This window comes from Antechinus flavipes, chromosome 2 (genome assembly GCF_016432865.1).
Source record: "Antechinus flavipes isolate AdamAnt ecotype Samford, QLD, Australia chromosome 2, AdamAnt_v2, whole genome shotgun sequence".
Lineage (NCBI taxonomy): Eukaryota > Metazoa > Chordata > Mammalia > Dasyuromorphia > Dasyuridae > Antechinus > Antechinus flavipes.
Genome location: NC_067399.1, coordinates 399,530,032 through 399,602,120, shown reverse-complemented (window position 1 = coordinate 399,602,120; position 72,089 = coordinate 399,530,032). Strand labels below are relative to the sequence as shown.

Genomic DNA, 72,089 nt, shown 5'->3' with positions numbered 1-72,089 from the left:
AATTGTTTTTATATGTAATTTGAAAAAATAAAAGTCTATCTGAAAGGGGGGAAAAAAGAAAAGAAAGTAACCACAATGTGTATAAAATATCCAGAGTCTATTTATCTACTAAGGCATATAAAGGATATAGATATAATTACAATTACAAAACACTTCTTACACATATAAGGGGTGTGTGTGCTCCATGGGTTCTCTAAATGTGACTGGTAGAAAATATTGATAGATGTCTCTGGAAAGTTGCCATCACTCTCCAAGGGAGACTAATTCCTGCCTTGAGGGGAATAGAAGGACTATAAGGTTGGGTGGGCTCTTTTTCAGTCATTAAAAGGGGTGCTAATTTGGAACTATGCTCAAAAAGTTATCAAACTGTGCATACCCTTTGATCCAGTAGTGCTACTACTGGGCTTATATCCCAAAGAGATACTAAAGAAGGGAAAGGGACCTGTATGTGCCAAAATGTTTGTGGCAGCCCTGTTTGTAGTGACTAGAAGTTGGAAAATGAATGGATGCCCATCAATTGGAGAATGGCTGGGTAAATTGTGATATATGAATATTATGGAATATTATTGTTCTGTAAGAAATGACCAGCAGGATGAATACAGAGAGGACTGGCGAGATTTACATGAACTGATGTTAAGTGAAATGAGCAGAACCAGGAGATCATTATATACCTCAACAACGATACTGTATGAGGATGTATTCTGATGGAAGTGGATTTCTTCGACAAAGAGATCTAGCTCAGTTTCAATTGATCAAGGATGGACAGAAGCAGCTACACCCAAAGAAAGGACACTGGGAAATGATTATAAACTGCTTGCATTTTTATTTTTCTTCCCGGGTTATTTATGCCTTCTGAATCCAATTCTCCCTGTGCAACAAGAGAACTTGCACACATATATTGTATCTAGGATAAACTGTAACTTATTTAACATGTATAGGACTTCTTGCCATCTGGGGGAAGGGGTTGAGGGAGGGAGGGGAAAAATCGGAACAGAAGTGAGTGCAAGGGATAATGTAAAAAATTACCCTGGCATGGGTTCTGTCAATAAAAAAGTTATTTTTAAAAAGGGGGGGTGCTAAATCAGAATTATAACTTTCTGTCCCCATAAATATTTCTGGTCTTGGAGCATAATTTTGATTCAAAATAAAAAGCCACTTTCCTAGTTTCATAGCTTCCACACATTAGTTACTCCTTCCCACTAAATACTGGTTTCACAAAAGACCATTACAAAATAATGACTTGCAAATAAATTCATTTATCAAAAAAAAAATAGCAAATATAAATCAGATAAATTGTACCAAAAGATATAAAAAGTGAATAAGCTCTCTCGTTGAGAACAAAATATCTGAGCTCAAACCAAGATAGAGACTACAATATCATTTAAAAAAAAAATTCTTATGATGGGCTGATTTCAGAAAAGCCTGGAAAGACTTATATGAACTGATGCTAAATGAAGCAAGCAGAACCAAGAGAATATTTACAGAATAACATGGTTATGTGATGATCAATTGTTATGGCCTTGGCTCTTCTCAAAAATGTGATGATTCAAGGCAATTCCAATAGATTTTGGGATGGAAAATGCCATCCACATCCAGAGATAAAACTGGAGATTGAATATGAATCAAGCATAGACCCTGGGCAAGTCACTTAACTCCAATTGCCTCAGCAAAAAAAGAAAAAAAAAAAAAAAGAATCAAAGCATAGCATTTTCACTTTTTTTGTTGTTTGTTTTCTTTCTCATTTTTTTTTCCTTTTAACCTGATTTTTCTTTCTTTATTTCTTTTTTCTTTTTTTTTTCTTTTCTTTTCTTTTTTCTTTTTTTTTTTTTTTTTGCTGAGGCAATTAGGATTAAGTGACTTGCCCAGGGTCACATAGCTAGGAAGTGTTAAGTATCTGAGGTCAGATTTGAACTTAGGTCCTTCTGACTTCAAGGCTGGTGCTTCTTCTAACCACTGCACCACCTAGCTGACCCTTGGCCTGATTTTTCTTGCACAACTTGATAAATATGGAAATAAGATGAAAAGAATTGCACATATTTAACCTATATCAGATTACTTGCTGTTTTGGGGAAGGAAGGAAGGAAGCATTTGGGACACAAAATCTTATTATCTACAATTATTTTTTGTTAAGGGACAAATCAATTCTCTGAGAGCCTCCACAACTGTGGATCATAACATCTGAAGGAGTTGCAGGGCAGCCTTTGCTGACACAGGTGTTATGGACTGGGAATGAGATAAATTGGAGGCAGAGGAAAGAGGAGAGAAGTCAGATAACACAACGGCCTCTCAGAGAGGTCAGAGAACAGCAGCTGCCTCTCAGTCTCCTTATATCATCCTCTCACAAGAGGAGATTCTCGCAGACCCAAGATAAGTAGTGGAGACCAGAAAGAGGGAGGAGTGCAGGATGTGATTGCATAGAATAAAGACTTGAGCTCACAAGAGCTCAGATGCTCTGTTGAACATAGAACCTCTGCTCGGTGAGGTAGTGGCCAGAGACATCTGAAGATCTGGGATTAGGTAAAACTGGTAGTCAGTGATCTCTGACTGGAGGTTACACTGATAGATGCTACTTATTTTAAAAAAAAAAAAAAAACAACCTCCATTTATTCCTATGCTTTCTAGTGTTTTAAAAGGGAATAGATGTTGTATTTTGTCAAATGTTTTGGGGTTTTTTGCATCTCTTGATATTATCATATGGTTTCTGTTAGTTTGGTTATTGATATAGTCAGTTATACTAACAGTTTTCCTGATATTTAACCAGTTCTGCATTCCTGCTATAAATCTTACTGGGTCATAGTATATTATCCTGGTGATATGTTGCTGTAATCTTTTTCCTAATATTTTATTTAAGATTTTTGCATCATTATTCATTAGAGAAATTGGGCTATAATTTTCTTTCTCTGTTTTGGCCCTTTCTGATTTAGGTACCAGCGCCTTATCTGTGTCATAATAAGAATTTGGTAGGACTCCTTCTTCCCCTGTTTTTCCAAATAATTTGTATAGTATTGAAATTAATTGTTCTTTAAATGTATGGTAGAATGCACTTGTAAATCTATCTGGCCCTGGAGATTTTTCCTTATGGAATTCATTTCTCTTTTTTAAATGGGACTATTTAAATAATTTATTTCCTCCTCTGTTTACCTAGGCAATCTATATTATTGTAAGTTTTCATCCATTTCACTTAGATTATTAGATTTATTGGCACATACTTGGGCAAAATAGTTCCTAATTGTTGCTTTAATTTCATCTTTATTGGTGATAAGTTCACCCTTTTCATTTTTGATACTTGTAATCTGGTTTTTTCTTTCCTTTTTCTAGTCAAATTAACTAAAAGTTTATCTATTTTGTTGACTTCACAAAACCAATTCTTAGTTTTGTTTATTAGTTCAATAGTTTTCTTACTTTCAATTTTATTAATCTCTTTTTAGTTTCAGAATTTCTAATTTGGTATTTAATTAGGGTGTTTTAATTTGTTCTTTTTCTAGCTTTTTTAGTTGCATGCCTAGTTGAATACAAAGTCTTACAAAAATGAATGTTGAAAACTACCTTTACATGTATTTGGAAAAATAAAACATAAATTAAAAAAAACAAAAAGGAAATTCTTCAAAGTCTTTAGGGAAGGAATTTGGAAAATTAGGGACATGAGAAGCTGACTTTCCCTACATGTTTGCAGCTTCCAAAGTCTACCTCTCCACAATCAATTAGGATAGTCTCATACAAAATGCTCCAGATTTGGCTGGAAACCCAGAGTTACACAATAATAATGGAATATTTAAATATTGGAGAGATATTAATTGTCCATGATTGGATCATGCCAATTTTTAAAAATGGTTTAAAAATGGCCTATATTAGTGTTTTTTCTGTTATACTAAAACTAATTTTCTGCTATACCAATCAAAATATCAAGTGATTATTTTATTGGACTAGACAAAATAACAGAATTCATCTGAAGGAATATAAGATCAAGAATCTCAAAAGAACTGATTATTTTTAAAAAGTAGAAACAGTAGTAGATGGAGCTCAGCAGTACTAGATCTAAAATCTAAGATCAAATGTCATCAAAACAAATTGGTGATGGATAAAAAATAGAAAAGCTGACCACTAGAACAGATTAGGTAAAGGAGAGTCAGAAGTAATCTAACATAGTTGTATATAGTATCATAAACTTAAGTACACTAATTTTAGGGATAAAATCTCTCTATAAGGTTAAAAAAAAACTTGTAGGAAAACTTTATAAAGCAGTCTGTCAAAAATTAGTTTTATACTTCATACTACATTAATGAATAAATTAATTAATAAAGTATTTTAAGTACTTAATATATGCAAAACTTTGGGGATACCAATGGAAAAGTAAATCAGAAATTGCTCTAACGGAGATCCCATTCTAATGAAGAAGACATTACACATGGAAGATTTCAGGTGCAAATCAAATGAAAAGGTCCCATAATCCTTAGGATACCGCAGCAAAGTAGATGGTAATATTTCCACTAACAAAATCTAATTAGTTTTTTTTTTTTCAAGGCAGTTAGGTTTAAGTGATTTGCCTGGGGTCACTTAGCTACTAAGTGTCAAGTGTCTGAGGTCCTCTGGAGCTGGGCTAGTGCTCAGTTCACTCTGCCACCTAGTGTTACACCCATGCCAGTATCTGATGCCGTCAGTGTCAGGAACTCTTCTGGGTTTTCCCTGATGGAGCTGGAGCAGCTGCAGGAGCAGTCCTCAGGTTGCATCTTCCCAGGATGACGTCTGAGGAAAGCTGTCTGGAAGCGGTTCTATTCCCAAGGCTCTTAGTTCAGGGTCCTGGTCTATTTCTGTTGTTAGCTATGTTATAATGGCCTAGCATAGGCTACTTTCAGTCTCTCTCACAGGGTGCCTTTGTTGCTTCAGTTAGGCCAGTTTATCTGCTACAGCAAACCTCAGATGTATATATGGGTTGGTTGGTTGGGGATTGTCCTTTGTTCTCGAAGAGGACAAAAATGACATCATTCTGTGAGAACCAAGGCCAAGAGTGTCCGACTATGGCTGATCAGACCTAACTGAGCTAGGAAGGCCCTGCCACAGGTGGGACACAAATAGTCTCTATGAACATTTGGGGAGGACTCTCTAACTTTGCACTTTCCTGCAAACTTTTCTGCTGCTTCTGAGCTAATTTAGTTCTATTTGCTCCTAGAGTCCAGCACCTTCTCTGAGGAGGGCACACCACGCTGGACAGTCCTGTGCCAGGGTCTCTCATGGAGAAGTTTTGAATATTGTGGATAAGTTCTCTTACCTTAGCATAAATTTCCATATTTATGAGATTGACACATACCTTGCCAGAGCTAGCTCAGTGTTTGGGAGGCTCCAGAGGAAAGTGTGGGAGAGGAGAGACCACCAAACTGAAGGTCTGCAGAGCTCATTGTTGTAATCTGGTGTAGCAGTGTAGCCACGCCAAGAAACTGAATTGCTTTCATGTAGAGAACTCACAGGAAGCTAGAAACTTCAGTAACTGGGATGTTCCCCCTCCTCCTAAGATTAATCAAAGCTGCATTTAAGCTTGAAATCATGAGAAAACATAAGATCCTGCATAATTACTGGGGCATTGTGAACTTTACACAAAATTGAGTTCCTAGAAACTAACAACATGCTTCAGAGAGTTAGATCATAGAAAACAGAAATCAGTGGAGGAGAAGGAATTTGTGACCAAAGAACTAGAGATCATTATTGATCACAAAATAGATAATTCTGATTATACTAAGTTAAAAAGTTTTTGTACAAACAAAACTAATGCAGACAAGATTAGAAAGGAACAGTAAACTGGGAAAATATTTTTACATTCAAAGGTTCTGATAAAAGCCTCAGTTCTAAAATATATAGAGAATTAACTCAAATTTATAAGAATTCAAGCCATTCTCCAATAGATAAATGGTCAAAGGATATGAACAGACAATTTTCAGATGAAGAAATTGAGACTATTTCTAGTCATATGAAAAGGTGTGCCAAATCACTATTGATCAGAGAAATGCAAATTAAGACAATTCTGAGATACTACTACACACCTCTCAGATTGGCTAAAACGATAAGAAAAGATAATTATGAATGTTGGAGAGGATGCGGAAAAATTGGGACACTAATATATTGTCAGTGGAATTGTGAACGGATCCAACCATTCTGGAGAGCAGTTTGGAACTATGTTCAAAAAGTTATCAAACTGTGCATATCCTTAGATCCAGCAGTGCTACTACTGGGCTTATATTCCAAAGAGACCTTAAAGAAGGGAAAGGGACCTGTATGTGCAAGAATGTTTGTGGCAACCCTCTTTGTAGTGGCCAGAAACTGGAAACTGAGTGGATGCCCAGCAATTGGAGAATGGCTAAATAAATCGTGGTATATGAATGTTATGGAATATTATTGTTCTATAAGAAATGATCGGCAGGATGATTTCAGAGAGGCTTGGAGAGACTTACATGAACTGATGCTGAGTGAAATGAGCAGAATCAGAAGATCATTGTACACAACAACAACAAGACTATATGGCAATCAATTCTGGTAGACATGGCTCTCTTCAACAATGAGATGATTCAAACCAATTCCAATTATTCAGTAATGAAGAGAGCCACCTACTTCCAGAGAGAGAACTATGGGAACTGAGTGTGGACCACAACATAGCATTCTCTCTCTGTTGTTGTTTTCTTTTTCTTTTTTCTTGATTTGATTTTTCTCGTGCAGCAAGATAACTGTACAAATATGTTTGCATATATTGGATTTAACATATATTTTAACATATTTAACATGGACTACCTGCCATCTAGGGGAGGGGTTGGGGGAAGGAGGGGAAAATTTGGAACAAAGTTTGCAAGGGTCAATGTTGAAAAATTACCCATGCATATGTTTTGTAAATAAAGAGCTTTAATAAAATAAAACTGAAAAAAAAAAAAAAAACAGAAACCAGGATTGGCCACAGAACAATGCTTTTCATAATAACATAGAGTTTTACTATATATAAGCAGCATGATTTCTCTTAATACATGGCTCACTTGAATTATCAGCAACCCCATCTCCTTATTTTCAACTACCACTAATCCATTTGTGTTGTGCTGGCCACAACACTTCCATTTGAATTATCTTAGGAAGATTTTGAATGTCACCTGGCAGGATAAGATATCAGATACATTAAGATCCTTTTTTCAAATTAAACTGCCAACCAACTCTACTAGAGAGCAAAACTCTACTGGGCTGGCCACATTGTTCAAATACCAAATATATGTTTGCCAAAAAGATTATTTTATGGAGAACTCATATATGGCAAGAGATCACAAGGTGGTCAGAAAAAGTGATACAAGGACACCTAAGATCTCTCAAGAACATATATGGGTTAAATATAAAAGCTCATGTCATGAAAAATATTAGAAGAGAAAGCATAGGAGGTATCTTCAATAACATATTGAGGGAGAGAATTTTTGCTTAAAGACTGGATAAAGATGATTGTAGAAGACAATTAAACAATTTTGACAGTGATTGCTTTAATTTTAAGTTTTTTGCTCTTCTGAACTTGACAAATGTCAAAAATGAAGATTTCTATGTACAAAAAAGAATTTTAAAAGTACATATGATTCCAAAAGTCTCCATTTCATAGAACTTGGTTGTTGTGTTATTGTTATTAAATATGTGATATGTTCAATTAAATTCCATTAGAATTGACAGTCTAAATGAAATGATCAAATATTTACAAAAATATAAATTCTTTAGGTTAACAGAATGGAAAATAGAATATTTAAATAACCTTATCTTTAAAAAAAAGAAATTGAACAAGTCAAAAATGAAAATACAAAGGAAAAACTCAAAACTTACAAGTGAATTCTACATTTAAAGAACAATTTATTCCAATAGTACACAAACTATTTGGAAAAATAAAAGAAATCCTTTCAAATTCTTTCTATGACAAAAATATGATCTTGATGCCTAAACCATGGAGAGTCAAAACTGATAAGGAAAACTTTAGACCAATTGCTCTGATGAAAATCACTGCAAAATTTTTAAATAAAATATTAGCAAAGAAACTATAGCAATATAGCACAAAGACCATACATTATGACCTATACAAAAAATGCAGGGTTTGGTTTAATATTAGGAAAACTATAAATATAATTGACCATATTAATAATAAAACCGATAAAAATTATATGATTATTTAAATAGATGTAAAAAAAAACTTTTGACAAAATATAAAATCCATTCCTGTTAAAAAAAAAAAAAACACCCACTGGTAAGTATTAGAATAAAAAAAGCTTTTCTTAAAATGTCAATTAATATCTATCTACCAAGAGCGAGTATTACCTATAATGGAGATAAACTAGAAACCTTTTCAATAAGATCAGAGGTAAAGCAAGAATGACCATTATCACTATTACTAGTTAATGTTGTGCTAAAAATTCTAACTATAGAAATAAGAAAAATAAATTGAAATAAGCATAGGCAGTAAGGAAATAAAAAACTTAGATTTTGCAGAAAATATAATGGTTTACTAAGAGAACCCTAGAGAGTCAACTAAATAAACTAAGTGAAATAATTAACAACTTCAGCAAAGTTGCAGAATATAAAACAAACTCACACAAACATTTAGCATTTCTGTATATTACTCACAAAATCCAGTAGGAAGAGATGGAAAGAAAAATTATGTTTATAATAATTAAAGCCAGTATTAAATATGCGAGAGTCTACTCACACAAGAAATCTGAATACAATTACAAAATACACTACACACAGACAGTTCTAAATAATTGGAGAATATTGAATTTTTCTTGACTAGTCAATATAATAAAAATAACAATACTATCTAAATTAATTTATTTAGTCAATATTATACAAATTAAACTACCAAATAATTACCTCCTAGAGCTAGGAAAAAATAGTATAATTCATCTGGAAGAATGAAAGGTCAAGAAAATCAAAGGAGCTGAAAAAAATGAAAGGAAAGGCTCTATACTACAAAGTTCTAACTGTCAAAACAATTTGGTATTGAGTAAGAAATAGAAACGGAGAAGGAAATAGCAAGCCATTATAGTATATATAAGCCAATAAAATCCCAAATGGGGTCATGAAGAGTCAGACATAACTGAACAACTGGAAAAGAACTAGAAATTGATCAATGGAACAGAGTAGATACACAATATACAATAGCAAGTGAGCATAATAACCTGGTGTTGGATAAACCCAAAGATCTTAGCTATTGAGGCAAGAACTCATTCAACAAAAATAGGTGAGAAAAGTAGAAAATGGTCTCAAAGAAACTAAGTATATACTAATATCTCACACTGCATATCAACATAAGTACAAAATGAGTATGTGATATACACATAAAAGGTAGCATTATTAGCAAATTAATGGAGCATGGAAGAAATTATGTTTTAGATCTATAAATAAGAGAAGCATTCATGACTAAATGAGATAAAGTTCACAGGAGGCAAGATGGAAATTTTTGATTACTTTAAAGGATCTAAACATTGAAATGCAGCTAAAAATAAAAGGAAAGAAGGAAACTGGAGTGTGGAAGAATCTTTTCAGTAAGTTTCCCTTATAAAGATCTCATTTCTCAAATATATGAGAAAAGATTTTACTAGAAAAAAAAAGCCATCCCCCCATAAGAAATAGTCAAAAGATAAGAACAGGCAGTTTTCAGATAAAAGAAATTCAATTAATCATTAATCATATTCTTAAAAATCACTGATAGAGAAATGCAAATTAAAATAATTTTGAAATGATGAACAATGATTTTAGAAAGGCCTGGAAAGATTAACATGAACTAATGCTGAGTAAAACAAGTAGAACCAGGAATACATTGTACACAGAAACAGCAAGTTTATACAATGATCAACTGTGAAAGACTTGGTTCTTCTCAGTGGTTCAAAGCAATTCCAATAGACATTGGACAGAAAATGCTGTCTGCATCCAGAAAAAGAACTATGAAGATTGAATATAAATCAGCACAAGCTATGTTCACTTCTTTTTTCTTTTTTTCCCTTTCCCATGGTTTTTGCCTTTTGCTTTGATTTTTTTCCTCCCAACATGATTCAAAAAGCAATGTGTCTTTAAAATAAATTTAAAAGTGAAAAATAAAATAAAATAATTTTGAGGTATCATCTCACACTCATCAGATTAACTAAGGTGATTTTAAAAAAGGAAAATAATAATTCTGGAAGGGCTGTAGGAAAACATGTCCACTGTTGGTGGAATTGTAAACTAATCTAATCATTTTGGAAAGCAATTTGGAACTATGCTTGAAGAGCTATCAACTCAATAATTTGACCCACTAATACTGCTAGACTAAACCTCTAAAGAGATCAAGGAAAAAGAAAAAAGACCAATATGTACAAAAATATTCAAGGTATTTCTTTTTGTTTTGGCAAGGAATTGGAAATTGAGAGGATGCTCATCAATTGGGGGAATAGGTGGACAACTTAGTAATTGATCAATAGAGTGATTGACCACAGTTCCAAAGCACTTATGATGAAACATGTTATTTATCTCCAGATAGAAAGTTGATGAACTCACTAAAGATTAAAGTATATTTTCTTCCTTTCTTTTTTTTTCTTTCTTTCTTTTTCTTTTTTCTTTGTGTGTGTGTGTGTGTGTGTGCATGGCCAAAGCAGGAATTTATTTTGTACAAATGTATGTATTTGTATTGAGATTTGTTTTTCTTTATCATTGGAGAGAGGAACTGGAGAGAGAGAAAAAAAATTCAGAACTGAAAATAGAATAAAATTGAATTAAAAAAACAAGCATCTAGGAGCAATTAGGTAATGTGGTGGACAAAAAGCAGCTTGGCCCTGGAGTCAGGAGAACCTGAGTTCAAATATGACCTCAGACACTTACTAACAATGTGATCATGGGCAAGTCATTTAATCCTGATTGCAAAAGAAAGAAAGAACATCTATACTGATTAACATTGGTAAAAAAAAATTTAAAGCTTATAATCAACTTAATGCATTGGTTCTAAAACTGACCTGTTTGTCCATTTCCCTCGAAGAACATTTGGGATTTTTCCTAGGCATTTAAAAATTTGCTTATTAATATAATTTTTCTTTTCCTTTTTTTCACTTAATAGTAATTTTCCCCAATTACTTCCAAATACAGTTTTTAGCCTTCACTTTTTTCTTTTTAAAATAATAGCTTTTTGTTTTTAAAATAGATGCAAAGATAGTTTTCAACATTCATCTTTGCAAAACCTTATGTTCCAAATTTTTTTCTCCCTCTCTTCCTTCCCTTAGACAACAAGTAATTCAGTACATGTTAAATGTGCAATTCTTCTATACATATTTCCACATTTATCATGAGGCACAAGAAACATCAGATCAAAAAGAAAAAAGAATGAGAAAGAAAAGCAAACAAACAACAAAAAAGGTGAAAATGCTATGTTGTGAACCACACTCAGTCCCAACAGTGCTCTCTCTGGGTGCAAGAGAGAAGACTCTCTTCATCACAACATCATTGGAACTGGCCTGAATCACCTCGCTGTTGAAGAGAACCACATCCATCAGAATTGATCATTGTATACTATTAATGTTACCACGTAAAATGATTTCCTGGTTCTGCTCATTTCATTTAGCATCAGTTCATTATAAGTCTCTCCAAGGCCTCTCTGAAATCATCCTGCTGGTCATTTCTTACAGAACAATAATATTCCATTACATTCATATACCACAATTTACCCAACCATTCTCCAAGTGATAAACATCTATTCGTTTTCCAGTTTCTGGCCACTATAAAAAGGGCTGCCACAAACATTCTTTCACAGAATGCAAGATCCCCTTGCACATACAGGTCCCTTTCCCTCCTTTAAGATCTCTTTGGATATAAGTCCAGTAGAAGAAACACTGCTGAGTCAAAGGGTATGCACAGTGTGATAGCCTTTTGGACATAGTTCCAAATTGTTGTCCAGAATGGTTGGATCATTTCACAACTCCACCAACAATGTATTAATGTCCCAGTTTTCTCATATTCTCTCCAGCATTTATTATGCAGCATTATCTTTTCTTGTCATCTTAGCCAATCTGAGAGGTGTGTAGTAGTACCTAAGAGTTGTCTTAATTTGCATTTCTCTGAGTGATTTATAGTGATCAACAGTGATTTATAGCATTTTTTCATATGACTAGAAATGATTTTAATTTTTTCATCTGAAAATTCTGTTCCCTATCCTTTGACCATTTATCAGTTGGAGAATGGCTTATATTCTTATAAATTTGAGTCAATTCTTTACATATTTTAGAAATGAGGCCTTTATCAGAACTCTTGAAGGTAAAAAAATTTTCCCCAGTTTTCTGCTTCCCTTCTAATCTTGTCTGCATTGGTTTTGTTTGTACATTTCATAATGTACTCTAGTTCTTCTTTGGCCATAAATTCCTTTCTTCTCCGCATATCTGAGAGGTAGAATTCCTTTGTTTTAATTTGCGTATAGTATCACTCTTTATGTCTAAATCATAAACAAATTTTGACTCTATCTTTTGATACAGTGTTAGGTGTTGGTCAGTAGCATTCATTTTTGTAAAATTTTGAGTTCCAAATGTTTTCCCCCCTCCTTTCCTGATATCCTTATCTGATATGGGGTACATATCATTTTAAATGTATTTCCATGTTAATCAAGAAAAATCAAAATAAAAAGGAAAAACTGTGAGGAAAAAAAAGTGAAAATAGTATGTTTCATCCATATTCAGTCTCCACAACTCTTTCTCTAGATAAGGATACCATTTGCCATCCCAAGTCTATTAGAATTATCTTGGATCATATTTCTGAGAAGAGATAAGTCAGTCAAAGTTCATCATCACACTAGAGCCAAGTCCATCACAGTTGATCATCACATAATCTTGTTATTGTGGACAATGTTCTCTTGGTTCTGCTCACTTCACTTAGCGTCAGTTCATTAAAAGTTTTTCCAGGTTTTTCTGAAATCAGCCTGCTCATCATTTCTTATGGAACGATAATATTCCATTACATTCAAATATCATAATATATTTAGCCATTCCCCAATTGATGTGCATCCATTCAATTCCTTGACCCTACAAAAAGAGCTGCTAGAAACATTTTTTGTCCATATAGGTCATTTTCTCTCTTTTATGATATCTTTTTGTATTTTCTTTTTGTATCACTATTACTAGGTCCCCACCATCCCCAATTTTTCTCCCTAAAGAGAACAGTATTTTAAATCTTCCCTTGTACTGATAATTACTATCTTTCACACTTGATCATCCTCACAATATTGTTGTTACTAATATGTACATTGTTCTCCTAGTTACGTTCACTTTATTTTGCATCAATCCATGTTTTCCCAGATTTTTCTGAAATCATCCCCTTGTAATTTCTTACAGCACAATAATATTCCATTATAACAATATACCATACCTTGTTCAGCCATTCCCCAATTGATGAGCTTCCCTCAGATTCCAATTTTTTATTACTACAAAAAGAATTGTTATAAATATTTTTGTACATACAGATCCTTTTCCTTTTCCATGAGCATAAACCTAGTTATGATAATGCTGGGATCAAAGAGTATTCAGAGTTTTATAGGCTTTTGGACATAGTTTCAAATTTCTCTCTAGAAACTCTCTAGAATTCACAATTCATCATTGTTGTGTTTTCCCAACAATGTAGATGTGTTTTCCCAAATCTCCAGCATTTGCCATTTTCCTTTTCTGTTATCTTAGACAATCTAAAGAGTATGAGATGGTGTCTCAGAGTTGTTTTAATTTGTGTATCTCTAATAAGAATTTGAAGGATTTTTATATGGTTGTTTATACGTTCCTTTTCTTCTTTGAGAATTACCTGTTTAATCCTTTGATTTTTTTTTTTTTTGGGGGGGAAGGGGTAATGGTACTTTGTTCTTACAAATAATTGATTATTTTAATCAATTTTTGTATATTTATTGGATAAAACTTTATCAGAAAAACTTGTTGCAGAGATTTTTTCCCCCAAGTTAACTGTTTCCCCCCTGATTTTAACTACATTGATTTTGTTTGTGAAAAAACTTTTTTTCAATTTTACAAATAAAATTGTCTATTTTATCTCCTGTGACTCTATCTTCTTTTGACCAATAAAAAGTATCTCCTCTGCTATTTTAAATTTTGTTTATGATATCATTTTTTATGTCTAAGTCTTGTATCCATTTGAAACTTATCACAATATATGGTATAATATGTTCATGTAAAAACTTAATTTCTGCCAGACTACTTTGCAATTTTTCTAGAAGTTTATGAATAGTGAGTCTTTATTAATAACTGGAATCTGGAAGGAAGAAAAGGTATTAGCAAAATTTATGCTGTTCATTTGTTCCTAGCTCTTGTGTACGTGATTTATCCCATTGGTCAACTTTTCTATTTTTAAATTAGTATTCAAGAGTTTCAATATTATTGCTTTGTAGTGTAGTTTGAGATATGGTACTGCCAAGATCCCTTCCTTCAATATTTTTTTTCATTATTACCCTTGAGAGTCTTGATCTTTTATTCTTCCACATAATTTTTTTAGCTTTATGAAGTAGCTTTTCTGAGAGTTTATTTGAATAAGTAAAATAATTTTAACTATGCCGTTTTAACATATTGGTCCAGTTCAACCATGAGTAGTGAATGCTAATTATTTAGTTTTCTAAATTAATTGTTTTTCTAAAGAATGTTTTGTAGTTGTATTCCTACAATTCCAATGTATATCTTGGTAGGTAAAAACCCAAACATTTCATATGGGAAAAGAGAAGGAAAAAAATCAGCACAGCTAATCAATCTATTATAAAGTCCAAAAACATGTGTAATATATAACACATGTGGACTTCCTATCTCCACAAAAGGGTAGGTTGGAGGTGTCCTCTCCTATCAATCTTTCAAGTATGGCTTGAATAATTTGTCATTGTAATTTATTATTATCACTTTTGGTGTGTGGCTGTTCTTTCCATTTACATTTGTTGTAGTTATTGTGTAAATGCTTTCTTGGCACTTACTTCATTCTGCATCATATAGCTCTTTCCATACTTCTCTGTATTCATTACATACATCATTTCTCATAGCACAATAATATCCCAATACATTCATACACCATAATTTGTTTAGTCATTTCCCAAATGATGGACATCTAGTTTGTTTCCAGTTCTTTGTTCTCACACACAAAAAAATGCTATTCTATTTTGGTGTATATAGGGACTTTTCTTTTTATTAGGGTCTTCTTGGGATATAATCCCTGTAACAGAATCTCTAGTTCAAAGGGTATAGACATATTAGTCACTTTATTTACATAATTCCAAATTCTTTTCTAAAATGGCTGTACCATTTCATAGCTTCACCAACAATATGTCTGTCATTTCATAAACCTCCCAATTTGAATTGTTGCCATTTTTTGTCTTTTTCAGTTTTCAATGTATGAAGTGATTTTTTAAATTTAAATTTCAGCAATTTGGAGCATTTTTACATGTGGTTGTGAATACTTTGCAATTCTTCCATTGAGAACTGTTTGTTCATGTCCTTTAATTACTTGACTACAGAGAATCACTATCAGAGACAGATAGATATTGTTTATGTTTTTGATTCTAAACTTTTATCAGAGAAGTTTGAAACAAGAAAAAATTTTCCCATCTGACTGCTTTCCATCTTATCCTAGACACATTAATATTGTCTGTGCAGAAGCTCTTCATATGTATATGAAATATACATACATACTTATATATGTATACACACACACACGATTAGTTTTATCTTTTGCAGTTGACTTTATCTCTTATTTGGTTAAGAATGCATTTCCTACCTGTGGCTGTGAAAGATATAATGATTCTGCTTCTCTTCTAAATTTTCTATAGTATGATCTTCAATATAAAGATTGCATATCCATTTAGATGGACTATGGATTATGGTATAAAGAGCTAGTCTAAGCCTAATTTCTGTCAGTTTGCTTTGCAGTTTTCCCAACAGTTTTTGGATCAAATAAGGATTTTTTCCCCCTAGGGATTTTGTTTCCTATTTTATCAGATACTGAGTTATTGAATTGCATCATTTCTATCTTTCTTTCTTGTCTAGTTTATTCCATTTAGTTAATGACTGCTACTTTATAATATACTATGAGGTTTGTCATTCCCTCAATTCATTCCTCCTTCTTTTCATCATTTCCCTTGATTCTAGATCTTATGTTTTTCCAGATGAATTCTATTATTTTTGTCAAATTCCAAAAACTATTCTCTTGGTAATTTTACTGGCATAACACTAATAGTGTAAATAAATTTTGGTCATATTGTCATTTTTATTATATTGGCACAGATTATAAAACTGCATATCCTTTGACCCAGCAATGGAAATCAAAAAGTGGGGAAAAAGGACCCACAGGTGCAAAACCGTTTAGAGCAACTCTTTTTGTGTTAACAAAGAATTGATAAATGAGTAGATGCCCCTCAATTTGAGACTGAATAAATTATGGTATACTTCCACAAAGTAAAGGTATATAATTGTTCTACAAAAAATGATGAACAAACTGATTTTTAAAAGGCCTGAAAAGATTTACATGAACTGATGCTGAGTGAAACAAGCAGACCCAGGAACACATTATACACAGTAAGATTATGTGATGATCAACTATGAAAGACTTGGTTCTTCTCAGTGGTTCAGTGATCCAAGGCAATCTCAATAGACATTGGACAGAAAATGCCATCTGCATCCAGAAAAAGAACTATGAAGATTGAATGTAAATCAACACATGCTATGTTCACTTTTTTGTTCTGTTTTTCCCCTCTCCCATGGTTTTCCCCTTTTATTCTGATTTTTCTCTCCCAACATGATTCACAAAGAAATGCATATTTAAAAGGTTAATATACATGTCTAACTAAAAAAAAAAACAATTTTTTAAAACAAATAATTTAAAAATATATTGGCACAGCTTATTCATGAACACTAAATATTCATCTAGCTACTTATTTCCTTAAATACAAAGTGTATTTGAAAGCACATAAGTTTTTTGTGTGCTTTGACAAATCAATATTATATGTATTTGGTAATTATTTGAAATGGGATTACCCTACCTATTATTGCTTCTTGGATTTTGTGATAATATATAGAAATGTTATTGATTTTTGAGGTTTTATTTTGTAGCTTGTAACTTTGCTGAAGCTATTCATCATCTCAATTTCTTTGTCAATTTCCCTTTCTCTTGACTAATATTAAAAAAAAAAACCTTATTGATGTTTCATTTTAAATGACTGAGATTTCTCCTTATTTTCCTCTCCCAGCTCTTCTCACAAAACAAGCCTTTAAAAAGAACTTTTTAAAAGAATAAAATTCAGCAAAACCAATCAATATATATTTTTAAAAACTTATATTATATGCAGCCTATATCTTTTAAAATGTGCCTTGGTAAGATTTTATTAAATATTTGGCATCAATATTCTTTAGGAATATTGACTTAGTCTTCTTTCTGTTCTTTATTTCTCGCTGATTTAGGATGAAGAAAATATTTGTTCAGTAAAATTAGTTCAGTAGCATCTTTTTTCTATTTTTGCAAATAGTATATGAGAATTAGGATTAACTGTCATAATACTCAATAGATTTCATTTGTAACTCCATCTAAGCCTGGATTTTTTCCTTTGATAATTTGCAAATTTAACTAATTTGTTTGGATTGTTCAACTCTGAGTTACATAAATTATGTTTTTTTGTTTTGTTTTGTTTTGTTTTTTTTGCTAGGGCAATTGAGATTAAGTGACTTTCCCAGGGTCACTTAGCTAGAAAGTGTTAAATATCTGAAGCCAGATTTGAACTCAGGTCCTCCTGTAAATTATGAAGTCTTGCACTATTCTAGGTATATTAAATTTTTGGAAATGGTGCCATTTCAGTTATTTATTTTTTAACATATAGCTGGTCAAATAGTTTCTGTTTTTTCCGTTATTCTGTTATTCTCTTCCATTTGTCATGAGTATTTTTCTGTTTTTATATTGGTAATTTGAATGTCCTCTGTCCTTTTTGAATGAAATTAATTTTTATATATTATATTAGTTTTTAAACAACTTCAAATTTTATTTATCAATTTAGTGGTAAATTTGTTTTTAATTTTATTAATCTCATCCTAGATTTTCAAAATTTCTATTTTCATCTTTAGTTGAAGGGGTGTCACTTTTGTTTTATCTTTTTAAATTATATATTCAATTCATTGATCTCTGTTTTTCTCTTTTGTTGTTGAAAGTATTTTAAAAATCAGTTTATGTTTTAGGATTATTTTGCTTGTATTCCAAAAGATTTGATATCTTCTCATTGCTGTTATTTTCTTACATGAAATTCTTCATTGTTTCTGATTTGTTCTTTGATTCACCATCAAGCCCAGGGTCAACTTTTATTAAGGGGTCATGTACCTTTATAAATTCTCCTTTTATATATCCACTCCTTTATATTCCTATTCATTATAACCAGAGATCTATCATATCTTCCCTAAACTTCTATTTAAGTTCTTAATCTCTCCTTTAAATTTTTTATTAGATTTATCTACCCCAAATGTTCATTATGACTCTTTGTGTCCAACATGTGACAGAAAGTTCCAATCTCATACTGGTCTGACAGCCACGGTCAGACACACTAACTTGACTCTAACATAATATTCTTTGATCCTCTTCAAGAACAGAACAACCAACCAACTAGTTCTCAAAGTGTACCTTGAAGTCTCTAACTGTTATGGTTTGCTACATATTTCTCCCAATAACTCAATTAACTTTTCCATCAAACACTTAGATGCTATACAGTGGAGGATAACTGGTAAGTATTGATATTATTTCATTGTCTATAATGCCTTTAAGCATAAGGTAATTCTCCATTTATCCCTTTAACTATGTCTACTTTTATCATTGCCTTGTCTCAGATAATACCTGTTTTTTCTAGTTCACCTAAAGCATAATAAATGTTGCTTCAGCTCTTCATGTTTAACTGTGAATGTATTTCAAGTATCCTTATGGAAAATGACATTTAAAAATTTTTCTTTCTAATCAGTTCTACCATCCTCTGCTGTTTTGTGAGTGAAAACCATTTATTTCACCTTATTACGACGACTCGTCCCACTATCGTCTCCTTCACTCTGATCTCCATCCAAGGCCAACCCTTCTGTATGCACTATTGATCGCACTTCTATTTTCTCCAGAATATGAAGTTTTTTGTTCTTGCATTCATTCGCTCCCTGACTGCTCTTCCTCTTAAATTCCTTCCTACCTTTTCTCTTCCCTTCCTGTTTCCTTGTTTAATGCGTTACTACAATGTCAAACTGAGACCTTAGCTTACAAAAGCCAAGGTCTCCCACTGCATCCAGGGCCATCTCCGGTCCTCCTGACTATATCTGCCACTGAACCCAGGTGCTCTGGAGGGGAAACTGAGGCAGGTGATCTTGCTTGGCCCTCTCTCAAACCCAACTCCCTTGCATGTCATGCATCACTTACTTAATGTCTCATTTCTCTTCCAGAATGAAGAACAAATAACAAGAACATTACTATACTAAACATTTTGCATTAAACTCTCTTTTATATACTTCACATAAGAGAGAGGCTCATGGCACCTCTTCTCCCCACCCCTTTCTCCATTAATGTATTTTTTAAAAATTATTTTCATATTTTTCTCTCCCATATCCTTTCCTCAACTGCCAAAGTATCTTCCTAAAACAAATACTGCCTTCTCAGTATGTGCCAGGAGCATAATGGTTGGCTTTTAAAGCTCTTCCTTCACTATCTATCTCCTCCCTACCTCCTGAGCTTTTTAAAACTTTGCTATCCTTCATCTACTCTGCAATCCACTGACACCAGCCTTCCTTCTGTTCCTCCATTTCCTGATTCTGTGCCTTTTCATTGGCTGAGCATTGCGCCAGGATGCTCTTCCTCAGCACCTCTGCCTCCTGACTTCCCTGTCCTACAAGTCTCCATCCAAATTCTGTTTTCTTCAAGAGGTCTTTCCTGATCATCCTCAATGGATATATATCTTGTATGCATACTACATATATGCTATATGCTGTCTTCCCCCACTAAAATGTGGTTTCCTTGAAAGCAAAGACCATTTTTTTTCCTTTCTTTGCATTGCTAGTACTTAGCATAGTACTGTGGCACTAAGCGCTTATATTTGCAGACTAAATATTCATGTACCACAATTTATTTGGTCATTTTCCAGCTGATGAACTTGTCCTTTGTTTCTTTGCTCTTACAAAAAATGCTACTATAAATATTTCAGGAAATATAAGCCATTTTTTTTCTTTTGATCTTTTGTCTTTGATCCCCCTGGGCCAAATATCTAGCAGTGGGGTGGAATTTTAAACACTCTCTCTCCAAAGAAACCCAACTAGGTCAAAGAAGTCTACTGAATCTTTCTCACTGGGCTTGCTTGGTTGAGTGCACAGAGCATCTGATGTTCTACAATCACGTTTAAAACTTAATAAAAAAAATTTAAAAAACAACCCTGTAGCACAGGATTCTGCCTCTGAAGAAGACATCAAAGAACATGCTACAGAATGACCTGGTTGTCCTTTTTGGCATCAGCCTACAAGTTGAAGGATGCCCCCAAATATCCTCATTTTTCTTCATCTTTTTTTTTTAATGGATTTGTTACCCAGAAAAAGTCCTATAGTTCAGGATTCAAAAAATCAACTATATACATTCAGGAAAGAAAAGACTAGACAACAGCTAGTATGAAAAAGTTCTGGGATCATTAGTGATTACAAGGACAATATGTGTCAACAGTATAGGTATATGACCTAAGAGCTGATACAGAGAAAGTTATAGTGTCCAGAACCTAGGGAAGATAAGCCCACTGAATACATCCCAGGTGGAGTCTTGTGTTCAATTTTGGAATCCATGTTTTAGGAGACGCTGGTGAACTGGAATATGGGATGAGGAAGACTCAGGAACCTGTATTCTTATCAAAAGTTAAAAGTAATTCCGGATATTTAGATTGAAAAGAAGACTTAGTTTATATTGCTGATTATGCCTGCCTTCTCCAAATTCCAGCTTTCCAGTGGAATTATATTTTTGTTCTACTTGGCCTTGGAAAACAGAACTTGTATCAATAATAGACAGAAAGAACTATATCTAAACTTAATAGAAGTTTCTTGTTACCAACTGGTTGCCTGTCAATGGTGAAGCTCCCCGTCACTGCAACATTTCAAGAATGCCAGATCCCCTTTTTGTGTTATTCATGATAGGGATTGGACTGAATAACCTCATAGTCTACAAATCTGTAATCCATCAGGTAATAATGATTTAGGAAGTTGTGGTATGTGAATGGACAAGAACATTATTATGCTGTAAGAAATGAGAAATATGATGAATACCAAGAAGCCAACTGAAGACATAGGTGCTGATCTATAATGAAGTAAGCAGGGGAAGGAAAACCATACACAACTACGAGGACATAAATCGAAAGAATAACAAAATAACTTAAACTGAATGCCATGAAATTACAAAGACCAAGCTTAGTACCAAATAAACAACATGAGAAAGCTCTCTCCTTTCTTTGCAGAGAAGTAGGGAAACATGACGCGGGTATAAAATGGTACAGAAAACATAGGACAGTTTGCAAGTATTAGTTTCTACTAAGTTTTTGAGCATTCAAGTGACTAGTTCCCTCTACAAAGTGCAAATAATCAAAGTTATTCACTTTCATTGGGAAATCCCTAACAGTGAGAAATCATATTTTCAAACATCACTTGGAAAAAAGAAAAACAAACAACCCAGAGAAATGAATACAAACAATCCCATTTTATTAGCAGTTAGTTCAAGATTGTACATTAGTGATGAAGGTTTTCTTTTCCAATGAAACCAAAAGGCTGGTATAAGAGCACTAGGAACAAGAGAGATGGGTTGAGCTTTACCTTGCCCCCCACCCCATCCCTCCTAAGATGGGAAGAGATCCTTCTCTTTCCCTTAACACTGCTCCTCCCTTCCCCCCACATCCCAACTATGGGTTTCCTCTCCCCAGGAAGAGACATGGAGTCTATTCAAAGATTGGCAAAAGGGGAGAGGGGGTCTTGAAGATAATAAAAACAAAGAGCTATATAAACCTTTCTTTGCTTTGTTTGCACTTTCCGTATAACCTTTTTGGTTCCCCCACTCTCCACGCACCCTCTTCCCTTCCCACCCCGACTCTTGTAGGATATATATATGTCAATGAATCAGAGCCAGAGAGAGAAGGCAGGTGGAGTAGGGGAAACTTTCAAGTGAAAAAACATAGCTCATTTCACCCAGACTCTTTAGAGTCATTTGTTTAGAGTTTCCACTGCCAATTTTTCTTACCCAAGGCCCAGAGGGACAGGACATACAGAAATCATGGGTCAGACTCCTCATTCCTTAGGCATGTGAGCAGACCAGACCTTATTCCAGCCAGTATGAACCCAAAGGTGAAAGGACAAAGCAAATATTTCCCAGGCTCTCCCTGAGTGCAAGGCAACACAAGTGGGTAGAATTCAAGCTCAACAGGAAATCCCCTTTTCTGAGAAGTATGCCTAGTTCCTTGGACCAAAGGCAAAAAGATTCAGTGAGGATTTCTTTCCTTCTCCCTCACAGTCCCACTTCCACGCCTTCCCCTTCTTCTCCACCTGAAATTTTACCCATCATGAGTGCCCTAAGATCCCAAATTCCATCTCTGTGAAGTTTTTCTAAACTGCCTTTGGCCTGGATCACTTTCCCCTCCTCAGTTTAGATTTTACTATGTTGATCATTAATATGACACTTTAAGCAGAAACTCATTTTTTAAGTGGTTGTTTTGGTTTTTTAATTTGTTTCCTCTACTAGGCTATGACTTTGTTATGAGAGGATGAGGTTTTATGCTTTTTTCCCAAGCTACACCAAGAACATGATTATGTGCAGAGCAGATGCTTCACAAATGCCTGCCTACTGAGGGGACTGGTACCAGCAGCAGCCCAGATAGATATTGGCTAACCCATGTGGTGGCAACAAGACCCTCAATCTTAGAAAAGCAGCCAAAGCTTGGAGTCCAGATTTCTGGCAATTTGGGAAGAGCTGATTAATATTGCCTCTTGGACTCTGCCAACCTAACTCCTAATGCAGAAAGAAAATTATTGATGAAGAAGGAGCCTCCTTCCAAGCTGTCAGCTTCCACTTACACAAAGGCAGAGGGATAAAAACTATACTCCCTTGACAGGTTTGGAGGCTTCTTCAAGATGAATTTAAAGCTCTCATGGTAGGGATGGTTCTCATCTCTGCATCACTTTTTCCCCCACATCAAAATATCTTTCCACCCCCACCCCCCCCAACTCCAATTCTACAATTGTGCAGTTTGACTTTTTTTAATCAAGGTTTTACATTTAATTCTACTATAATTTCTCATTATTCTAACCTATTGAGATCTTTTCCATGTTGGACTTCTGCAATGAAGTATCTCAATTGATTATTAGTTGTCACTGGGTCAGTCTTCTCAAGTCCAGTTAATGATACCAGTCACTAACAGTTGATATCTCCTTGACAGGCTGAGTCCTTTCCTTAGGATGCCTTACTTGGGTATGGGGACTGAGGAAGGGAAGAAGTATCAGGAAATCTATGAAAAGAACATTGGAGATCTCTTTCTCAAGGATTTCTATGAGAATGATGCTTTATCCCTTAGGCCTTTTCCATCAGCAGAGGAACTGTTAAGACTCTAATCACAATGACATCACTCCATTAGGTTCAGGTTTCCAGACCTAGCATGGCAGCTCCCAAAAGGATGGAATTCTCCAGCTCTGTTAAAAGGAAGCAGCAGCAATAACAGACAGGATCCTTGCCAACCTGTCTTCCCTAGGACTGCCCGAGTTTTTAAACTCCTATCTCCCTATCCCAACAGGGCTTCGTTTAACTACTGCACATTTTGACCTGGCTCCAGCCTGTCCCAACTAAGCCAGAGTAACAGGTCTTATATCATTTAGCCTCCCACCCAAATGGGATGGAATTGCCTTCAACTTCCAGAGCTATAATAGCAGCTCCAACAAATTCTCCTCCCCTCCCAGGTCCACACTGCCTGGTGCATCTAGACTCAAAAGGAAATTACAATTGTGGGGACTCTGCTGCCATCTCAAAACACAGAGCAGCTGGGTTCGGGTAAATCCCACTAGCATGGTATCTAAAAGAAGTAGCTCCAACTATTCCCAGCCAGTTCTATTTCTGGGTACTTTCTTCCTTTACTTTTGTCCAAACACTTGAGTTCCCCGCCCCACTTCCAGTAGCTCTCTACAATTAAAGAATATCTTCTTGAGAAGCTAGAAGTGTACTTTCCATCTCATCTCTATTCAGACATCATTGGGAGTTTAACAAAACCAGAAAATATTACAACTGTGGCAGGAGGCTCAGAAACCCAAGATGGGGAAGCCCTTCAGAGGAGAGGCGCAAGACAGAATCCAAAGTCTGGGGTGGCAAAAGCTGATATACAGGGAGTCTGGCCAGAAAGGAGTGACTTCTCTCGGCCTGGCTTTGTAAATATGAAGGGGGAGGAGAGGGAACCGAAAGAGTTAATGTGGAGGGCAGATGATGACGTCCAGACGGAGCTCTCTTACAGCTTTTGCCACAATGAGAAGGAATGAACCTAGCCGTGGTAGAGGCCGGGTGGGGGGTAATGGGAACACTACATCTGAGTCACTTCACAGTTTTATGAGGGGTTAGGATCAGTGGGCGATACCTGACTCCTGAATCAGTAAATAGCTTAGAGATGCTGCTATCCAAAGTGAGCCTGCAAGAGACCACCACATGGGCTTGCTTCCTGACTCAGAGCAATATACAGCACTGGGACAGGACAATCGGTTGAATCTATAAACTTGCCCCCGATAACCCAGGGCAACCAGACAAGAAGGCAGTCAGCTCTCTTCCTGTGTCCCAATGACCCGCCAAAGAATTCCAGCTAGAAAAGATATCAATATGCCTGTTATTGGCAAGACAGGTAATTATCTTTACTAGACTCAGGGACCCAAGATTTCTCTATCACCCATCAGTTTTTATAGCATTCTGCCCACTAAGTCAGCAATTGTGGATCCTCGATAAATCCCACTCTAGCACCAAGTTAAGGAAAAGATGGGGTGAGTAGGTCTTTTTTAGAGAATCCCATTAGAAAAAAAGGTCAAGAATATCAAGGGAATCAACTAAAAAAATATCAAAATATTTCAAAAAAGTGGGAAAGAAGGGGGCCTAATAGTACCAGATCTCAAACTACACTACAAAGCTGTAATCATTCAAACAATTTGGTATTGGGTGAGAATCCCATTCTATCTTGGACTTTAGAATGGGGTTGGCTCTCAACTCTGGCTCCACAGATCTTCAAGCCAGGATCAGTCCTTGCAACCCAGTTCTACCTTCCCCTAATCACCGTATCCTTTTTTCTTTGGCTAACAACTGAGATGCATGGACCTGTCACATGGTCAGGTTTCCAGAAAGGAGAAAACGTTACTCTGCAGATGATCCACTTCCAGATTGACTTGGGGCTTGTGTTTCCTGGCATCTAATATTGTACTTTGAGGGGAAGGGCAAAGGGAAGGCTCACCAGGAGCCCTTCATTAGTGTTTTCCCAAACATCCAATATACTCCTATTCCATCGTGTCTCCTCCACTGATCAGAATGACTGGGATCCAGGTACAGAAGCTATTCTGTGTCAGGGTCCCACAAGTGCAGAGAAGGGTCAGCTGCAGTCACCCACAGACAGGGTCCTACAGTGGTCCAAACAACATAGGGGAACACCAGGAAAAACCACTAAGGAAACACCTAGGCCCCAGAAGTTGCATTGCTCTTTCATGAAAAACTCTCCCTTCGTCTCATTTCCCTCATTCTTTTCCAGTCAGCCCAGAGCCAAATCATAATAAACACCAGTTCTGAGTTTACTTACAGCTACTGTGCATGGACAGGCTCAAAGTGAGAGCATAACAACCTTGTTAGAATTACTTATATCAAGTGCGGTTTTCCAGCCCCCATAACTAACTGAACAAGATACCTGGCTGAGGCAATTCTGCCCCTCCCTTGCCCAGTGTTAGCACTCTCACCTTTCCTGGCCCTACCTCTCTTACCTGGGGAGGTAATACGTCATACTCTTTAACAGAAAACTAGACAGCACTATCCTACCTTATATTGGCCCTCTGGAACTCTATGGAAATGCCTTAAGAGTATGCTTGGGCTAGTATACTGCCATTTCTCTCTCTTTTTTTTAATGTCATTTTTTTTTAGATCACTCATCCACTTAGAACTTATTGTGGTATGTGATGCTGGCTGCCAGTCTCTATTTTTGCCAAAATTTTCCAGTTTCCCCAGAAGTTTTGTAAAAAGAATTTTGCCTCAAGTAATTCATATTTTTAAGTTTTTTTTTTTTCCCTTCAACTCATTTTTATTGCTGTCTCTCTCTCTGAAGAACTGGATTGTACTAAGGACCACTTTAATCATTCTGTCTACTCACTCTGTATGTTTCCCAGAGGAAGTATGTGTGCATTGTTTTTTGCTTCCTGGCTTCTCTCCATCCAGGATAGAGACCTGGATTTAAGTTATGACTCATTGGTTTTCTTTCTTCATATCCTACCCTAAATCCCCCAGACACAAGACTTCTCAGACTACCCTTCTCAGGGCAGAAGTCACTGATGAACTTGATCCTACACTCAGGCTTCCTATTGTCATTTGCACCCTTCTAGGTGACTCATGAATCTGACCTCCCGTTGTTATAGGAGGGCTCTCAGACTCACCTAGGAGTCTGATCCAGGAAAGGTACTTTGGCCTGGTCTTCCACAGAGGCGGGGATAGCGCCAATTGTACCAATAAGCCAAGTGGCAGGGCACCCCCCCCCCCCCCCACCATAGGAGTATGGTGTCCATGCTGGGAACCTCAGGTCTCTGCCTTGCCTTTGCCATTTCCACACAGGCCGGAGGATAAGGGATGCTGAACTAGAGACATAGGCCCGATAAGCTACCATCCCCAATGCCGAGATCCTGCTGCTGCCATCAGATGCTGTTAGACAGGCTTATTCAGTGGCACCTTCCCCTTCCCCATCCACCTATACATTCACATTGGTCCCTTGTGTGTCTCCTTTTCCAATCGTCTAGATGATCAATACATCGGCGTTCCTGCCAGGGCTGTATGACTAACACAGACATACCCAAAAGCATAGGGAAGAACTAACGGCTGACAAGAACATGGGGGTTTCCAGGTCTCGTGGTAATCTTCCTCACTCAAACCCTTCTATGTTTTGTTTTTCTGTGGCCAGGATCTCAGGCAACTTACCAGGCACACTGGACCTCCCCAATCAGGAACGCCAGATCCCTGAAAACCCACAATCCCAGTGCCGAAGCCCGGCTTCTCTTCCTAACACATATATAGCTGTGCCACGGCAGGATCATGGCCTGTGTGACAGACACCAGCTCGGGGGATCTGTGCCTCCCTGATTTTATCTGCTGCCTGCAGGAGATAAAAATCAGGCAGCCTCAGGTGAGACAGAGGAAGCGAGACCCTCCCTTAGCCGTCAGTGACAGGGGCTACCTCTCTGACCCGGCGACCAGGCGCCCCGCCACCATCCCGATGGCAGCAGCGGCCGGACCCCAACAAACCAACAAAAGAAAGGGGGAGAGAAACAGACAGAAAAGAGGGAGGGAGGGAGACAGGCGGGAAGGAGGGAGAGACAGAGAGAGATACAGACAGAGACAGTTTATATAAAATAACACAGTGGAGCCCCAGGAATCAGGGCACAAACTCTGGCACCAAGAAACAAAAAACCAAAATATTAAAATACTTCAGCTTTTAGTATTTGAGAGGTTTTAAAAGGTTCTCCGGGAAGCCTCGGCCTGCTCAGAGCAGGGACAGAGGCAGAGGTACCGGCCGTAGGCACCACCTTCGCTGCCCATAGCCTTTGCTTGGGGCTGGAGGGAGCATTTTATGTACACTGGAATGGGTTCTGGGAGCTGGACCCGCGGTCACCTCAGTCTTTTACCACAGAAAACACCACGTAAGTCATAGCTGATGAGGGGAAAGGAGGTGGGAGGAGAGGTTAGGGTAAGCATTGTGGGACAGCCCCAGGACCTGGTCCTGGGAGTCAGGATGTTAGGATGGGGGGTTAAAAACATCCCCCGGAAAGATCCCCCGGGGACTGAATAGATACTGCAGGTACCGAAGACATGTTAAGGACAGAGAAGGGAAGGTATTGATCAGATGGGCTCCAGGACTCCCTGGAGGCCATCAGACTGAAGTCCAGCCTGGTAACCAGCTCCGAGTACCAGACCCGCGTCTCTGAAGGGCCTTTTCCGAAATGGACAGGGCGTATCCTGGACCCCCCGCCTCTCTAGCAAAAGGCCCCTCCTGCCCACTCTACCCCCCTCACTGTCCAGCGATTAATACTGAGGGAGTGCCCTGCCTGGGGGAAGGGAAGTGCCGGGCACAGTCAGGAGTAGTACAGAACCCCTCTCACGAGGCAGGGGCTTCGCTCTAAGTGGAAGCGACCTTACACCTAGGGAAGCTTCGAGCAGGTCTCAGGAAGTGCTGGGGGCCTCCTGCCTGGCTGGAGGCCCGGGCTGTGGGAGGCTCTGGAGCTCTCTTCGGCTGCACCGGGCGCTTCTTCTTCCCGCTCCCAGGTCAGGCCTTGGTGGGGTTCTGCTCAGAAGTGCTTGGCAGTTCTGGGCCATGTTCCACACCCCGGGTGGCTCAGTGTGAGGCTGGGGGCTCCCTGGCCATCATGAATGCTCACTCTGGTCATGAGGATGGCAGCAGCTACCTAGTGTTCTGGAGGTCCTCCCGCAGCCAAGTGGGCAAGGTCTGGCCCATCTTATAAAGCAGCTTAGAAAGTTCGATGTTATGGTCCCGGTAATAGTCTCTTAAGAAGGCTCGTGACTATAACAAGAAAGGGAAACCAAAAGGTCAGTGGTCTGCTCAGAACTCATCTCTTCCTCCTTTTATTTACCCCATTCCCTTCAGTGTAACATGATCTAGTCTCAACCTTAAAAACGCATTATTTCATTCAAAGTGTTTTCCTGTGGGACAATGAGGGAGTAGTGGAGAGAGCAGGACTTCTTAAAACTTTTTCCACTCATGACCCCTTTTTGCCTGAGAAATTTTTAGACAACCCCAAGTATGCAGGAATATAAAACGGGTGTACAAATCAAACATTTACTAATAATAAATCATAATTTTACAACCCCCCATATTAGGTTATATTGCAACCCACCGTCGAAGAAGCTTTGAGATAAAGCACCATGCCTGAAGTCAGGAAGATCTGAGTTCAGATGTGGCTGATGGGATCCTAGGCATATTACCTAACTAACATAAACTCCTATTTGCCCAAGTTCTTATCTGTAAAATGGTGTTACCCAGGAGAAGCAAACAGCGAACCACTCCAGTATCTTTGCCAAGTAAACCCCATGAACAGTGCATAAGGTCACAGAGAGTCAGACACAACTAAACAACAACAAATATTTTTTGCGTAGCTCCCTAACTAGATTCTTTTGGACCACTGGGTCTGTGACTTCATTGCTATACTATGAAACTCCTAATAAGGAAACTCTCTCCACAAAGCTGATCAGTATCTGTCCTACAATTTACAGTCTGAGAGACTAGCTGGAGCCACTGAGAGCTTAAGTGATTTGCACTCCATCACAAAGACAATCAGTGTAAAAGGCAGCACCTGAACCCAGGTTTTTTTTTTTTTTTTTTTTTTTTTTAACTCCAAGACCAGCTCTCTATTCACTGTCTGTCTATCTCAAATGAATTTTGTGATGAAGAAAGCCATCTGCACCCAGAGAGAGAACTGTGGGGACTGAGAGTGGATCACATCTTTTAGATTGCTGTTTGCTTGCATTTTATTTTCTTATTTTTTTCCTTTTTTATCTGATTTTTCTTGTGCACCATAATAATTGGGAAAATATGTATAGAAGAATAGCACATGTTTAACATGTTGGATTACTTGCCATCTAGGGAAAGGGATAGGAGAAAGGGAAGGAAAAAAATTTTTGGAACACAAAAATTTCTGCAAAGGTGAATGCTAAAAATTATCTATGCATATGTTTTGAAAATAAAAAGCTTTAATTTTTAAAAAATTTTTAAAGGATTTATAATCTGGTAGAATGACTATGAAAAAAATAAAATGACATCAAATGATGACAATGACGATGATAAAGATGATATGTGGTGCTTCAGGGTCTACAAAATACTTTACATACATTTTCTGAACTCTGGCCATATTGCTCCCCATCTTCTTCTCACTAGAAATTAGGCTTTGCCCTGGAAACCTGATCTAGACACATGAGTTTATACTTTATCTAGTCTTAGACCAGCTCTCCCCATCACCGACTAGTTCCAGAAACCACGTCTAATTTCATGTCCCCATCTTTTTACTTCTGCCCCCTTTTCATGTATTTTCTTCCCCTATTAGAATGCAAGTTCTTGCTTGTTTTAATCTGTATCCCCAAAGCTTAGTGCAGTGCCTGGCCCATAATAAGCACTTAATATGTGTTTATTACATGATAATATTGTAGGAGAGGTGCAGGATAAAGTCTTCTATGTGAAATCCAAGTAGAAGACAATTGTCTGAGCAGAACCCCACCAAGGCCCGACCTGGGAGCAGGAAGAAGCAGTGCCCGGTGCAGCCAAAGAGAGCTCCAGAGCCTCCCACAGGGTATGTTGGGGGATAAACTGGTATAACCTTTCTTTCTGTACTAGTATTTCAGGAAAAATATGACCTCCAAGAAATTCCAATAAAATTCAAGAAACTTTTTGTTTCAGAAAACCTGAGGTACTTCCCTAAAAGTCCCTATGATCTGAATTAACCTAGCTATATCATCCCACCCTTCACATCAGGCAATTTGGGACAAAGAAGCAGCTCCAGCTACTCACATCCAAATCCATTTCTGGGTACTTCCTGCCTTTGCTTTTGCCCAAGCACTTGGTTTTCCCTCCTTCAAGCAGTTGACACCAGAATCCTTTCTTTGCATCATACCTGTAGAGAGAGAGAATAATTTAATTCCACTCAACATATCTCCCCAATGAAACAGACATTTTCTTATATAGAGTACAATTCAAACCTAGTCACTTAGAGATAGGCAAATCACTTAAAATTATAGAGACAACCAGAATCAAAGTGTGATGTTATGGGATAAGCGCTGGACTTGGAAGTAAAAAGGCCAGGGGTCAAGTTCTGGGTCTGAGATATACTAGTTATGAATCTTAGGCAAAGTATTTCACTTCTCTGGGTTTGGTTTCCATATGTATCAAATGGGAACAGTTACTAACCCCCTAGGGTTGTAAGGCGATCCTCTGTTAACTTTGAAATGCGAGTAGCTATTATCATTGCCTTAGGAGAGAAGATAATAGTACACCTGGAAGCCTTAGGAATTATAACACACTTTAGGTATGGGTCAAAGCTGCAGAGAAAGAATGAGCACCAAATGTGCACCAAAATAACGATTACTAAAAGGGGAAAACAGGAACATTTAAATCAAAAAGGGAAGAAAAACTGACAAGTTTTAGGTTGACCATATCATCCCAGATACAAAGGTGGATTTTTCTTTTTTAAAAACTGATGGGATATTTGCAGAGATGGCGTGACTATGGATGTAGAACACTGCATGTACCACCAGACTTTGTCAATTGGTTAGTTTTATTAAACTGCTTTTCCCATCCCCACTCACACCCCCACCTCTTTTTTAATCTTTGTCAAAAAAGATAGCACTCTGAATTGGGAAAAAGGAAACGATACATTGAGAAATAAAAGTGATATAAAAACAAATGGTACTTTTTCTCAAAATAAGCTGAAGAGACGTTGGATCAAAAAACATCAGAGCTAAAAGAACTTTAGGAATCACATCCCCATGCCCTCTCATTTTACAGATGCAGAATCCAAACCCCAGAGAGAAGTAACTGACTAAAAGTTCCAAAGCGAGTCATTGGTACGACTAAAATCCAAATTCTCTGGCATCGACTCCTGGGATTTCTCCAAGTTGCTTTACTACATTCAACAATTCACAAAAAGAGGAGAGATGACCCCTAGAAAATATAAAACCAGATGTGATGCGAATCTTCCTTCTATTCACAGGCTCCTGCAGAGGAGCTTCCCTTGGTATATGGTATGAGATGTTGGTTTATACCTAGTTTCTGCCAGACCGATTTCAATTTATCCTAACAATCTTTGCCTAACAGTGAGCTTTTACTCTGTTAGCTAGGATCTTTGGGTTTATCCATCACTAGGACATTATGTTTATTTGTTTCTGAATGTTGATGTTCCTGCCATGGAAACAGCTATACATTGTGGCACACAAGGGACCCTGCCTATCCTAAAAAGGCCAGTGGGATCCAGTTACTCTGGCTCCAGAGCTTGGGGATGTGCTTTTGACATGGAAGCACAGCAGACGGGGGAAGGCAGATCAGAAAGGTCCTTGGGCTTTGGGGTTAGGACAACACTCACACCAGAGTTTTATGGTAATCAATAATGTTGGTCACCCCAAGGAACTTCTGCACAGTGTCCATCACTTTGGCCGGTTCGGTCCGGAGCAGTTTGCCATCCAACACCAGGATCTGAAAGAGTAGTAAGGGGAATCTTATATGGCCCAGTCTCATCCCTGCTCCCTCCCTACCCCGTAATCTGCCAATGTGACCAGTTGTGGCAGTGAAAAGGGTACTGGCTGCAAATCCTCAAAACGAGACAGGGCCAACTAACTTTCCCCCAAATGGACTCTTCTTCAAACAGGCCATTCTGGCAAATGTAGAAATATGCTTTTCGTGATTTCATATGAATAATGGGTATTACATTTCTTGCCTTCTCAATTGGTTGGAGGAGAGGGCAGAAAGGGGAAAAGAATTTGGAACGGAAAATAAATTTTTTTTAATTAAAAAAAATAAAACAAAACAACTAGGGCCCTTCCCAACTTCACAGAGGAAGGAGACCAAGATAAGAGAGGATCTCCATGGAATCATGTAATTGGAGTTTTAGCTGAGAGAACTGAGAATAAAATATTTGGTGTAAGAAAAGACTTATGAGGAATAGAAAAGCTATCTTTAAAAATTTGGAGGGCAGGGCAGCTAGTTGGTGCAGTGAATGGAGCACCAGACCTGAAGTCAGGAGGACCTGAGTTCAAATCTGGTCTCAGACATTTAACAATTCCTAGCTGTGTGACCCTGGGGCAAGTCATTTAACCCCAAATGTCTGGGGGAGGGTTATCATGTAAAAAAAAGGAACTAAGCTATATTTTGCTTATTTCCAAAGTGACAAGACTTGACAACTTGGAAAGAAATTACAGAAATTCTATAAAGGTCATTAGCCCATAAAATGAGGCACAGTGGATAAAGCACAAAGCCTGGAGTCAGGAAGATCGGAGATACTATGTGACCTGGGACAAGTCATTTAAGCTCTTTGTCTCAGTTCCTTTGGCTGTAAATAGAAATAATAATAACACCTATCTCCCAGGGTTGTTAAGAAGAAAATGACTTTGTAGAGTGTTCTGTAAACCTTAAAAAGCACTAGCTATTATTTAGAACTGAAAGAGACTTTGGAAGCCATCAAGTCCAATCCCCTCATTTTACAGATGGAGAAACTTAAAGTTAATTGACTTGCTATTAAATATCTGAAGCAAGATCTCATCCCAAGAATTCCTGATTCCAAGGCTAGCACATTATCTTCTAGGCCTGGGGATTACAGAGAAGATACAAACTGGATTAGATTTCCTTTTCAACTCTGAAGCAAAATGATTCTCTAATTCTAGGCTAATGAGAAAGATTGAGATGGCTGTGTGTCCTGCAGGAAGTTTTAGGAAAGCAGACACAGGTGAAGTCATACCTTTGCTTGTTCAGGATAAGAAACATTTTTCAGCCAGGAGTCCAGTCCCTTAGAGAGGAACAACCAATGTCACACAATGAGCTGGTAGCTTCTTGTATTTATATGTACAGCTATGAAACATTTGATGGAAGCTGATACCTTAGCAGGGTACCAAAGGCACCCCTGAGGGCTGACTAACAACCTTCTTTGAGGGAAATACACTCATGTAAATGAAAATGTTGGCACAAGTACAAATGTGATACAGGGGTTGGGGAAAACAAAAGGAAGAAAATCAAGGTAATAACTGAAGGGGACAAGTTTTTATTAAGTGCCTACTATGTGTAGGATGCAGTACATAGTACTAAGTACCGTACTAATAAGTTTACAAATATCATGCCATTTGATCCTCACAGCAATCTTAGGAGGTAGGTGTTTTATGATCCCTGTTTTATAGTAAAATCTGCAATTAAGGTCACACAGCTAGGGAGTATCTGAGGCTGGATTTGAATTCAGATATTCCTGACTTCAGATCCAGCCCATGATACTATGCTAACAAGCTTTCTTTATTGGAGAAATAAACATATCAAAAAGAAGCTAAAGCTCAGTAGAGCTGGCTATGTTGGCAAAATAGTGAAGTTTACCTTCCCTTCCCCCCTCTCTTGTGAATTATTCTGTGTTTCCCAATATCTCCTGTATGTCTCATTCTATAAAGTTCTGGTCCCTAATAATCTCAGCTGACGACTAAGGGCAACTTCTTAGCAAGTAATTCCTCTTAGGTGTATACTTCAGAGCCATTGGCTCATTGTGAGCAGTGTGATGTTGGGCTATCAATCAATAAACAATTATTAAGTGCCTACTATGTACTAAGCACTGAGATATAAAAGACAGCACCTGCCCTCAAGGAGCTCACAATCTAATAGGGGAAACAACATGCAAACAAATATAAAAAAACAAGCTATATACAGGAATGATAAAACAATAATTAAAAGAGGAAAGACGTCCTGGTAAAGGTGAGATTTTAGTCAGGAATTATAGGAAGCCATTGTATTGCATCTGTATGGAGTGGGTGCCATACTTAGACCTGGATTTTAGGTAAATCACTTTAGGGGCTGAATGAAGAACAGATTGGAGAGAGGAAAGGGTGGAGGCAGGCAGACCATCAGCGCCTTATGCAGGAATCCAGTCATAAGGGGGTCTCACTAAAGTGGTGGCGGTGTCAGAGAAGAGAAGGGGACAGATTCAAAACAATTTGCAAAGGTAAAATCGGCAGGTCTTGATCACAGGATGGCTGGGGGGGAAGGGAGGAGGCGCAGTCCAGAACGACTCCAAGTCGTCTGGTGAGTTTTGGGAGGATGGTATTGCCTTTCCTCTACAGGCACAGGGAAGGGGGAGGGTTTAAGAGGAAAGACAATGGATCCTGTTTTGGATACACTGAATTTCTAAAGTCTATTGGGAAAGTCAAAGGAAAAAGTAATAATGCTCAGATATCTCCAAAATCAGCCCCTCTTCCCTGTGATCTGGGACTCCCCTTTCTTTAAGAAATCAAAAGCTTTCAAGATCCAAAGATAAAAATCCCCATTGGTGGAGACACAGTGACCCATAAAGGGGAAGTATTGTCAATTGTGTCCTGGTATCTCTATCTGAATCACTTCTCCCATGTAAAAAACCAAGCCCGAGCCCCTACTCTGCGGGGAGGACCGGGGGGAGGGGGCGGGTACCTGGTTGGCGTGGTAAGCGCTAAGCCAATGCTCGATGTGGGTGGCGTACCAGCCAGGAACAAGGCAGCGGTTCTGAAGTGCCCGCAGCTTTGGGGAGGCGTTCGACCCGGCCGTGATCACTTCATGGAAGGTGTACTTCAGGGCAACGGGGTCATCGTGGGCTCGCTGATGCTGTTGGGGAGCAAGAGGCTCGGTGAGCAGCGCCCGCTCCTCCCCCCCAGAACCTGAGCGCCCCAAACGCAGCCAGCACTTCTTCCTTCTGGGGAGAGGAAGCCAGAAGGTGAAGAGGAGGCAGGAAGTTCTCCTTCCCACCCAAACCGAGGCAAGCAGCAGCCAGGGGAAGTAGCAGCGTCCCCCATCCACAGCTCCCCTCCGGGGAAGCGCGTCCTGGGCCCCCCAGCCCAGCCCGGCCCACTCACCTGGTACCAAGAGTAGGCTCGGTCCGCGGGGTCTATGAGAATGGTGAGGACTTTGGCCTTGGGCAGCAAGGCCGCGGCCCGCTGGGGAGCCACCTCGGAGTCGAAGTAGTTGGCGCTTTTCTCAAAGTAGAAGTCCGAGGTGGTGTTGGAGGGGATGGGGAAGAACTCCATGTACCTGTCCGGGGCCCGGAGAGAGAGAGTGAGCAGGACCAGAAGCACTGCGTCTGTGAGGGCGCAGGTGGCTTCCGAGAACGGGTTTCTCCCGTGCTGGGCGCTTGGTGGCCCTTCCCCTGCCTCCACTTCCCAGCCATTCCTTTGGGGGAAGGTTGGAGCCCTGGGGTTTTAAGCATTCCATATGTTCAAGTTATCTCACCCACCTGAGGGATGGGACATTACCAACTCCAGTCCGTAGGCCAGGCAGAAAATGATAAAGAACTTAAGAAACCTCCCTCAAGGGTGGGGGGAAGGAGGGGAAAAGTGGGAACAGAAGGCTTCGCAAGGGTCGATGTTGAAAAATTACCCATGCATATGCTTTGTAAATAAAAAGCTTTAATAAATTAAAAAAAAAAAAAAAAAACAAAGAAATCTCTCTCAATAAGTCCTGGCTGGAGCCACACAAAAGACCCCAGGTCATCTCTCAATTGTAACACTGACTGATAACTGACTTCTCTTGTCATGGAGGTTTCCATTCCTCTCCTTGCCCCACAGATACTAACCAAATAAAATACTTGGAAGGCGTCAGAAATAAGCACTTGGGGAAAGAATGTGTGCTGAATTACGGGCTCAAGAATGAGTTTCAAGCATCATGTTCTTTAGCTGTTATGGTTCCAGCTCCTGAGAGCCGGACGCCGTCACCTTGGCCTTTGGGGGACAGGGCCCCCGGTCTCTGCGCAGTTTGCCTGAACTCTGCCCCCTCTTCTACAACAGGAACTCCATCAGTGTGTAAACAGCTTCCAGATGCTTCCTGACCCCAACACAGAGCTTCCGATCCCACATCCCAAGCTAGCCAACAAGGATGGAAAGCCCCACTCACCAGTCTATGCCTTTGTGGTAGTTTTGGCCATTGAAAAACTGAATCTCCTCAAAGGTCTCTGGGCTTGGGTAGTTACTGCTCAGGTCCGGGTGCATTCCCAGGAACAGATACAGGGCTGTAGTGCCTGCAGGATAGGAGAGGGGGAGGGTCCCGGGACCTCAGAAACAGCCCACAGAAGGGAGAACTAGGGGTTACAGGACCAATGTTCTTGTTCCCACTCTGCCATTAATGAGCTGTATGACCAAAATATTCTCTCTAGATCTGTTTCCTCATGCTTGCAAATAGAATAATCTAGAATATGGGTCTTTTGGGGTTTTTTGTATTATGGACCCCTTGGGGAACCTGGTGAAGTATATGAATACTTTTTCAAAATAATGCTTTTAAATGCCTAAAATTAAAAAAAAATTGGATAATTATATTGCAAAACAATTGGTTTCCTTTGTAATCCTACATATTTTATTTTAGGATATGTATGATCACATAGTGTTACAAAGGAAACCAATTATTTTGCAATATAATTATCCAAAAAAAATTTTAAAGCAAAAAACACGATCACAAATCCCAGGGTAAATATCTCACAACTAAATAAACAAATAGTAGAAGTCTGGTTCTTAAATAAATGATGTCTGGTTTCTTACTACTATATGTCTATATACTTGTTCTCATGGCTACATGGAGATCTGAATCATGCTGAAAAGAAAGCTTGAGAAGAAACAGCACACTGAGAACACCTCCAGGCTATTAGCCAGAGAAGGCACCAAATATCCCCAAAAGTTTTGTCCCAGAGTAGAGTTCCTTCATTTTACCACCAAGAAACAGGGGTTAGGAGACATCCCAGCAATTATCTAGTCTCAAAAATCTTCAGTGGTTCCAGCTGTCTCCCAAGTAAAACTCAATTATCTTCCCTTGGTATTCAAGTGTCTCAGTAATCTGGCACATTATATTTTTCCATTCTGGCTTCAAATGACTCACCTCCCCAAACTCTACAGCCCAGAGAAAATGTCCCCTGAACAAGCCAATTGATTTCCTGCTTCAGGGGCTAGGCTCACACATCGCCTCAGACTGTGGGGATTTCCTTTTCCCACCTAAGGCTAGAAGGACTAGGAATTTAAAAACCCAACAATGGCCAGGTGACATCAATTGACACAAGGCATTTTCTTTTTTTAACCTATAAAGAAAATAAGAGATAGGATGACAAAAATTTTTATTTCAAAATAAAAATGCTTGACTCAATTAACACACTTGGTTGGTTGATTCTTTTAGTTAAAGCCCGATTCAAATACCACTTTCTCCAGAATGCCTTTCCTGATCTTTCTGCTGGGTAAAAATCTTCCTTGGGTCTCCCACAGCACTTGGCCTATACTTGTCTGATGCACCTGCCATGCAATATTGCAGGTTATATTTATCTAAGTTTCTTTTTCTTCTCTTCGATGGCAATCTCCATAAGGATAGGTATTCAGCTCAGTGCTCTACTTAGTGGCTTGAATTGTATCTCAGGTTGGGCAGCACATGGAGATTTCTTCCTCAAAGTGAGATTTGGAAAATTCCTACATCCTACGATGGTCATCCCAAGGAGACGGGGAGCATCAGGGAGACCAGCCTAGCCAGGCATCAGGGGCATAGAGGGAAGCATACCTGTTTTTTGGGGTCCAATGATTAAGAGTTTGGGGAACCGGTCACACGTTTTTTCCTTTGACCAGATGTCTTTGTGCCGCTTGTCTTCACAAGGATCCTTAAAGGCAAGGAGAAAAACAACATAGAGTGGGACAAAACTCAGTCTTTTGTTCTAGCTGCCCCTTATGATTCCTATAGACCACAGCTTCTTAAACTTTTTCCACTCAAGACTCCTTTTCGTCTGAGAAATTTTTATGTAACCCCAGGTATAGAGGTGTATAAATTAGATATACAAAACATTTACTGATAATAAATCATAATTTCATTATCCCTCATATTTAGGGGGGTTGAAACCCACAGTTTAAAAAATTTTGTTCTACATCAAGGGTTTTTAACCTTTTTGTGTATCATGGACTCCTTTAGGAGTGTGATGAAGTTCATAAAATACATTAGCATGTTTTCTTTTTTTATTTTTTCAAGTTTTTTTATTTTTCTAAGTACATGTAAAGATAGTTTTCAACATTCATTTTTATAAAACTTTATATTCCAAATTTTTGTCCCTCCCTCCCTTGCCTTGGCCCTCCCCAAGACAGCAAGCCATCTGATACGGTTAAATAATGGAAACCAATTATATTGAGAGTTTTATATTATATAAAACACTCAAAATAATAAATATATTATAAATATAATATATGCTTATATATTATATATTATAATAAATCTATATATTCTAATGAAGTCTATGGGTCCCTTTCAGAATGTTTTTAAAAATGATGTATGAGGGGCAGCTAGGTGGCACCGTGGAGAGAGCACCAGCTCAGGAGGACCTGAGTTCAAATGTGGTCTCAGACACTTACTACTTCCTAGCTGTGTGACCCTGGGCAAGTCACTTAACCCCAATTTCCTCAGGGGGAAAAATGATGTATGATATATTAATGCAGGGGTCCTCAAACTACAGCCCACGGGCCAGATGCAGCAGCTGAGGACGATTATCCCCCTCACCCAGAGCTATGAAGCTTCTTTAAAGGCCCACAAAACAAAGGTTTTGTTTTTACTATAGTCCGGCCCTTCAACAGTCTGAGAGACAGTGAACTGGCCCCCTATTTAAAAAGTTTGAGGATTCCTGTATTAATGTTTTATATATAGTTACCTATATATGTTATATTTAACTTTCAATTTAATTGGTTTCCATTATCTTTTATTTTATGCCTTTAAAAACATTCTGAAAAACATTAATATATCATACATCATTTTTATACACACACATTTTTTAAGTTCACAGATCCCAGTTTAAGAATCCCTGTGCTAAACCTTGAGCAGTTAATTTGTTTCACTCCTCTCATACTCTGCTTGGTTATCAATGACTTTTTTTCCTCCCTTCACCCCCAATACCCAATTGTGAGTATCAGGAAACTGAAAACTATCCGGTTTTCCTTGGTATCCTGTATAAAACCCAGCACACTGATCTTTAAACTGCTCATTCAGTGAAAGTACATTCTGGCTTTAGCAATGGGTAAATGAGCCTAAAGCCTAAGACTTCCAGCACCCTCTGGGGATAGTGGGCAGGAAGGGATGGATGCCCCTTGTCGGGCCCTGTAACTCTCCCACTAGTACCAATCCCCATCCTGGGCTCCTAAGCTTCACTCCCCACCTGCCACAGAGGGTCCTTCTCCTCAGAAAAGATCTGAAAGTATCGTTGAGCCAGCTGGACTGGTGGCAGCGTCTGCAGCTTCAGGTTGGTCCAAGAGTGAAGGAAGCGCACCAAGTGTTTGAAGGTGTACAGTCCCAGGCGATCATTGCCGTAGTTGGACAGGTGGGTCATGAAGATGCTGATCTAGGGAAGGGAAACAAAGAGACTAAAGAAGCATTTCTCAGTAAAGGGGGCAGGAACCAGCAGGAACTCCCCCACAGACCAGAGGGTATTAAAGACAAACAACCGGTGAGCTGGCTGGCGTTGGGCGAGTCTTCTCCCCATTAATTCTAGTATCAGGATGCTGGATTAGTGAGCGTTTCCCAAACTAAGAAGGGCACAGAACATTCCTGGGCCAGGCCTAGAGGCCCACTCCTCAATCCTTGCTGCTCAGGAGGCTAAGACCGATGTTCTCTTGGGCTGGGGAGCTCTGAGGTGCACTAAGTGAGGCATTCTCATCAAGAGTTCTCAGTCAATCCAGCACTGATGGGGTGCAAGAGGAGGGCAAATCAGGCCAGGTTGGAAAAGAAGCAGGTTTAAGTTCCTGTGCCAATCAGAGTGCAATTGTGTCTGGCATTTCCAGCCTGGGCAACATATGGAGGTCCAATTTTTTCTAATTAAAAATAACCACTTTGGGGCATCAAATATATTTATGTAATTCTTAAGTGCTGACCAGGAAAGGGCTGGTAAAAGGAAATGTTTCTATATAAAAGGGAGAAGTCAACCAAATGTGGAACAAAATAAAGCCACAATTTTTTAACACTAAAAAATTTACTACATATTATTTTGGTATTAAATAATTTCATATTTAATATTTTATATGGAGAAATAGTAAAAATAACACCAATGATCTCAAAATCCATTCCAGCTCTGACATTCTAGGTTCTAATGGCATGAAAGATTTTGAATTCTATACCCTTAAGATTTCCTCTATAGGGAACAGGGAATATATGGGAAAAGTCTATAACTAAAGAACATGGTACCTAGAGATGTTGGCATTGAGCTCTAATTTTTACTAGTCAGTCAACATGCACTTATTAAACAATTACTGTGTACTAGGTACCATACCAAAAAAGACAAAGCAAATCCCACGAGTAAGACTGCTGGACAGGGACTGTGGAATTATTTCTTAAAGTGAAAAATATTTTGTATGGCTCATATATTTACTAAACAAATATACACACAGGTACATATAGATACACATACACATATATATATATACATATACATGTCCTAATCACTACCTATTTACTTACATGCACATATGTACAAATATGCATATACATATGTGAATTTTTATATATGTACAATTATACACATATAAATATGTGTAATGTGTATGAGTACATACACTACCATGAGAGAAGAGTCTGAAATAGTATATTTCAATCAAATGTTAAAATGAGTAAAATAGCTGGACAAATTAAATGGAAAAAGATCAGTGTGAAACGTGTATCTGTGTGTTGAGCGCTCATGCCCATCAGACACAAGTTATATATATTTCGTATATATATAATAACTTACATATATAATATATATACAATATATATAGTATATTAATACAAGTTACAGTATTTTATAAGGCAAGGCGAGCCTTGAAAGGTATGTAGTGACTCTCCCCCCATTTCTAATTCACAGCACTATGCTCATCCCACACTGCGCCCACTCTGGGCTCACGGACGGAACTGAGGCTCCCATCAGGAAGGAGGAGGCCGACACTCACGGGATTGAGCAGCACAGTGAGGAAGAGCTCTCCCCCGTTGATGATTTTGTCCAGTTCGCTGGAGCCTCCGGGATACTCATTGTAGAATATGGTGTGGGTGAAGAGACCACAGGTCTGCCGGGGAAGGACCTAAGTGAGGAAAGGAGAGGAGAAAAGGAACTGGCATCTGGTTAGCAGGGGCAGGTCTCAAGACACGGTTCAACTAGATGCCCTCCATTCCACCAAAAAAACCAGGTCTCTAGACCGGCCAGAGAGTGCTCTCCATAGGGGAGGGCAAGCCCAGGGAAGCAACCCCTTTCCCAGAGGGGATGGACAGGGTGGGTCCTGACAGTAGGAGTACTGAACTGGGCAGGGACTATGGAATTATCCACTTCAGGGACTATGGAATTATTCCTTAAAGCAAAAAAAATTATGTGTGGCTCACGTTTTGTAAACAGACAAATATACACACATACACATACTACTCCTACAGACTGGCAGTGCCCAGTAACAAAATGGCAGAAGCAGGTGCTACAGCACAATCCTCTCCAGGAAAGGGCCCCAAGAAGTCTGGATGACCTTGTCTCTGCCCCACTAAGGGGTCTGGATGACCCTGTCTCTGCCCCACTAAGGGGTCTGGATGACCCTGTCTCTGCCCCACTAAGGGGTCTGGATGACCCTGTCTCTGCCCCACTAAGGGGTTCATTATCCCTGACGAGTTCTAGGACACTGGTGAAGAACAGACGCTGCCGGCTCTTGGTACATTGCCTACGGAGCCGTCCCGTCCTTTCCCTGGAGCATCTGACCCTTCTGGCAGTGGAAGGAAGCGGGCAGTCCCCATTCACCTACCATGATCCCGTTGTGGATGAAGCCCCGGCGGTAACGGGCAGGCTTCAGGTGGGGATACTCCTCGGTGCTGGTCACCTGGATGTCCCACACCTGCTTCCAGGCCTCATACAGCTGCATGTGGACCGGGTACACACCAGAGTGATGGGGGGCCACGGCGTAACCCATGTCGGTGGGGATCCCGTGCTCCTAAAAACAGGAATGGTTCGAGGCAGGGGGCTGAGCACATGGCCTCGCCCCGAACCTCAGTTTCCCCCTTTATTGAGTTGCTGACTGAGGCTCTTACCAAGCACACTGAAGGTGACAGGTTTCTCCCCAGGGTGAGAAGACAGACTATAGCCATAAGCTCATACTACTGGAGCTAAAAGGAACACCAAAAGCCTTCTAGTCCATTCTTTTTTGTTTTACAGATGAGGAAACTGAGGAACAGGGAAGGTAAGAGCCCTGTCCCAGGTCACACAAGTAGTAAACATCCAAAGCAGAATTTGAACCCCAGACCTCTGGCTCTAGAACCACAGGTCCTTCTGATGTACCTCTCTGCCTCTCCTAAAGAATATTTCTGAATATTTTCTGAAGTTTTTTCCTGGGTCCTAGAAAACCAGTTTAGCGTAAAATCTGAAGCAAACACAATTTCCTTCAAATCTCACATCCTACTTCACATCTGGATTGAGATCAGCTCCTAATCTCAAGAGCCTCATACAGGTCTCCCCTCATACCAGTCCCCTTCCACATCTGCTCCTTCAATCACTTCCTCCCAAAAGGTTCCAATCAAACCCCAGATCAAATTTCTCACTCACTTCCAAATTCCTCAACTGGCTTTAGTCAAATGGCCACTCTGTCCTAGTTCAGGGACATCCCATCCAAAAATCTAACCTTGATGTTCTATTTTCCAATCCATCGGTACCCTTCCTTACCCACCTAAGTAATTATGAGCCATTTAAAATATTTTATGGATTTCATCATTGATGGCTGGCTAAACACCAAACCTCTGCCTTATTTTTATATTTATATTTTTACACACACACACACACACATAAACACAGTTTAGCAGAGACCAATACTGAGGACCTCTGTCCCAGGCTCTGGGCATCTTCTGCCATCCTTATTCTCTCCAGCCCAAAGCCTGTTTAGGCCGGAGTGATCTAGGTCTGGCTCTGAGCTAGAGTTTCTAGGGAACCCCATTCCTGGAGTTCTAAGCCACCATTGTTTTTTTCCTCCTTGTCTAACACTGATCTCAAATAGCTTCCAAAGGAGACTGAAAAGCTTTCTGGCTGCAGCATTCGGCAATAGTGAAAACCCAGGGGATTACTTTAAATTGGTCATCTAAAACTGGAAGCAGGGTGAGAACAGAAGAGTCTGTTTCAATGGGTGGCTAATGAGGCAGAAGAGCAAAGGGCCTAAGCAGGGGAGGGGGAGGGATGGCACAATTACCAATCCTCTGCCACCCCTGCCCAGGCTCCCTTGGGCCTGACGCAGTCAGCCCTCAAGGCTCTCAGTCCAACTAGTCCCTGGTGGGGAGGAGATGTGTGTGACTCTCTGGACATAGGAGGTGACTCATGTCCTAACACTTAAGTGTCTGTAGGACAGATACACATGAAAAATTAAAATGCCTCCCCCCAGGCTATTCTTCCCTTCTAATTATATATAACTCATTGGGGGTAGGGGGGGATATTCTACATATAAGCAGTTATAATTGTATACTTAACTTGTATGAATAGTCTATTAAATCTAAGACAAACCTATTTTCTCTTTCTCCCTCACAGGAAAATAAAAGAACACATTTTACCCCTTTTTCAAGCCCCACCTCCCCCACATTCCTCTCTCCTTCTTCAGACCTCATCCAACTATCCATTCATTTTACCATCTGGTCGTACGCTCTCTTGAACTCATATCTCACCATTAAATCAATGTGAATATTCCCTCTTCAGCTAAACTCTAAAGAAAGGCTGGCCCCAGCAAGGCTGAGTTGGGCCCCAAGTGGGAGCAGGGCGAGGAGGCAATCAGGACGCCCCCCCAGCCCAGAGAAGGGGTCTTACTCACGACAGCGAACTTCTTATTGAGGGCCATCTGCTCAGCCAGCACAGACTGGTTGTGGAAGAGGTGGGGCTGCATATGACTCCACATGTGGGGGAACCACCAGAACTCCTTCACATAGGACAAGAGCAGGTCGTCGCCATCATCCTCAGCATCTGTACCTGGGGAGGTCATGTCATGTCAGGCCATTGGGGAAGAGTGTTAAGACTAACAAAAGCCAAGCAAAGTCAGCCTCAAGGTCAAGTTCAGACCATGGGAACAGAGAAAGGGGCAGAGTTGCAGAACCCTACAAATAAGGGGAAAGGCTAATTAAGATATAGCGCACTATAGTTATTGTCATTTTTCAAGTAAATGAAGATATAATTTTAAAAGATAAATTTGTTATTTAAAGCAAAATTAAAGCTTCAGAGCTGAAGGGGATCTCAAAGGCTCAAATATAGATTTAAATACTTTGTAGGTAAATAATCGTAGGCAAGTAAATCCCTTAACCTCACTTTGCCTCAGTTTTCTCTTCTATAAAATGGGGATAGTAATAGTGCCTATCTCCCAGAGTTGTTGTGAGGTTTAAATTAGAAAATATTTTCAAAGTACTTAGTGCAGTGCCTGGCAAGTAGGCATTATATAAATATTATCTACTATTATTGCTGTTACTATTACGACTACATTAGAGAATTGCTCAAGGTCACACATGTAACAATCATCAAGTGGGATTTGAATCCAGGTCCTCTGACTCCAAAGCAAATATTTTTTGCCATTGTAGCTACTGTGTCACTGCTAATAGAGGTGGGATTAGAAGGGTAATAACAGTGCTTATGGAACAGAATCTATTTTTAATAACCCATACTAATTCAAAGGGTAGGGAAGAGCCAAAGACAAAGCCAGACCAAAGAAAACTCCCAAATCATCCCTATTTGATTTGAGAAAGTCATCTAAGATTTCTTCTCTCCCCTTCTCCCCCAACACTTTTCTCATGAGGTTCTAGCTGCTCTTGAAATTGCAAATAGGATTGTCTGCTTTCCCTGTCCCTCCCGCACACACTCACACATATAAATATCCCAACTGAGAGCAGGGGACCAGAAAAAGCTCCCGACACCCGCTGGAAAAGCAGAGACCCCCTGTGGGCTGCCATGCCCAGGAGGGCTGCTGCCAAGGTAACAGCACCAGCACGTACAGACCCAGCTGAGGCACAAAAACACACCCCCCGGTCCTGCCCAGAGACACACCGAGTGTGAACCACGAACCCCTGCTTCCTGAGACTAAAAATAAGTGAAGAGCAACACCTTTCCCTACCACCTGGTGATGGCAGACACATCCTGGAGCAAGATACGGGAAGTACATTTGCTTTAAGGACCAAAAGAACTAGCCTATTCCCAAGGGAGCCATTGTAAAATCAACTGAGTACTGAGTGGGGTAGGGGAAGCGCTGCAAGCCAACCGTGAGACAGGACAAACAAACAAAAAAGCTCACGTCACCTCAGGAGGCAGTAAAAGAACCATTAGTGTATATTTTACAAGACAAGGAAGACAATCGATCGATTGTTACACTGCTCTTTGCTTTTGATCAAACCACAACTGGAATGTTGGATTCGGATGCAGGCATCCTATGCTAACACTGACAGCCTGAGATGTATCCAGGATGGGGACCCACGTGGAGAGAGTGCTGGAAAATACATCAAAAAAGGAACGGAATGGGGCTGTTTGGCATGGGGGGAAAGTGGCCACTATTGCTAAAAGTTCAAAGGGTTCTCTTAGAGGGATTATATTTAATCTGAATTACCTGCAGAGGACAGAAGTAGGAATAATAGGTGAAAATTAGAGAGCAGCACGTCGGCAGAATCACAGAATTTCAAGCTAGAAGGGTCCTCAGCAACTAGTATCCTTACCTATGAAAAATCCCCACCATACCAGACCAGCATCTATTTGAAAACCTCCAAAGACAGAAAATCCCCTTCCCTCATGAAGTAGCCCATTCTGCTTTTGGACAGCTCTAATTGTTAAAGTGTTCTCCTGTTTTCAAGCTTCTATTTGGCACTTTTCAACTTTTACTCCCTGTTCCTGGTTCCAACCTTTGGGATCAAAGGGAACAACTCTAATTATTGTCTTCTATGTGACATTCTATATGAGGGAGCCCTTTAAATATCTGAAAACATCCTTCAAGTCCTTTCCACTCTTCCCCATTCTGGCTGTCCTTCTCTGTACATTCTCTAAGAGAAAACTTTCCCAACAATTAGAAACCATCCCACATTGGTACCAGCATACTGCCTTGTGAGAAAGTGAGTGTCTGTCCATCTTGCAAGGATTCTAGCATAAGCTGGATGACCTTAAAAATGATAAGTAGGATATTCCTTAAAAATGAATATTAAAAATTATTTTTACATGTAATTAAGAAAAATATTATTTAAAAAAATAAAGAGAATATTCCTACACTGAAAAGAAGACTGGATTAAAATGATGAAGAGTCCCTCTCCATCCTAGTAATCTATGACTCTAAAATTCTTTTTTTTTTTATGATAGTCTATCTCTTCCCTCCTATGTCTCCCTCTTTCCCTTCAGAAACCCCAATCTCTGACCTCTTCTTTCTCTCCCTCATCCCCAAGTAAGTCAATCTCTTCCTCATGACTCAGGAGGATTGCTCATGGCTCTTAAAGATGATGATTCCACCAACAATTTTCTTCTGAAGGGAGTGATCCTGTCATCTCAAGGTCACCTTTCTCCCTGTCCCTTTCTGTTATCTGCTGCCATTAAATTGTTCCCAGTATGCATCATCATCATGTCCTGAAATATGCCCCTACCCCCAGGTTCCCCAGTAAAGTACATCCAATCACCTCTCAGTAGTCTGTTCTATGCATTTATCACAATTTTCTATCCAAACTGCCAAAGGAGGTCAGCAAAATAGGCATTGATGAGGTCAAATAGGTGCCCCAGGAACACTTCTAGGTATGTGAAACAACCCAAGTGTCAATGATTTATTTCATTATCTGTATTTCTTGCTCCCTCCCTCTTTCAGCCAAACAATCCACAATCAGCCAAAAAAAATTCTTACTCAAATACCTACTTTGGAGTTCTATAATTTAATCAGTAGAACTTTCTACTTCCTACTAATACAGAGTAGCAATTGTTTTACAACTTATATTCAAGAGTTGACAGGGGGACTAAGAAGTCAAGGGACTTCAGGTTTCAAAACCAGTACTTATCTGAAGCCAGACTTGAATCCAGACCTGTCTGACTCCAAGACCTGCCTCTTTTTCTTTTTTAAATTTCATTATTTTAAAAACATTTTTTGAGTAAGATTTTATTTTTTTCCCCAATCACGTGTAAAAACAATTTTTGACATACATTTTAAATTTTGAATTCAGATTTCTCTCCCTCTCTTTGCTCTCCCTATTTGCTATAGGTTATACATGTAGAATCATTCTGCCCTCTTTTTCTATTACATTTTTTGTTCTGTTCTAGATCTGGAATTTTATTCATATAAGAAATACCCCCATGAAAAAACACTCTCTATCAAAATAGATTAGCACTGTTTCTGTACCTAGGGGTTGCCTGGGGTACTGAGAGTTTAATGATACCCCAAGTCACATAGCATGTGCTGGAAGCAGGGCTTCACCTAAGTTTTCCTGATTTCCTCTGGCTGTTTACTAAGTCTCACTGACTCAAATCCTTCTCCTTAGATGCTTTCCACCTGACCTGTCAGTCCTGGGGAAAGAAAGGAAGGTTTATCCCCACTTCCAAATCTGTCTTTGATAGGGAGTTGGGGAGGAACAATAGGTATGGAGTGTTGTATATCAGGGTTTCTTGGCCAGTTGGTTAGTTTTACAGAACTTTTTTCCCCTTTACTATTCTGTGCTCATATTGTTGTTTAGAATAATGGCATTACTCTTTATTATAGAGAAAGGATACAGTGGGAAATCTAAGTATTATAAAAACATACAACACAAATCTGTTATTTGTTTTTTTTTCTAAGGGAGATTTAAAGTGACCTAAGAAGCAGTTCTTCCTAACATGTACACACGCCCACTGGCAAGCAGTTAACAAGACCAGTGCTTCCTCAATTTAAGCAAACACAGTAATTACAATCCAAAGACATCCAAAAGGGAGACAACAATCCAGAGAGAGCCAAGCCACAAAAGTGTACCTTTCTGCTGCCCACATGGCTTGATGTGCAAAAGCCTGAATAAACAGATCCTTGGAAAAGAAAATGAGGTACTATTTGCTCCCTCAAAAAACCATGAGGAAGCTGACAGGGTTCCTAACAGAACTCTGGCATGCCAGAAGTATCAAGAGTGTCTTATGTGGAATCCCAGAATAGGAGTTTACAATGCTAGAGCTAAGAGGGACCTCAAAAGCCAGCGAGTCTCCCACCTTCATTTGAGAGATGGGGAAACTGAATCTAGGGAATGGAAGTGAGTTGCACAACACCACAGAATGAGTTAGGGCTAGGCTCAAGTGGGCTCCTGGTGAAGTATTGCTGCTCCTCCAGCTCAGATTTCCCTCCTGAAGAGAATCAGCAAGGAACCTCAATCTTTACTTCAATTCCAGACCCATCATAAAAGGCTATATCCTCCACACTGGGTCCTGCTCCGCAGCAACAGGGGGGGTTGGAAGTCCCCGACTTCTAGGACTCACAGAATGCAGATTCTCAGGGTGGGCAGGAGCTCAGCTCAAGAAGACAACAGAAGGCTCTGAACTGAGCAGATCTCAGAAGAGTACAAGAGATACCTCCCCCCATCCCTCCTGAGCTTTTGTTTGGGGGAGTCAGAGAGGCTGCCAAAATCAGGGGCTGACAGCTGCCTCCTTAGCATCCTGGACATCTCCCCTAGCATGCTGAGCCGAAATTAGTCTCAGGGATGTGAAGTCCTGGATGTGTCTGAACCACTATCACACCCGTTTCCAACCACTCAGGGACAGGGAGCCAAAGGCAGAGGTGAGGGAGGTTCTCACGGGCCAGGTCACAGTTGCAGCACGCTTACTTACCTGTGTGGAAGAATTTCCCTGAGTACCCCAGGTTGAAGGTGAAGTTTGGGATGTGTGCGCGCAGTTTATTCTGAGTGTCAAACAGGGCCTAGAAAACAGAGAAGAAGGAAAGGATGAAAGAGCTAATCCTGCCCCCTCCCCCAACTGCTCACAGGGCTTACTCCACCCCATCCTGCTCCCAGGCACTCTGTCTTCCTTCTGTTCTTTCCAGAGACCAGACGGATCGCTCCAACTGAAACTCTATTACTCCTTCCATTTTCCAACGGTGGGGAAAATGAGGACCTCAAAAGGGAATGGACAATGCACAGAAAGTCTGTGACAGAAGGGTGAAAACCAATTCTCCTCACCCAGCCATGCTGAATGGTATCTGGAGGAGGGACCAATAACCTCCATTCTTCACAAGAGGGAATGGGCTTCAGGTAAAGCAGGAAGGATAATGTAAGGCAGCTGCTGGGTGTACTTCCTAGCGATGTGATGGAGATGTTGTGACATTTCACTGAATCACAGGATTTAAAGATTCCTCAGAGATTCTCCAGTACAAATCCAACTGCTCCCTCCCTACTTGTTCTGGATCAGAGTAAGCCTGAGGCTCCTGGAGGGGAAGTTATTTGTCTTAGGTCACAACCTTGTACCAGAGCCAGCAGTAGAACCCGGAGCTCCTGATTCCAAACACAATATTCTTTCCAATACTTAATGCATCTAGACTTGCAGGGGTCCTCAAACTTTTTAAATAGGGGGCCAATTCACTGTCCCTCAGACTGTTGGAGGGCCAGACTATAGTAAAAGCAAAAACTTTGTTTTGTGGGCCTTTAAATAAAGAAACTTCATAGCCCTGGGTGAGGGGGATAAACATCCTCAACTGCCACATCTGGCCGTGACGTAGTTTGAGGACCCTAGAAGATCCTTCTGGCCCTTCAGGGCCCAAATGGTGCCTTAGCGCGGGCCATCCAGGAACAGGCCGACGGCCCCTCCTCCCATCCCTACCTTCACGTCCTCCACCTTCATCCTGGTGCCCTCCTTGCCCACAAAGATGTCATCGATGTCCACCAGGATGTAGCGGTCCAGGGGCAAGGAAAGTCGCTTGCCAGTGAGGAAAGCGACGGCGTCCACAAAGACCAGCTTGTGCAGCCAGAAATTGAGGTTGTTGCCGAAGAGCACCCGCTGGATGCCGTCGTGCAGCCCCAGGTCCTGCACCACCGTAGTGTGCAAGGCGGCCCCCACGCTCAGGTGGGGGATGGACTCGGCCGACTTGGTCTTGGCCAGCAGCACCGGCTCGTAGGTGGAGTGGTTGGACTGGAAGACGGTCCAGTCGTCCCCAGGCAGGAGGCCTTTCTCCACCTCGCTGGGCCGGGTCACGTACAGCAGCGGGGACTTGGGGTTGATGCTGCAATCCTTCAGGCCCAGGTTCGAATGGAGGAAGAGGGGGAAACCTTTGAGCTGAGCACTCAGCAGACTGTTCTCATTGGCCTATTGGGAAGGAAGGAATAGTGAGGCACATGAGATCACGGTGACTGGCTTACGTGATGCAAGCAGAACCAGAAGTCTGGCAGCCCCCGGCAGGATGGACACCTGCTCCTCTGTACGGTCTCTACAGGGTCTTCCTCATAGAAACCGTCCCAGGGAGGCAGCTGGTAAAGGCCAGAGCCAGGACCGACACCCCCAGCCTCTGGATTCCAAGGTCAGTGCTTTTTGCACCAAGTACCTTTGATTATTTTTATTTATTAGGTATGAGGCACTGTGCTTGCAACTGGGGATTCAAGCTCCTTGAGCTGCTTACAATCCAAAGGAGAGGTAACATGTAAATAACTAGGTACATACAAGGTATCCAAAGCAGGAGGGACCTCCTGTGGAAGATGGGATTTGGCTAAGTCTTGAAGGAAGCCAAGAGACAGAGACAGAGCAACTTGGGCAAAGAAAGGCATCATATGGCAACCCCCTAAAACAGGCCCTGGGAAGCCACTTGACTTGCCAGGGTCTTAGAATAACCTTAATAATGGTGGAATTTATATGAGACCCTATGATGGCAGAGACATCTAATATCTCACTTGGTCCTCACCATAACCCTGTGAAACAGGAAGTCCATTTTAGTCCATCCCCATTTTACAAAGGAGTAAACTGAGACTCAGGGTGAGAAACTGACTCGTCTGCAGACTCAGGCTGGGGTCTCCTAACACTTAACTCAGAACTTTTCTGATGTTTACACCCCTCATAATAAAAGAGAGCTATGAAAGATGAGAAGGAACGTGGGCAGGAGGAATACTGAGATATGATGTCCATTATTAAGATCTAGCTAGTCTGTTTAGAAAAAGTTGTACAGCCTAAGCATGTTTTTAAATATATTTTGAACATTTGCCCCTGAGAAATCATAGCATGGGGCACACATGAATTCCCAAACATACCAAATACTACAAGCTAATTACTTCTGCACTGGTGATATTCCAGATGAAGAACTCTTCTGGCCACAGACAAACCTGAGTTTCTGTTTTCCCTATCTCAGGAACTCCCAGTATTTGCATTTTATTGAATGGTTCATTTCCGGGTTATTAGTTTTGCCCGGGCGGGAGCTCGCCCACACTCACACACTCTTTCTCTTTCTCCTGGTATAGTCTCAACCCCAGTCCCATTTTCAGAGGGCAGTCTCTGATTAAACTAATTGCAGAGGATAGTTCAGAGTCCAGGAAGGACAAAAGTCAGACAACGTACTACATTTTACTACTCTAAATTATTAGCTTCTCAATATCTCTGACCAGTGATCATTCAGCTTCTGCACAAACATTTCCACTGATAGAAGTCACTTATCTCTCCTTCCAACTCTCTCCACCCCAAAATAAACTCCTAAGACAATCTTGATGGTCAAAGTATGTTACATGTTTCCTCCTCTTTGTTATATTACATATCTAGGACCATTTTGTCCCTCCTAGAGTAACTGCTACTTCCTACTCCCCTAAGATTCCCACATTTCTTTTCTGCATTACTTTACAGCCAGATAACCCTATCTTCCTGCACTTCTGCTCACTGGTGTTTCCTTGGACAGACAGGATATCCCAAAACAATTAATGTAGTTTATTTTTATTTGTTTGTTTCTTCCCCCCACTGTCTCTCCTTGCCCAGAATGCTCTCTGTCCTCTTCTCTACCTGCTGACTTCCCTAGCTTCACTTAGATTCCCAACTAAAATCACACCTTCTATAAGAAACTTTTCCTGATTCCCCCTTAATTCTAATGCCTTCCCTCTGTTGATCTTCTCCCATTTGTCCGATCTAGAGCTTGGATGTACACAGTTGTTTGCCTTTTCTCTCCTTTATCAGACCAGACTCTTTGGAAGCACTGACTTTGTATGCTCTGTGCTCAGCACAGCACCGGCCACATAGTAGGTGCTTAATAATGTTTACTTACATCAAGTCTTCTGGGATACCTCTCTCCTGCCCACTGACCCACTAACAGAATCCCTACAACTTGAGCTCAAGGAAGAGCAATGAACTTCCTTTTCACACAGTAATAATAACAATTACAAACATTTCTACAGTATTTTCATGCATGTAAAATGCACATTTGCTAACCCAGACAAGACACTTTGTTTTCAACGGCTGCCACTAGTCTAGTAAAAATTTTCTTTCCCTAGTGCCTGGCCCCTTGTTGGTCCTCAACAAAACTCATGTTCAAAGGAAACACGATTCCCCTGTGTGACCATAAGTAAGTCACTTGACCTTACTGAGCCTCAGTTTGTTCATTTGTAAAATGGATGGGTCATGCCCTCACTAAAGAACTAAACAAACAAACCAATAAAAGCCTTTTTTTTTTCCCCCCAGAGAGCTTTAAAAGTGCTCAGGCTGACTTTCTATAAGGTTTGTACTAATCCTAAAACTTGCTGATTCAATCATTTGCTGAACCTGGAAAAAGCCATTAGAGGCATCCAGCAATAAATCCTATGATACTAAGTAGGGCTTAGGCTCCAGAGGTTGGGTCACTGTGGCTTCCTACTTAATGCCCCATCATTTGTATCCAAAGATAGCACTGGCTCCACCCTCCATGGGATGTTGCTTTGAACTGTATCTCTAGCGATGGCTCTCAGTATCTCTAGTAATTTATTGCAGGTATTTGTGAGACAGCTGCTTAAGGTAAAAGCCCTCCCCCTCCCATCTCCGCCCCTTCCCCTAAGTGTTGGGGCTGAGATAAAGGGCTGAAACAGAGAAATGCTAACTGGCTCAGCCGCTGGCCCACCCACTGGCCCCCGGCACTCCCCGCCCGGCACCCAGGACACCTGGTGTCCTTTCTTCGTCCCCAGCTCGCCCAGGCCTTCCCCCTCGGCCCTCACAAGGCCCCCTCTTCTCCCAGCCCGTTACCTTGAAGAAGCCAATGATCCCGACACCGTACTCCACGCAGTACTTATCCAGCAGCTCCCGGTTCCAGGCGTCCAAGTTGACGTACTTGAGGATGTTCTCATAGATGATGAGTGCAAAGCGGCCCCTGTCTTTGTCCGTGAGCGTGGGCATGTCCCCCTTTCCGGGGGCGATCTCTGTCCGGTACTTGAATCGGCTGGACTCCAGGATGGCCACGATCTCCTGGCCCAGCTGGGAGTACAGGCTCTCCACAAACACCAGCACAAGGGGATCGGTTCGCGATGAGGAGGACACCTTCAGGGTCTTGAGGGGGAGCAGGCGCGATGGAGTGATCTGGGGCTCCTCATTACAGTCAGGCCCAGTGACCTCACCTGAGGGCTCCAGGTTCCTCTTCCAGCCATACAGGTAATAGGCAGAGACAAAAACGCTGAGCACACAGAAGGCGAACAGCAGGAGCAGCACGGCCTGAGGGGACGCCTGCCTGCAAAGCCTCCTTCGGCGCAGGGGGATGGTCATCCTGACTTCTCAATGTTGCTTGGCAACCACTTCCCCCACCCCACCCCCCGCCCCCCCAACTCTTTTCACAGGAAGAAAAAGAAGGATTCAATCCAAAGCAATAAATTAAAAATAATTAATAACAGAAGCTGTTTGTGCACAGGGATGAGTAGGGACTGAGAATGTCTTTTCTTCCCACCGGGGAGGGTGGTCCATGGACTGGGCTGTTTTCCTTCCTCCTCGCCCTTTTATGTCACCATGGCAAATCTGCTCCTAGTCCGGGGGCAGAGCAGAATTGGCCCAGGGGCGTCAGGGCCTCCCAGGGAAGCTGCGGTAGGGGTCCAGGGACACCCTGATGCAGGGAAGGGCTTTCATGCTGTCCAGGTGGGCCTGCTGGGGCTCTGGAGGCCGGCTCTAGGAGGGGAAAAAGTAACCAAATTAGTTAGCTGGAACCCAGACAGCCGAGGAGCAGGTAGACATAGGTCAGAGAGGAAGAAAAAGGATCACAGTCCACATGCCATTTTACAGTTTCCAAAGCAAAGCACTAAGGAAGCAATATATGTGTTATTACACCCATCTTACATATGAGTCAAAGGAAAAAGTGAGTTGACCATGATCATACAGATGGCTGGAGGAAAAAGTATGACTGGAAACCAGGTATTCTCATTCTAAGTCCAGGAAATAGGGAATATTCCCTGGAGGAATCATTGACATCTAGTACAGTTCTTCTTAGACTATCCATCCTAGGATACATGCCTGCATCAAGATCAAAAGGTTGCAGTTTGGCAAAGGGAACATGTCCATTTTGGAAGGCACAAGGGAGGAGAAAGATGGAAAGTTGGTTTTTAGAATTGGAAAGCTTTATTGTTGTTAGTCTCTTCCAACTCTTCATGATCCCATTTGGAATTTTCTTTGCAAAGATACTAGAATAGTTTTCCATTTCCTTCTCCGGTGCAGTTGGGACAGGTGAGGAAACTGAGGCAAACAGGGTCACACAGTCAGTAAGTGTCTGAGGACACTTTTGAACTCAGGAAGATTCATCTTTCTGACCTTGGGTCTGGCACTCCATGGTGCCACATAGCTGCCCATCCACCAGGCAAAGAATTACACTATCTTCCCTTTCTTCTCTATATGTCTCATGCTCAGGGTTTCCCTATTAAAGAAGCAGAGCCCCCACTGTCTTTTAACTTAAGGAATGAGTGAAAGGGCCCTCCCCATTTGGCTGGGTAAATCCAGCCCAAGCACATAGCAACCCTACTGAGAAGCTGTTCACTAAAGCTGCCTGCCTCTCCTTATTCCAACCCTAAACATCTCAATCTATCAGTCCCTAAAAGCATAGTTTAGCTATGTCACTGGGACCTTCCCTAATTAAAGAAAGTATAGGAAAATTAAAGACTCAAGGGCCTGGGATTGACATCCAGAGCTATTCAGAAGACAAGTCTTTTGTAGAGTAATACTAATATCTCACCCTACAGCTCAATCTCCATTAAGGCCCTGCCCTCCCCAGATCCTGCATAGGGATAGACGGCATTTTTTATGTCTTTTGGTTTGTTTTAATTGGGAAGACTAAGTCTCATTTCTAAATGGGCACAGTATCACTTTGGTCTCCACCAGAGACCAACTTCCCTTAAAGGACTGAATCTTTCTGGGGCTTAATCAACAAGCATACTTCCAAACTTAAAGAGACTATAAAAAGAATGTGTTATACTACATTATATGATATGAGCTATCAGAAGGAACTCCCATTCCCTCCCCAGGTTATTTCCAACCCCAGAGAAAGGGAGTGGGATTCATGATATTCAAAGCTGGGAAAGACTAAATTGTTGAATTTCGAACAGAGAAGGAAACTGCTGTCCAGAGAGGTCAAATATTTGTCCCAGGTCACATAGCTTAAGTAGAAGAGACAATATTCAGAATGGAGACTATCTGAAACTCCTACATCCCATGGCCTCCCTCATGCTATGCTGTTGTTTTTGTTGTTTGTCCTTTGTTCTAGAAGAGGACCAAGACATCAGAAAGGTGATGTCATCAAGTGCAAGTGAACCGGGATTAAATCGAGGGTGAGGTGTCCAAAGCCTCACTTTCTCCTCCAGAGCCATCTGGTCCGGATGACTGGAGATGGCGCTGAATGCAATGGGAGACCTGGGCTTTTTAAGCTAAGATCTTTAACAGGTCTGTTTGACTGAAGCAACACCCTTTTAGTGATTAAAGTTAAGAAAGAATTGAGGTGAAGAATGGCTTCTTTTACCTAGTCCAAAAAAAAAAAAAAAATCTAGGAGGAAAGACTTTTAAAGTTTCTGACCAAAACAAAAACAATTGCTATTTAAACTCTGAATCAATCAGAGCCCAAACAATGACCAACTGGGCCTATTATTAGCCAATCAAAGAGAGCCTGAGTGATTTGTTTTTAAGGCATGGTCATTAATAAAGAAATCTAGCTGGTAAGGAAAGAAGTTAGAAGTATCATCAAGCTTCCCATCAACCTCTACAAAGTCAGAGCATCTGCCAGGACACTGGGCAGATACAAAATGCAACTCATATTTCTAACTGTTTTAAGTATTATGAAGCACATTTCCCTACAGTAATCTATCAACAAATATTTATTAAGTGCTTACTGAGAAAGGTAGGTGGTGCAGTGGATTGGTAAAGTCTGAATTTACCCTGCCTTGGAAAATACCTGTATACACATGGAGAGAGAGAGAGAGAGAGAGGAGAGAAAGAGAGAGAGAGGAGAGAAAGAGAGAGAGAGGGAGGGAGGGAAAGAGAGAGAGAGAGAGAGAGAGAGAAAGAGACAGAGGGAGAGGGAGAAAGAGGAAGAGAGAAAGAGAGAGGAGAGAGAGAAACAGAGAGAGGGAGAAAGAGGAAGAGGAAGAAAGAGGAAGAGAGAGAGAGAGAGAGAGAGAGAGAGAAGAGAGAGAGAGAAGAGAGAGAGAGAGAGAGAGAGAGAGAGAGAGAGAGAGAGAATGCTTTGGGTGAGGATTAAATAAGATAACATTGTTAACTTTGTACACCTTAAAGTTCTATGTACATGCAAGTGTTATTACTATGGGCCAAGTAAGGTGCAATTATTACTATATGTCAAGCCTGAGGAAATCAAAGACACAACTGAAACAATTTATTCAAATGAAATCAGCCTAAGGGTGATTGATCCCTAATGTATGGGGGGAGGGGTTGAAAGGGAGAGTTTAAACGACTTTTACTTGGCCCATATTGGGATGTCAGAGCTCAGGATTTAAACCCAAGCATCTCTAAACCCCGGTCTAGCCTCTTCCTATTTCCTGTGAGCTGAGGGTGAAGAGGGAATGAGAAGGCTAAAGCACTTACTCTTGCTATATGTACTGAGAGGCTGCTTTCCAAGCTTCCATCACTCAAGAGGAGTAATTTCTCTGACTGGACATGGCCAGCCTTACATTCCCAATAAGTAACTGGCCACTGGGAGCCCGCGCTGACCACCAGCTTTGTATACAGTCTGACGGCCAGCCAAGGTCACCTGCCACCAGGGCTAATTAGACCTCTTCCTCAACAGCACCAGCCCTGCTACTGAAGCTCTGTAGGTCAGCTCCTGAGACATGTTCCTTTCCCTCCTGGGAATTCATCCCCAGGACCCTGATCATCCATCCCAGTCACTGAAAGAAGGAGATCCACAAATCTCTGCAAGAGCTGAGGGGGAAGGGCTATAGAGAAGGAAGCATTCGCCCTCTATACCAGTGCCTCGTTTGCAGTAGGTGCTTAATAAATGCCAACTGACTGACTGACTGATTAATTAGTTCTAGAGATGGGACGAGACACCGGGTCTCAAGATTTCCAATTCATATCTTTCCACTAACACTAAATAACCTCGCAACCCTTCCTCAGCAAGGAAGATTAATGTCATCCACCTTCTCAGAATAAAATTAATTGATTACTTTTCCTGTCTAATCCTGTCAGTTCTTTCCAGGTTAATTGCATGTGGGAGGGAGAGGCAGGGCTGCCAATGATAGAAATGCCAAGTTTTCCCTTACTCATCAGGAGGGAGGATAAGGGAAAAGCATTTTAGCAAAGCCAAGCCTGGAATAGGGATAGAGGGTAGGGGAACATGGTTGTTTTGTAAACAAAACCTTGACCACCCAGGAAGGCAGGATTCTTTCCAGCCCCAGCCTCCCTCCCCCTCACATACACACAAATCCCACACTAAATGGCTTGCTCCCAATAGAGGGCTGGGCAGGGTGCCCGCCTTGCACACACCCACCTACCAAAGGCCCTGTGGTATAGGGGGCTAAGTAACTAACTAGAAAGCCAGAGCCTTTTAATCCCACTGGGGCCCCTTGCCTCCTTGAGGCAGCTGGGTTAGAAGGGTTTCACCCTTAAGTGCCTCAGTCTACCCCAAAGGTAGTCCAGACTGGGCTGAACTGGAAAAGAGAATAGTTATCTATGAGCCTCAAGGGCATTTCTCAGTGTGAAATACCAACCACAGCAACCACCAGTCCCCAAGCAAAGCAAGGAAAGGACAAAATGGATAAAGTAAGCCCGATTGCTCTACTCTCTGCCCCTAGACCCTAATCTAGCCAGTAGGTGCTGGTAATGAATGAGATGCTCCTGTGTCCATGGAGACACTATGGCAACCTTGAAAATTCGGAAAGTAGCCGAGGAACCAGGACAATCAGAATACCTCTCCTCCCCAAGCCAAAAAACAAAAAGCAAACAATCCACAACAACCAAACTCAGTCTTATCCCAGCTCCTCCTCGCAATGTACTCAGAAACTCTTTGTTTTATGGGAGAAGAGGAAAGGGAGAGTAAAAGTGATGAGGTCAGAGATTCTAGAACAAGTATCATTAACCTGAGGATCCTCCACCATGCCCAGGTCCACCATGCCCAGGTACAAGTGAGAATGGAGCAGTAGACAATCCCCACACACATCATATCTTTCCTCTCTCCCTTTCCCTCTGTTTCTCTTTCTTTCTCTCTCTCTCACATTCTCTCTCTTTCTGTCTCTCTTCTCTCTCTCTCTCACATTCTCTCTCTCTCTGTCTCTCTTCTCTCTCTCTCTCTCTCACATTCTCTCTCTGTCTGTCTCTCTGTCAGGCATACATACATATACACATCCCAGCTGAGATAGGAAGCCCCTCTATACACAGACCTTGACCAAGTCAAATAGCGACCAGAGCAAGGACAAAGGGGAAAATGAAGCAAACATTTCCTGGAAACTGAAATTATTCATCCTAAACTGGACTCCAAGGGAGAGAAGAAAGCTCAAAGTTAAGAGAGATCTCTCAGATAATGAAGGGAAGGGCAGGAGACCAGGGTCCTCAGTAGGAAGGCTTTCAGAGTTGGGAGTGTGACTTATTACCTTTCCTCCTTCCACCAGCAGTCCTCATGCCCGGTTTGGAAATGAGGAAGTTTTAACTAGATAATCTCTCATGTCCTTTCCAACCCCAAATCCAAGACTTGTCACTCACTGCCACAGACCTCAGAAGATCCACACAGAAGGTCCCATATGAATCTCCCCGGCCCACTGACCATTTCAAACTCAAATTTCATCCTCCTAGAAAAACCAGGAAGGAAGCAGGTTTCTACCCCAAATGGAGAGAGCCTTCCTCCACTTTCAGGCACAGGGTACATTTCTTAGGGCACCAAGCGAAAAGATGGCCCACAAAGGTATCACACAAGATCTATTTGGCTACAAACTGAGAAATGACAACTAAGGTTTTAGTGTCAATGCCTGGAGATGCAACGCAAGGAGACAGCCACTGAAGCAGAGAGATTACACATTAAGCTTTAATTATCATCACAGCCAGCAGCATGAGGGAGAAAAACAAACACACAAACACAAGCATACATACACACACACTCCCCACCAGAGCCTAGGCTTCCAGGGTGCTAGGGACACAGTCTGCCTCACAATCTCCCCTCCATCCCCCAAGGAACTAGAATCACAGAATGTTAGATCTTAAAGATCATTCAGTCAACCTCAATTCTTCCACAGATACTTCACTGCTAAGGGGATTATGCTCTCCAGCAGAGACTACATCCCATTTTGGTCCTCAGCCTTTCTCTGACTCTTGTCCTTACCCTTCTGTAAATCTTCCACAAAGAGAACCCATCAATGTAATAACAAGCTTTTCCTGGTTCTTTTAATAAGCTGTGGATGTAGCTCTGGCTTTGTTATTCCTTGCTTTTGTTGCATGACCGGTTCATCCACTTCTGGGTTATAAACACCCTTAATGATATATATGCAACCAACATGGTAACACTGAAAGAGTGCAACAGGAAAATCTAATCATCAGTGATACTTCCTGTGTGACTTGAGGCAAGTCATTCGACTACCTTAGGCCTCAGTTTCCTCAATTATAAAATAGACTAGACAGCCTCTGAAGCTCCTTCTTGCTCTGGCTTCTATGATCTTTTGCATAGACAAGTCTTTGCCCAGAGTCCATCTCATTCAGAATGAACTCTAAGCATATGTTCTAAACTTCACTTTCAATCAGGAATCAAGAAATTCATTCCTACTAGAGATAAAATTATGGGTCCAACAGACCCTGTTGCTTCAATAATAAGGGGGGCAGAATGAGAAGGGGGAGCTGAGGAGGAATAAAAATTGCTCCCAGTCCTATAAGCACTTCATATCCCCTAAAATAACTTCTGCTAACTGTAACAAGAGGATCTCTGGGACCCCAAATATCATAAAAGACATAAGCAACACTGGATTTTTAACAGTTTTGTGATTTCCCCAGAGCCAAAGACTCAGACACATATTCAAAGAACATTAAACTGAAATCTGCCACATCTTGGTGCTTTCTGCTGCCTCAAACTGGTCTCACACTCTGCACTGATCCTCTTATGTGCCCTAGGGGCCTGGAAACAACCCATTCCCCCAACTGTGGCATACCTAACACACAGTAAGCACGATGTAAATGTTAGCTATTGTTAGCATTTTTTTAATTTTCCTCCAGTAAAGGAAGAGAAAGAAAGAAAAATGCTTGATAAATTTAAAAAAAGATTTAATCTTATGAGTCAATTAATAATGAAGCCATCAAAAGACTCAAAGACTCTCAGAGTTGAAGGCAACAAGAGAACATAAAGTCATTTGATATCAGAGCTAAGATTTGAACTCAAATTCCCTAACTCCAGTAAAGGTCTCTTTTCCATCATTCTCTCTCTGCAACATCCCCAAAGAGTATCCATCTAGCTTTTAGGGTTAAAGCCCTCTAATATCTAGGATATACTGTAACCTATTCAACATGTAAAGGACTGTTTGCCATCTGGGGATGGGGGTGGAGGGAGGGAGGGGAAAAATCGGAACAGAAGTGGTACAAGGGATAATGCTGTAAAAAATTACCCTGGCATGGGTTCTGTCAATAAAAAGTTATTAAAAAAAAAAAAAAAAAGCCCTCTAATGATAAGGACCTCACTTCTTCCTAAGACAGTTCATTCCAAGTTTGAGCAGCTCTCATTAAATTTTTCCTTACATTGAGCTGAAAAGCATCCATGCATTTCTACCCATTTCTTATAAGTTCTGTTTTCTAGGATTAAAGTAAACAAATCTCATCCTTCTTCCATCCAAAACTATGAAATGGTTTAAAAACATTTTCCCTAATCCTCTTTTCCGGGATAAACATCTTTCTTAATCCTATGGCATGGTATTTGACCTCTTTTATAAATGTTCTTCCTCACTTGTAACTCCTAGAACTGACCAAGTGTGATAACAAGCCCTGACCTGCTCCCCAAAACTGGTGTGACCTAGAGTCTGACCAAGAAGGAACAGAGCAAGATGTTAACTGCTTCTGGACCTTAGACAACTATTTATACAGCCTAAAGGCTTGGAAGTTCTGGCTATTAAGTTGCATTAATTAAGCTTGCAGAACATGAAAACCCACAAATCTTCATCACAGGAGCTGCTCCCTAGACACCTATTTCCCAAACTTATATTAAGTAGTTGATTTTTTTAACCCAAGTGTTAGACTTTATATTTGTTCCCATCACATTTCATCAAATAAGAGGAACTATCAAATCATATATAATAAAATTTGGCCCCTTCTTTTGGCCAAGATATCACAATTTTCTATTCAATATATTGCTTATATCCCTGTGTCACTTACAGATTTTATACTATTATGATTTCCTCAAAAACACTGATAGAAGCAAAGTTAGACTTGGGTCCCAAATGCTCTTCTGCTGGATTGACATTGATCCATTAATCACAAATCACTAGTTATTTTTAACAAGTTCTCAGTCTACCTAATGATATAAACATCTATCCACAACTCTGCATTTTGGCTGATGAGGATATCATGAGAACTTTCATCAAATGCCTTGTTAAATTCAAATTTAGCATGTTTATAATATGACCTCATACCTGGACAATTGTCTTGGAATTTCATTAAGATGCTTAAAGGGGTGCTGAGAAGTCACTGCTCAGTTCATCCTTCCTCCCAGGCTAGGAGCGGGATTGTTTGTATCTTGGTTCCATTCCTCAGAATTCCACCTGTTGGCTTTACCTTCTGCTCACGTTTTTATCTTCAACCTCAGCAGGTGCCTCCTGTAAACAGATGAAGCAGAAAAAAAATCAAGGAGAAACCTTGGTTTGATCATATGCATCACCTTTTATAGAAAAAACCAAAGATCAACATGGGGAAGTGACTTACTGTAAATCACATAGGATTCAATGGCAGAATGGGATTGGAACCCAGGTTCCCTGACTCTCAGTATAGAGGCTGGTTTGTCAAATACTTAGGCTTCCAGGAGAGAGAAAAGAACCCCTTTATAAATCAGGGGAACTCCCAGGGAAGGAAAGGCTGGGAGACAGTCATGTGTTAGTAAAACAGGCTTCTTGCCTGCTGCTTGGTGTGTGTTGTGGGGGGAGTTTTTTTCCAGAGGGACTGATAAACATCTTTGTCCCTCACACAGGCTGCAGATACTTTTGCATTGTTCCAACAAAAACCAGCAGGACAAGGAAAGGCCTGTTAAATCATGAGATTAAACAAATCGAGTAGCAGAATAGCTAGGGTCCAATTTCCATCACCAAGGCCAGCTAACAAGTTATCTAAGGCAACTGCCAAAGAGGCTTAGAGGCAGAGTTGGGGGAGTCTCTAGTGCCTGAGACAGAATGAAATAGAAAAATCTTCTTCTACTCACTGCCAGGTCGGGATCAGCTGGTTACATAACCCAGGCTTCAGTGACAAAGCTATTTGCAAAGCAGTACCAGGAAGGGACTACACTCAGGCCCTTAAAAATTATGTGGCTCCCTTCTCTATCACATCCAAGATTCACCAAAAATCAACTGAGCTACAAAATCTCTAAGACATGAAATGTCAGCCTTCCACAGTATTTTAGAACATAGACTAACTCAAAGGACAGCCAGAGAACACAGGCTGTCAGAGCACAAGTGGAATCACAGAGAACATCTAGTTCAACCTCCTTGTTGTACTGGAAAAGAAACTGAGGTCCAGAGGAAAGAAGTGACGTTCTTGGAATCACAGAGCAATTTGACAGCAGACTCAAGACTCAAAATCCTGCCCAGAGCAGGATTAATACTCTCTATACTAAAACTGAGGCTTCTTTCTCCTCCAGTATGATAGCAAGCCCTGACCTGCTCCCCCTCAAACTGGTGTGAAAATTCAGAAATATCTAAAGGCCTCCAATTCCCCAAACTACAACTTGGGGAAGGGGATGGGAAAGAGAAAAGGCAATCAAACAACATCTAAATGACTTTGGAAAGTGTAAAGGTGGGGCATCTAATGGTCCTGGAGTCAGTAAAACTCACCTTCCTGAGTTCAAATCTGATCTCAGACACTAGCTGTGTGATCCTGCACAAGTCATTTCACCCTGTTTGCCTCAGTTTCCTCAACTGTAAAATGAATTGGAGAAGAAAATAAAAAAATACTTCAGTGTCTTTGCCCAGAAACCAATAAATGTGATCACAAAGTGTCGGACGACTGAAAAACAACTAAACAACAACAAGCAGGAATTCTAATAGCTTTCATCTTATTTGTGCACACTGATTTATGAGTTAGTATTGGTTTATTTTTTTCAGATTCTTCTAGACTGGGAATGGGGGAGGGCAGAGACACCTAGAGAATAATGGAATTCATGACAGACAATAGCCCTGTTGCTCCAGCTCTCCCAGTCCACTGGATGTGACTCAGAACTCCCAGCTGCCCTGGAAATGACAGGCAATGTATCTGAAGCCTCAGCATCTGGGGTCAGCAAAGCAAAGGACTCCCACAAGGACAAGCAAATACATTTTGGCCCTCCCCTTTCCCCATGAACTGCTCTCACATGAGTTTAAAAAAATATCACTGGAACCAACCTTGCATGATAACAGGTAGGTCCACTGCCAATCCTAGGTGGGGGGCCACAGTGGCTGGAAATTTCCACCTTGCAGTATCTCTGACCTCTGTTCCCTTTCTTCTATTCCCCCGTCTTTCCCCTAAATCAAAGTCCAATCACCTGGACTACTGCAACTGGTCTCACAGACTCCAGGCTTTCACCCCCTACCTTTTCCCAAACTATCCTGCCCAAGTGTCAGATAAATCTTACTGAACTAGAGCTTCCATCGCATTGTTCCCCTACTAAAACATCTTTAATGACTCCCTGGCTTACTGAATCAAGTCCAAACTCCTTCCCATGGTGTCCGTGCCTTCTGTCCTATCTTTCCAGCCTTGTTTCATGATATTCCCTAGCACTAGCCTCCATAAATGTCTTTGTGATTTGATTCACAGAAGCCCCTCCACCTGGAATGCATTCTATTCCTAATTGTACCCATTCTTCACCAGCTCAAATATCACCTCCGCTGCAGGAAGCTTTGCTCGACTCTTACAGTCAGAGCCAGTCTTCCAGTTTCACAAAGAATTTTGTAATTCAGAGGCATTTATTCTGCTCTGTTTACCACTGGAATTACTTAAGTTCATGGAATTTCCCCTTCAAGGTGTAAAGACCATGAGAGCAGGGATCATCTCACTCATTTTTTATTCTCCCTAGTGCAGCAGCAAGGTACACTGGAAAAGATATTGGTTCTGAAGTCAGAGAGGGTCAGATCTTTCCTCTGACACTTATTACTTATATGCTTTGGGCAAAACACTGAATCTCTCTGGGTCTCAGTTTCCTCATCTGTAAAATGAGAGATTTTAGCCTTTGCACCTCTTTCAGGTTCCAGGACATAACACGGATGCCCTTATATACTTTAAGACATGGCTGCTGAATTTAATGGAACACCACAAAACACTCTGGCTCTCTTCTACAGTTGTACTGTGATGAGCACTGGAAATAAAGAATGAAACTGAAACTTTTCCTGCTCTCAAAGTTTTTACATCCTATCAGGGCAGACAACACGTAAATAACTCTATATACAAAATAGTTGAGGGAGAAAGTGGTGGGGATATCAGGGAAGAACTAGAATAGAAGACTGACTGATAATACAGTGGACAGAGTACTGAACTCTATTGTGGATTCTATTGTGTCAGAGAGGAGGACCTGAGTTCAAATGCAGCCTCAGACAATTAACAAGCATTGTGACTCTTGGTAAATTATATAGAACTTTGCTCAGTATCAGTCTCCCCATTTATAAAACAGTAAGCATAATAGCACCTTCCTCAAAGGACTGTTGTGAGGATCAATTGAGATAACCTATAGTAAATGCTTTCTAAAATTTAAAGTACTATATAAATGCTAGCAATTATAGTAATTATTTTTAGAAGGTGGTACCTGAGTTGAATCATGGCAGGTAGATTTCATTCTCAACAAAACCAAAGAATGGCTAAACAAATTATGGCCCATGAATGTAAATGGAACATTACTAGGCTTTAAGAAATGATGTGTGTGATGAATACAGAGAAATACGGGATCTATATCAACTGCTGTGGACAGAAGGCAGTAAAGCCAAGAAAACAATAAACATGGTAACTATAATGTAAGTGGGAAGAACAATGACACACCAATAAATCAAAAGTAAATGTAACAAAATTATAAAGATCAAGCAAAATGCCAACGAAGAAATGAGAAGATGCCTTCCAACCTACCCTTTCTTGGAAACAGAAAGTCCACAGATGTGACATGTTTTCAAATTATTTTACTTTATTTATTAATGTATTGATTTTTTAAAATTGTGCTAATTCTTTCTCTCTAAAATATACTATTTTTTTTATATGGGATGGCTTCCTGGGAAGTACAGGGAGAAGAATATTTGAGATAATGATGATTATGTAAGAAATAAAAAGATATCAACAAAAACTTCGTTTAAAAAAATAAGGCACCAGGTAAGGAACCGTGGTATTCCCTAACACTGAATGTTTAGGTAATAAAGTAAGGCTAAGACACAGAGTTCATAATCTTAACTTGACACCTCCAAAAGCCTTCTAAGTGGAAGCAGAGAAGGGAGTTGAAAAAAGATCTGGAGAGCCCAGCATTTAAAGTGCTTTCTCTCTAGCCACCTGGAAAATTTTCACCCAAAGGATCTCTATCTCCTAAGCCTGCCTGTCACTGAACTCTCTCCTCTTCTCTTGTTCTCTATCTTCCCAATCTTTCCTATTTTTAAAAATGTATTTTAAAAATGATATATTTTGTTTTTTTAAAAAACACCAAATTTTCTTTAATAATCTCCTCCTCCATCCCCTTGTTACAGAGTCATCCCATAACAAAGAGTATTTTTAATACAAAGTAGGGGAGGGGAATCTGCATGATTGATCATAACATCAAAAGAATCTCAAAATAAATTCAATACACCCTCCACCTCTACAAAAAGGTAGGGGCACATATTATCATCTCATCTTTTGAGCCAGGCTTGTTCTTCATCATTTCTTTCAAGCCTTTTCTAATATTCTCTCCACTCAATCTTAAAATAAGTTACCAGGGCTATAAATACAAATGGAAAATAACACCTGCCCACAAGAAGCTTATGTTCCACTGGGGGAGGAAGGGGGGGAGGGGGGTGATACAACATGCAAACAAGTAAATACAAAGAAAGTATAAATAAAATAATAAGTTAATTTCAAGAGAGTTTTAATAATGGGGAGGAATGGGATCCAAAGAAGTCTTGTGTAAGAGATAGCACACTATTTACTGTAAGATTTAGCATCTTTTAAATGCTTCCCTATATAATTCCTTTCATGTGCATCTTGCTGAACTAATTTAATGGGGAAGGGGGTTAAAAAAAACCCATTGGAATGGGAATAGGGATATTGGGGTTCTTTTCCTAACTCTCCCCTTGGGTAACCTTGGGTAGCAACCTTGGGTAAATCACTTCTTAAATCACATCTCTCTGGGCCTCAATTTCCCCATTTGGAAAATGGAGGAGTTTGGATTTAGACAAACTCTAAGGTCCAATTCATTTTAACATGCTCTGTTCTACAGATTTCTGTAAAAGTAGGCAGCTTTCCCCAGTCTTGTATTAATTCCCCTCCCAACGGCTGCAGAGTGATTGAGCAAAGAAAAACTGAACTCAGTGGGAAATGGGGGGAGGTCCTGGCTCAGGACAGCTGTTCAGTGAGTATAGCCCTACAGGGGCACAGGAGATCATGCCCTATAGTTCTAGGGAAATTACATAAACATCCTTCAAAGAAACAGAAGCCAAGTCCAAGAGTCTGTTTCCCTTCTTCCCCACCCTCTCCCTCCTTCCTTCTCCCTCCCCCCACTATCAGGTCCCATTAATAGTTCCTCCTCCCCACTCCCCTATTGTTTCCAGTATCCTCAGAAAGCTTGGAAAATACATGATTTCCTTCAGCACTGGACTCCTTCTCAGTCTTTCCTCCTTCCTTATCTGGCTGGCAGCCACTTAGGCTCCTCCTTTCCCTAACACAATGAAGAGCAGCACCCCAGTCTCCAGACACCCGCCCCATCCTTGTCAGTCCTTGTTAAGGTATTATAGTGGACCACTCCTCAAAATTAGAGAAGAGTCAAGTCCTACCAAATGCAGTCTCATGCTTATATCTACACGAGCCCACTTCACACAACCTTGCAATCTCTCTCTCTCCCTCTCTCTCAGTCTCTCAGTCTCTCTCTTCCCCCCCCCCTTTCAGTCTCTCTCTCTGTCTCTCTCTCTCTCTCTCTCTCTCTTTCTCTCTCTCTCTCTCTCTCTCCCCTCCTCTCTCTCTTTCAGTCTCTCTCTCTCTCTCTCTCCCTCTCTCTTTCAGTCTCTCTCTCTCTCTCCTTTCTCTCTCTCTCTCTCTCTCTCTCTTCAGTCTCTCTCTCTCTGTCTCTCTCCCTCTCTCTTTCAGTCTCTCTCTCTCTGTCTCTCTCCCTCTCTCTTCAGTCTCTCTCTCTCTCTCCTTCTCTCTGTCTCTCTCTCCCTCTCTCTTTCAGTTTCTCTCTCTCTCTCTCCCCCCCCTCTCTCTCTCTCCTTTCTCTCTCTCTCTTTCAGTCTCTCTCTCTGTCTGTCTGTCTCTCTCTTTCTCTCTCTCTCTCTCTCCCTCTCTCTCTCTCTTTCAGTCTCTCTCTCTCTGTGTCTCTCTTCCTCTCTCTTTCAGTCTCTCTGTCTCTCTCCCTCTCTCTTTCAGTCTCTCTCTCTTCTCTCTTTGTCTCTCTCCCCCCTCTTTCAGTCTCTCTCTCTCTGTCTCTCTCTCTCTCTCTCTCTCTCTTTCTCTCTCTCTCTCTCTCTCCCCTCCTCTCTCTCTTTCAGTCTCTCTCTCTCTCTGTCTCTCTCCCTCTCTCTTTCAGTCTCTCTCTCTCTCTCCTTTCTCTCTCTCTCTTTCTCTGTCCCTTTCAGTCTCTCTCTCTCTGTCTCTCTCCCTCTCTCTCTTTCAGTCTCTCTCTCTCTGTCTCTCTCCTTCTCTCTTTCAGTCTCTCTCTCTCTCCTTCTCTCTGTCTCTCTCTCCCTCTCTCTTTCAGTTTCTCTCTCTCTCTCTCCCTCTCTCTCTCTCTCTCTCCTTTCTCTCTCTCTCTTTCAGTCTCTCTCTCTGTCTGTCTGTCTCTCTCTTTCTCTCTCTCTCTCTCTCCCTCTCTCTCTCTCTTTCAGTCTCTCTCTCTCTGTGTCTCTCTTCCTCTCTCTTTCAGTCTCTCTGTCTCTCTCCCTCTCTTTCAGTCTCTCTCTCCTTCTCTCTTTGTCTCTCTCCCTCTCTGTCTCTCTCCCTCTCTCTTTCAGTCTCTCTCCTTCTCTCTGTCTCTCTCTCCCTCTCTCTTTCAGTTTCTCTCTCTCTCTCCCCTTTCTCTCTCTCTCTCTCCTTTCTCTCTCTCTCTTTCAGTCTCTCTCTCTGTCTGTCTGTCTCTCTCTTTCTCTCTCTCTCTCTCCCTCTCTCTCTCTGTGTCTCTCTTCCTCTCTCTCTTTCAGTCTCTCCCTCTCTCTTTCAGTTTCTCTCTCTCTCTCCCCTTTCTCTCTCTCTCTCCTTTCTCTCTCTCTCTTTCAGTCTCTCTGTCTGTCTGTCTCTCTCTTTTCTCTCTCTCTCTCTCCCTCTCTCTCTCTCTCTTTCAGTCTCTCTCTCTCTCTCTGTGTCTCTCTTCCTCTCTCTCTTTCAGTCTCTCTGTCTCCCTCTCTCTTTCAGTCTCTCTCTCTCTCTCCCTCTCTCTTTCAGTCTCTCTCTCCCTCTCTCTTTCAGTCTCTCTCTCTCCCTCTCTCTTTCAGTCTCTCTCTCTCTCTGCTTTCTCTGTCTCCCTGTCTGCCTATCTGTCTCTTTATCTCTGTCTCTCTCTTGTGCAAATCATTCTCCTTCAGTCTTTCTTTCATCTTTCAAAAATTATACTAGATGATTTTCTTTCAAAGCTAACATTCTAGAAAGCTATTTTCTATTTTCCTCTGCTCACTAACAACTTTCTCTGTTCCAAACTGGCACACCTGTCTCCTTTCTCACCTGCCTCTCAAATTATGTTTACCGTCGACTCTATATTGTTGCTCCAAAGCATTCTCTCAGTGTAGAATACCTACTTCATTCATTAACCTTCTTCCAATATACTGCAACATATCTAACATATATAGGACTGCTTGCCATCTAGGGGAGGGGAGGGGGTGGAGGGAGGGAGGGGAAAAATCAGAACAGAAACGAGTGCAAGGGATAATGTTATAAAAAATTACCCTGGCATGGATTCTGCCGATATAAAGTTATTATTAAACAAAATAAAAATTAAAAAAAAAAAACCTTCTTCCAAATCACAGGAATGGGAAATGGGCCTGTGATGTTAACCACAGTGCCTGCCCAGAGTAATCTAGTGCATATGTATCAAAGCCTTGATCCCAGACCTTTATGGCTCCCAGGCCTGCACATCCAAGCTCAGCCGAAGCCATCCCACCTCCAGGAAGCCTTCTCTAAGCCCAGTGCTCATTCATTCCCTTCTCTGAGCTGCTTCAATGGCATTTAGAGTCTGTACTCTAAGTTTCAGAACTTTCACAGCATATACTATCCTATTTTATCACTTTAGACTTATCTCCACCATACTAACAGAACATCACATTTCATGTCTTATCATTGCTCTGGGTATTTGAGAATGCTTAGTACAGTACTAGGTATCTAGGAAACAGTCAAACTCTTTCCCCCCTATTTTCCAAAATGTTTTTTTCTCAATTACATGTGAAAACAATTTTTAACATCTGTTTTTCAAAACTATTGAGCTCCAGATTCTCACCCTCCCTCCCTTCCTTGGCCCCCTCAACAACCAATTTGATATAGGTTACATTCAAAGCCCTCAAATTCTTAATGAATTTTGTACATAACACAGGAAGTCTTACAGTCTCAGTGCACAGAACATTAGAGAATATTATTAGAGCATAGAACATTATGAACCTTAGAAATAACCTATTCCAGCTCCCCTTATGTTAGAGAAAATTGAGACACAAAGAAGATAATCTTAGAACTAGAAAAATCTTTAGTGGGGGCAGGGCTGGCCCTGAAGTCAGGTCCTGTGTTCAAATCCTGCCTCAGACAATACTTCCTAGGTATATGACTCTGGGCAAGGCACTTAACCCCAATTACCTCTGGGGAAGAGGGGGAAGGGAAAGGTCTTCAGAGATTTATCTAATTTAGTCCCTTCATTTTAAAATGAAAAATCTAAAGTAAGAGGATTTAAGTGACTGGTCAAAGGTCACATAGCCATTATTTACCAGCAAGGTTGGCGCTGGATCCCAGGAGATTCCAAGTCCCATGACTTCCAGCCAAGGGCTTATTTCTTCTTCCTTCATGATTCATTTCTGTGAAGCTGGCAAAAGCTATGACTGTATCTGGGCAGATATTACTTAAAGGATAGTATATCAGCTACTCCTCCTCTAGGAGTAACTACTCTTAGAAAAAGGCTAGAATTTGTTCTTTCCCCCTATCCTTACTTACCCCACTCAACCATCCCAGAAACCAGCTCAGGGTGGACTCTTCCTTTACCCACCAAATCAAATCAAACCTAGTAAAGTTTTATTTAGTACTTACTATGTGCCCAGGGGACTGTGGAGAAGACTAATAATCCTGTAAACAAGGTCTCTGCCCTCTGGACTAGGATTGGGTTAAAAAGTTACAATTGTGTAAAGAAACCACAGGATCATACAGGGCTTAGTCCTGTGTCTGGAACACAGTAGGTACTGAATCAAGGTTTATTGCCTTAATCATTTATTCAAGATAGAAAGACAAGGAAAAGTTCAAGACAACAATGGATGCCATC

General features: G+C 40.6%; 1 protein-coding gene across 2 annotated transcripts; it reads right to left on the bottom strand.

Annotated features, from left to right (window-relative positions):
* Window positions 1-21,683: 21,683 nt before the first annotated feature.
* On the bottom strand, window positions 21,684-54,610 carry NDST1 (N-deacetylase and N-sulfotransferase 1). Of its 2 annotated transcripts, XM_051978721.1 has the most exons (15): window positions 54,056-54,610; window positions 50,699-51,181; window positions 49,715-49,802; window positions 44,748-44,902; window positions 42,711-42,896; window positions 41,883-42,011; window positions 40,121-40,303; window positions 38,491-38,587; window positions 36,856-36,979; window positions 35,823-35,997; window positions 35,404-35,574; window positions 33,707-33,754; window positions 32,339-32,448; window positions 30,772-30,874; window positions 21,684-28,773 (listed from the first exon to the last, which is right to left on the bottom strand). In XM_051978721.1, exons 1-15 carry the CDS (start codon window positions 54,566-54,568, stop codon window positions 28,654-28,656), a joined length of 2,685 nt encoding a protein of 894 aa, XP_051834681.1. In that variant the 5' UTR covers window positions 54,569-54,610; the 3' UTR covers window positions 21,684-28,653. The 2 variants fall into 2 exon arrangements, with proteins under 2 accessions (XP_051834681.1, XP_051834682.1); XM_051978722.1 differs by lacking the exon at window positions 33,707-33,754 and having other exon boundaries at window positions 54,056-54,609.
* Window positions 54,611-72,089: the final 17,479 nt, after the last annotated feature.

Coding starts and splice junctions, on each gene's coding strand:
- NDST1 (XM_051978721.1), bottom strand. CDS start 54,568: ATGACCATCCCCCTGCGCCGAAGGAGGCTTTGCAGGCAGGCGTCCCCT. Junction 33,755..35,403: donor GCGCTTACCACGCCAACCAG/GTACCCGCCCCC, acceptor TTCCTCTCTAAG/GGACTGGACTCCTGGCTGAA. Junction 30,875..32,338: donor GATTACCATAAAACTCTGGT/GTGAGTGTTGTC, acceptor CTCTCTCTACAG/GTATGATGCAAAGAAAGGAT.